Genomic DNA, 71,511 nt, shown 5'->3' with positions numbered 1-71,511 from the left:
AGCTTCTGTATCTTTGTCACTTGCCAAATGCCACCTTGTTGCTTTGGGCTTTTACATGTTGCCTTTAATTAGGATGTGTGCTCTTCTGTCCAGGGGCTGGTGGGCAGCTCTCTGGTGACCAAATCCAGGAGAAAACAAGAGGGTTTACTGTATTACCTTTTGTACTTGAAGGAACAATCCTTTAGCCCAGGTGTCTTTGGACGTGTCTTTTGGGAGGGAGCTACCAGCCCTCCAAATCCAGCAGTTTGTCAGTTTATTCTTTGTCCTGTTTGTGTTTTGCTTCTGGCCCTTAATCTGCAGCAGCAGATTGGGGCTGCGTGATGCACAGAGGTTCAGGGCAGGGTTACCTATTCTTCCAGGACAGGATCTGCTGATTCAGCTCAGTATTTTAAGCAAGATGGAGCCGAATGAATCCTCCTTGTAGCAAGAGCTGGTAGCCAGGATGGATGAGCAGTTCATTCACAGTTACTGAAACACTAAAGGATATTCGATTTGTGTGTTTAAAATTGCTTTCTTAACCAATGTTTAGCAACTTGTGGTCTCAGGGGTTAAAATACCTCTGGCAACTTGGATCAGTGTATGGGGATTTAAAAGTGCTCTGGATTAAGCAGGCAACTGAGTTAAACTGCATTTAGCTGATTCCCTGGCTGTGAATAATCCAGCCAACCGTGTGCTGAAGACATCTGGGGCTCGTCTGCTGTTTGCAGTGGAGGTTTCGGACCCTTTCTCAAAGATGTCATCGGTCTGTAAATTACGGTTTTACTGACCAGAAGTTAGGAGTCACTTTGGGAGTGGCCCCTTCTGATGGAGACTGGAGACCTCTGCTCTTCTGTCCTGGACGTCAGGCAGTGGCTTTCACAGTGGTCCCATCTCTCAGCTCAGCTCTGCTTTCTGTCATTAGGATACAGCTTTGATTTGCCAGGGGTGAGTGAATTGGCACATCCCCTACTGCAGATCTGCACGAGACATACCCCTCTAGCAAGGTACAGGGCAACCTTACAAATACAGAAAGCTAAACCTCCCACTAATTACTCAATGGGAATGCAGCAGGCAGAGCTTTTTGTCTAGATTGCATCCATGCTGCTGTTAGCTTCAGGAACCCAGTGCTTCCAGCACTGCATCTTCCTCCCCGTTCTCCCCCATGCCCTGGGCAGATCTCTGTTTCAGGGTTGGCCCTGCTGTTCCATGAGCTGTGCCCTCTAGGTGTGGTTATCAAGTGTTAGGACAGACTTTTGGATTTGCGCTGTGTTATGGCAGTGGTTGTGTCAGTCCCAAGTGCAGATGTGAGGTGACAAGTGCCCGTTATTTGGCCCTGACTGCAGGAAGAACTGAACCCCTTCAGCCTTCTCAATCTGGGTGGCAATGAGTGATGGAAAGCAGTTGCATACTTTCAAGGGATCAGTGAAAGGAGGATCCTTCGCTCTGCTCCCTCAACTAAAATGCTCTGCTGGCAAGCAGCAGCTCTGGGTTTGCCTTGATTATTGCAGTGACTGCTTGTTGTGTTTAGTCTGCTGCGCTGTTATAAGCAGTCTCCCTGCGAGCAAGAAACTTGAGAGTGGCTGAGCTGAGATTTCCAGGTTCCTGATCAGAGGAGAGGCTGTCCCAGCCAAATTGGAGTTGGGTTCCTGATTGCATCCCGATAGAAAAGATTATTCATACAGTGGGAAAAAAACCCCAAACCAGAACTGCTGTTTTATTGAGTGTTTGACATATCTTAGCTGAGCAGATCTTGGCGCTCAGTACAAGTTACAGCTCTTCTTTTCTGAGCCCATGAGCTGGGCTCACTTACAGCTGGCCTGACTCTCAGGAATGCTGCCTGCTTTCTGACTTTTCCTGCCTCGTGGGCCTTGGGGACTTCAGGAAACCTTTTCCTCCTTTCCCTTCCATCAGCCCATTTACCACTCTACTATCAGGTTGTTTGGGACTCTGGCCTCTCCTCAGTATTTTGTGGCTGAAAGACTTTGGTTTGTACAAGCAACCGTCTGTCTGGATGTCCATCTCTGACTTGCTCTGTCTGTACTCAGCTGACAGACCAGGAAGTGGAACAGGCATCGGTGCTTCCCAGTTAACCCCCTCCTACCACTGCAGGGAGCTCCGGGTGGCTTTGGGGCCCAGACCTTACCATTCCTATAATGTAGGTGACCCTGACTGAGACTGGGACATGCCCTTTCTGTGTTACTGCTCCAACCATCACCTTTAGTTTTTCCAGGAAAGAGAAACACAAAGAGATGTAGCCCAACATACCAAAAAATCAAATTCTTCCTCCCAACTTTGTGGCGAGAGCCAGTTCAGCCAGAATCACTGACATGCTGCCCTCTTCTCTTCTGGCTGGCACAAGTCTGGCAGCCTGTGTCTCCAAGGGCTTCTTACTGAAAAGGCCCCAGGGCAGACGTTAGCACTTTAAAGTACTTGGAGCAGACACAAGTCTGCACCAATTTGTTGCAATCACCCATATTTAAAGGCAAGTGGTACCTTTTATTTCCATGGGATTATTGGTCCATGGCACATCTGGCACTCCTGTGCACAAGGTCGATGACCTCCCTGCCTTTCTGCTGTACACTGGGTTTGGCTTTTATCTTTGGTAGGAAGCAACTGGCATTTTGGTCTCGGCAGATGACTGCTTAAAAATAAAAAAACACCCAAACTAGGAGACTTTCTCTTCTTTTCCAGGAGCCAAGGACTTTGAAGGCACGTGCTGGGGTTCACTTCCAGAACAAAGGCTGCAGGATCACAACACACAGTATCTCTTGGAGCCTGTGCTGTAGCTGAGGACAAACGTCTGGTAACTTTAAAGGCAGGTAAAAGTTTATTGTGATCCAGAGAGGTGGGGAATCTCCATCCTGGGAGACATTTAACGCTGCTGGATGCATCCTGCACAATCTGTTTTAACTTTGAAATTGTCCGTTTTGTGCAGAGGGGTTGGACCAGAGACATCCAAAGTCTCTTCCTCCTAAATTTTTCCGTGTTTCTCTACCTGATCCTGCTGATGATCCATGCAGTCTGCTTTATGAGTGAAAGGAAGAGAAAAATCATTGTAAAACATGGAGAATTGTATCAATATTGCTGTCTACTGCAAGCTCTGCCAGGGAGCAGATGCTAGCTGCCTTTTCTCTTCTAGATGAATTTATTTGACTGGAAAGGCAGCTGCTGTTATTGTGAAGTGTCCGGATGAACCTGTACATAGACCTGGGGCAAGTGGGAATGACAAGGGCGGAATTTGGGAAGGCAGGGAGCCCATGCTGGCAGCAGCTCCTGCCCTGCTCGGGGACCAAGCAGGACTCTGGGAGCGATGTGCTGGGGAGGAGCTCCTTGTATTGCTTCTTTCCTCAAGAGCAGCTGTTTCAGGCTTACCTGGATTATGACCATAATGAGAGAGGGTTTCTTGTTGGGCGTACATCCCCAGGAGGGGTTGCACTTGATGTCTGACCTTTGTTTTCATTTCATACCAGGTGTTTCTAGGCCTTGAAATTTTTCTGTGGGCTCAAGGGGACAGTTAAGTCAAGGAGGACGAGAGTAGGGAGACAGGATGTGTGCAAAAGTTGTGCTTTTGTGTCGTAGCTTTTGTGGGAGACAGACAAGCTTTGTGGGCCAAGAACAGCAGGACTAATGATGAGCATTTCTGGAGGGTTGTGTGCCTTCAGAGCTCTTGGCAAATGTCAGCCAGTTTGTCTGCTGCCCTGCAAATGCCGCTCACTTGGAAGGAGAAATCCGACTGTCCCAAGTGAATCCTTCTCCCCAGCTGCTTTTCAGCTCACTTTGCCAGAGAGACTGAAAAAAGGGCTTCCCTTATGTGCAGGGACTGTGGATTGCACAGAGATACAGCCCAGCAAGCTTGAAAGCATGGAAGGGCCAGTCCAACCTCCCCAGGGCCCTCTGCCAAGTTCAGGGCAGGGAGGGACCAGTGAGTCCAACGAGGCAGAAAAGCTCTCTGGGCTGTGGAGAGGAAGGAAGCTAAGCCCAGGGATCGAAGCTGCCATTATAGACTCAGATGTCCTGTCTGAAGGGAGGTTGGCTACCTCATCTGCTGCCTCTGCCTGGGGAGAGAGGGCTTGCAAACCAGCAGAGGAGGGAGCTGTGTTCTGCCAGCAGCTGGAGCCTCCCGGAGTCAGCCTGCAAAGCTGTCACTGCTCTTGCTCGTGGAGAAGTGTTACTGACAAGCTGGCTTCCTGACCAGTGTCCTTGCTGGGCTGGTTACCCAGATCTGCTCCATAAGGAGGTTCATCAGTTCCCCTGCAGCCCAGCTATTCCTTGGGAGGGTTTGATGTAGCTGGCTTGGTTAATACCAGATGTATTTTTAATGAGATATCATTTGTAAAAGGGGTTCCCAGTGCTGGTGAGACCAGACAGGGAAAAAAAAAAGTTTCCAAACAGGTTTGTAAACCTCTGTCTTCTAGTCATAGGAAAATTAAACAGAAGCCATCTTTCTGCCTTCAGCCCAGCGACGTACTGTGAACCTGTCTGGGAGAAATCAGCATCCAGTTCCTGATTAAAAAGGTGGGAGCAACAGCCAGGGAGGGTTAAAAGAAGGTATGTGCCTTGAGGCTGTGCTGAAGAGAAACTCTAGATATTTGTTTCTCAGTCAGAAGTTCAGCTGATGGATGCCTCTAGAAGGTCCTGGTGCCTGGGCATAATTTTACTTGCCCTGCTCTGTTTTTCTTTAGAGATGGAGGATGCTGAGGGCTGAAGGCACCAGCTGGGTGCTTGGTGCCCTTCCATTTCCCTCTTCAAGGTTTTTAGGTGGGTGGCCAAGGCAGGAGGCAGGAAGTTGTTGATTTGTGGAAACAGACTCTACAACTCAGAGAGAGTTATACAGCAGGTATGTTTACTCCAGCACCGGGGTGCAAGGGAATTTCTCCACAAAGCTTGCACCCCAACAGCACATTTTACCGGAAACTTCTAGAGTGTGGGTATACATATTCATTGGATTACATAACACAAACATCCATACGCATAAGTGAGGCTGGGTTAGCTCTAGAGGCTGGTGTCAGCAGTTTATGTTCTCTTTGCACCTGTGCATTGCCTCCTGGTGGGCGTCTCCGGGGGTCTGTTGGAGGAAGGCTCACAGTCCTCCTCACCTTGTACTTCTCCTCGGAGCATGTGCAGATTGTCTTAGCCAATTTCTTGAATAACAAGAGTGGTTGCCACTGGTTTACCACCTCTATCTTATCTAAAAGCACCAGTCTATTAATTTCTACTGCCCATATGTGGCTATCTATCCATTACAAAGACTAAACTTGCTAGAACACATCTGCTTTCCAAGGACAGGTCTCTTTCCAAGGACATGTCTCTTAATTTTGCCAAACAGTAATTCTTGGTAAGTTTCCACAGAAAACTGCTTTGTTTTGATGAACACAGTAGCAGTAGCCCTTGGTAAGCTTTCACAGAACAGTCAGGGCAAGCAGGATTATCAAGCAATATTCAGAAGTCATTATAAGTTGCCATAAGTTGCTATAAGTAAATAAGTTGCAAAGCAAGTGATCATTTCCTCGTATTAATTCCCCCCTTTTCTTTTTCCTAAGCAAATTCATTTGCTGTATCAAAGCAGGTATTTGAGTACATATCTAACAATTGATCTTACCTAGAATTAGGGAGATATTATGTGTTAATGTATAGTCCCATGTACTTATGATCCCTCCCCATAGTTCGATCATGTTGATAATTAATGTCTATCCTTTTGTTGGATTCGGAGCCTCAGGGGTCCGGTCGATTTTGATTTGCGTTGCTGTTTCAGGGCTCCTTTAACTTGAGTGTGATGTATCCACGATGATTGTTCTTTAATCTTGATAGCTTATGCTCTTGCTTACAGGACACCACCTGGGTCTGCTGAGGCTTCCTAGAATGCCTGAATACCTGAACTAGAGGCTGTGAGATAGGAGTGTGATTCCCGCAGGCCCTGCCGGGGATCCCAGCTCAAGTACCGGGACTTTGCTGCTGGGTTTGCTGGTGCCTGGAGGCAGAGACGTGCTGGAGAGGCTTGAGACATGGTGGCTGTTCCAGCCAGCACACCGCTCCTCACTGTTTGCAGGGACAGGATGGTCCCGGACGTGGCACAGTCCTCACATGTTGTCTTTCCTGATTGCAGATGAATTTTTTCCTGACAAAGGATCTCTTATTTACCAAGATTTCATCTGCTCCTGCTGTTTATTGCCCACCTGAAATCCTCCTTGTCTCCTGCTGGCCTTGTTGTTGTCCTTCCAGGAGCAGCCAGTTGTGCCTCTGCCGCAGTGGGGCGAGGGATGGAGTCGGATGGGGTCAGTGGTTGGCAGCTGACAGCTGCTTTTGGTTTCCATCTGTTCCCCTCTTCCCTTTTAATGAGATCGGGTGCCAGTGTGCACTAGGAAGACTTCTCAGTGTGAGAGGAAGTCACAAGTGGGGTACTCAGATCCCTGTTTTCATGCTTGGCAGAGAGAGGCTGCTCAAACCAAACCTGCACCCTCTTGAGCTGCTCCCTAGTAATGGGAAACAAAAGCTCTGCCGTGAGGCTGACAGCTCCGGGTTGGGTGGGTCTGTCCTGCAACGCTGAGCCTTGAAGCTCAGAGATGCTTGTGCTAGTGGTCACTGAGATGTAAACATGGCTGTTTCTGGACCCACTGGAGTGCCTATCTTTTAATTTTTTTATCCTCTTTTTTTTTTTTTTTTTTTAATGTGGCTACTGTCTTGTCTTCTAAAGTCCCAGCTGTTTTCAATGATATCAGTGGCTTGGCAGATTCATTCTTTCAGGTGCTCCCTGCACAGACTGATCTGCATTTCTGATGAACCAGTCTGATTTATGAGTGGCTCCACTCCTGCTTTGTGTTTTGAGGGTTTTCCTCTCTGCTTTTGAGGCCGTGTGCTTATTACAGAGCTGTTTTTTCACGAGTGGGAAGGTTTCTCTCAAGGAGAATCTGCAGATGTTTGGGGCTGGTTTTGTTGCTGGCTCTTTGATTCATGGTAGTTCTTGGGATGTGTGAAGGGTGGGAAGAGGTTCAAAGGAAGAACCCGAGGAGCTCGTTTAACAGTTTAGCTTGGACGATCTCTATGTGGAAAATGAAAACCTGCTCCTCTGCTCCCACTGCCAGGATGTGATGTGCTGGGAGTCAGCATGGAGACCTCGATCACGTCAAAGCTGTGGAGTCTGACAGTACTTCCATGGCAGAGAGCAGAGGCTCTTTTGTGGGGTGCACTAGGTGCCCTGTTTAAAAATCATAAAGCCCTGGCTCAGGTTCCAGCCCAGGACTGCCTCTGTGTGGCTGTTCTTTAACAAAACACCCATTTGGAGAAGTTGGAGGGAAGGACCACTTGTGGCATTTAGCCTGTTCCTTGGAGCTGACCATGGGAGGATATTGCTGGGCTGTGGGTGCTCAGGTATTGCCATGGTTTTAAATGCATGAGATGCCCAGTAGTAGAGAGCTGCCATGTGCTTGGGCCCTGAAGGAGGCTCTGTGCCCTCCTTGGGTGGAGGAGAGGAGGGCCTGGTGCTCCCCAGCCTGTGGTGCCCCATGGCACGGGTTGGAATGGAGAATGCCCTGGCAGGACCCTGCCAGCTGAGGAGAAGAGCTGGGTGTGGAGGAGGAGAGACTGACCCCTACTCTGCCTCTGTGACTATGAAAGGCCACTAAGCCCTGCTCCTGCAGTGCACTGGTACTGCAGTGTGTTTCTGTCCTCAATATGGTGGGGACTTAGGTGTCTTTTAGCTGCCAGAGGAAACACAAGGCCAGGAGAGTTGGGATTAAGGTAGAGTGAGCCCCAGAACAACTGTCGAAGCATCCTGTAACTGTGTAGGTGATCAGTGCCCTTGACAACTGTCCACTTTCTTGTTTAGGCTGAGATGCCTAAGGGCAGTACCCTGCTGAGTCAGGCCTGAACCTCCATCCAGAATCGACCCATCTTCCTGTGGCGTTGTCTCCTGGCAGTCACAGCCTCACAATTACTGCCTTGCTGACCTCCATGTCAGAGATTCCCCTTGAGCTGTGATTAACTTGTTGAGGCTTGTAAATTTTCTTCTGCATTTACACAAAGACAGCTGGCGGGATTAAATGGTTTCATAGTATTACAGAAAAAGAAAACCTAGGAGGCATTACATTTGTTGGGGCCAAGGACTTTGATTTGTTTCAAAAGGTAGTGGGGAAAAATGAGTTTACTCTTTTTGGATTTCGTGGTTGCACCGCTAATGTCAGGGTGTGCAAAATGTAGACATTTGAGATACTGTCTTGATTTAGAAAAGGAGTAGAGAACCAGCTCAGGGTTTGGAAGTGAGATGTAAAATAAACAGAAAGTGAGGAAAAAAATTGATTCCGAACATGGGAATAGAAAGGGAGAAAGCAAACCCAGGGCTGTGTGTTGAGGTGTGTGCTACCAAAAAAATCAATGTTCTCCCCTGCAAAGTGGGATTGCATTGCTCAGGGGAAGGCAGGAGAAACATGTCTGAAAGGAGCCAACTTTATTTCCCTTCTTTCTCAGAAGAAAACAAGAAAACCCTGCTTGGATTAGAGAGGACTATGGGCTGCCCATTTGGGAATTCATGTTTGGGACTTCGTGACGATGCAGCTGGGTAAGTGATCTCACTGCAGTTATTTGGTAGGAAACCTTTTGATAGCATCTAAAACGGTTTGAGTGTCGCAGTCAGTCCCTTCATTGAGCGCTGGAGTTCTTCCTTCATGGGTTAAAACAGAAGAGACTTAGTCCTCCTTTGACTTCCCTGTCTCAGCTGCACCCATGTACCTGGGCAGGGAGCTCTGTGAGAGGGGGGGGTTCTCTGAGGAGTTTTCCATCTCCAGGCATGGTGAGGCCCAGGACTGGGTCAGAGAGCGGAGCACGGTCAGCAAGGGACTGTCCGTAGCCGCTGCCCCATGCCGGGGTAACACACCCCGGGGCTGCGGCTGTGCTGGTGCTTGGCGGGTGTGCTGGAGGCAGTTTCAGGGCCTGCTTGCTGTGCTCCCTGGGGGCTTTGGGCACTGAGCATCCCTGTCCCCTCTGGCCCCGTGTCCCGGAGCTGTCCCTCCCCCCCCCCCCACCCCCCGTGTCCCCTGCCCCCCGTGTCCCCGGCGTTGCCATGGCAGTGTTGGGGCTGGCTGGCATGCCCAGTTGCCCTGGCAATGGGGACAACAGCCTGTCTGGCATTGGGGATCCTCCCGTGAGTGTGTCCCCACAGCCCCCGCGGAGTGAGAGAGGTGAGGGATGCTGGGGGGGTGGTGGCTGTGTCTCCTCCCCAGCCGAAAGCTGGACGGCTGCTCTGGGTGCCAGTGCTGCCAGGCGGCTCAGCCACGAGCGGGTGGGGGGGGGCTTGGGAGCGTTGCAGAGCAGGGACCCGGGGTCCGGGGGAGCTCGGGGGGGGGTGGGGTGGGGTGTGTGACACCCCCTGCCCCATGCCGCAGGGCTGGGGGCATCCCTTGTGCAAGAGGGGGGTGCCTGGGGCAGGGGGGTGCCCGGGGCAGGGGGCCCACGGTCCTGCCCAACCTCTGCTGGCAGCAGGCTGTGCTCGCCCTCCTGTGGGATCTGTGTCCCTGCACGGCAGCCGCTGGTCTGGGGAGGGTCTGAGGGGGGAGGTTGCCCCCGGAGCACAGGGCAGGGGGGCTCTTGTGCTGGGCGAGAGGCACCTGGAGGCTGAAGCACTTTCCCTGTCAGGGGCTGGGAGCTGGAGCCCCTTCTCCCCCCGAGCGGAGCTGGGCAGGGAGCAAGCTTTGCTCCCGGAGAGAGAAAAGTGCCGGCCTGTCTCCCTTTCTTCCCCGGGGCTGCGGCTGTGAGTGCACCCAGGCTGTGGGTGAAACGTGGAGGGAGGGGGGCTGCCTGCCTCGTGCCGCTGGCCTTGCCCACCTTGGTTTGCACAGGGCCTTTGGGCTGTTTTGGCCTGGAATCTGTTTTGCACGGTGTGTATGTGAGAGCTTAGCTTCTTCTTGCTCTGTCTAGAAAATGCTGTGGAGGCTGAGGATGAAAAATGCAGCAGGTGGCCTAGCTGGGAGGGACTGCAAAGCCAACTCCCCCTCCCTGTCCTCTCCTTGCATTTGAAATCTGTAGGTGATTTTCTGAGCAGCAGTTCTTGCGTACATCCAGGGAAAGGAGTGGTGGGCTTGGCAGTGCTAGGTCTACAGTTGCACTTGATGATCTTAAAGGTCTTTTCCAGCCTAAATGATTCTATGAAATGTGGTCCAGATGCCAGAAAAAGCATAAATAGAAAGGGAGATGCAAAGTTGCCAAGCCAGGATAGCAGAGATCGGATGCTGGGAAGGGGAAAATGGTGCTGTAAATACCTAAGGCGGGAGCCGCAGCAGTAAATGATAGTATGTGGAGCTGGGGACTCTCCAGCAGACCCTTGGAAGGGACCCTTGGTGCATCTCACTGTCAGCGGACAGATAAAGTTCATGAAAAGATATAGTTGTGACTCATGGGACTGCACCCACAGCAAAAGGCTTTTTTGGCTCAGGGAATATTTTTATGGAGTTTTACTTCTATGAATCTTAACTCTGCCACTTAAATATCGTCTAATCACGAAACAGTGTGGGGCGGCCTTATGTTTTCCACTTAGGAAGGATGCCACAGCCTGGAGACATAGGTGTATCCTTTGGGTCTGCTGTGAATGGGATTCTGGATTCTCAAAGTCTCATTGTTACTCCTTCCAGGTTTGCCTAGTCATGGCCACTGGCAAGATTCATCGGTCCATGGGATCCTCCAAAATGGCTGATGGACTCCAGAGTAAGGTGGCAGTACGTCGTTATCCAAAGCTGGTCAGAGAGGCAGAGCAGCGTGTGACTGTAAGTACCTGCTGGGGGCCGGGTAGGAGCTGGGTTAAGGCTGGAAGCTGCGCCTGTCCCTCCTCTGCCTTCCCCTCCGGTTGTCAGGGTGCTGTGGAGCCAGGCACCACCTCCCCACCTCTTTGCTGCCGTGCTTCTGTTGGAGGGGGCTGTCATGGTGCAGTGGGGGGGTAGACTGTGTTGCTTCAGGGAAAGCCCAGAGCCCGCCTTGCTGCACTGTTAGCCATGGAAAAATAGAACACCTTGCTGAGCTGCTAGCCAAGAGAGAAATAGCTCATCTTGGTGCACTGCTAGCCAGAGATGAAGAGCCAAACTTGCTGCACTGTTAGCCAGAGATAAATAGCTCATCTTGCTGCGCTGTTAGCCAGAGATAAAGAGCCCACCTTCCTGCACTGCTAGCCAGGGATAAAGAGCCCATCTTCCTGCACTGTTAGCCTGAGATTAATAGTCCAAATTGCTACACTGTTAGCCAGGGACAAAGAGCCTATCTTGCTGTGCTGCTAGCCAGAGATGAATAGCCCAACTTACTGCACTGTTAACAAGGGATAAAGAGACCACTTGCCTGCTCTGTTAGCCAGGGATAAAAAGCCTAACTTGCTATGCTGTTATCCAAGGATAAGGAGCCCAACTTGCTGCACTGTTAGCCAGAGATAAATAGCTCATCTTGCTGCACTGTTATCCAGGGACAAAGAGCCCAACTTCCTACGCTGTTAGCCAGGGAGAAAGACCCTACATTGCTTTGCTGCTAGCCAGAGCTAAATAGCCTAACCTACTGCGCTGTTAACAAGGGATAAAGAGCCCACCTTGCTGTACTGTTAGCCATGCATGACTAGACCAGCTTGCTGCGCTGCTAGCCAAGAGATAAATAGCTCATCTTGCTGCACTGTTAGCTAGAGATGAAGGGCCCAACTTGCTGCACTGTTTTCCAGGGATAATGAGCCCACCTTCCTGCACTGCTAGCCAGGGATAAGGAGCCCAGCTACCTGTGCTGGTAGCCACGGATAAAGAGACGATCTTCCTGCACTGTTAGCCTGAGATTAGCAGTCCAACTTGCTACACTGTTTGCCAGGGATAAAGAGCCTAACTTGCCTCACTCTTAGCCATGGATAAATAGAGCACCTTGCTGTACTGCTAGCCAGGGATAAAGAGCGCACCTTGCTGTACTGTTAGCCAGGGAGAAAGAGCCCACCTTGCTACGCTGTTATCCAAGGATCAGGATCCCAGCTTGCTGCAATGTTAGGCATAGATAAATAGCTCATCTTCCTGCACTGCTAGCCAGGGATAAAGAGCCCAGCTTCCTGCGCTGGTAGCCACGAATAAAGAGCCGATCTTCCTGCACTGTTAAGCTAAGATTAATAGTCCAACTTGCTACACTGTTTGCCAGGGATAAAGAGCCTAACTTGCTGCGCTCTTAGCCGGGGATAAATGGACCACCTTCCTGCACTGCTAGCTGAGAGATAAATAGCGCAAGTTGCTACACTGTTTTCCAAGGATAAAGAGCACACATTTCTGTGCTGTCAGCCAGGGACAAAGAGCCCATGTTCCTGCAATGTTAGCCAGGGATAAAGAGCACACGTTCCTGTGCTGTTAGCCAGGGATAAAGAACGCACCTTCCTGCGCTGGTAGCACGGATAAAGAGACGAACTTCACGCACTGATAGCTAGAGAATTCATGGCAGCAAGGTGGGCTCTTTATCACTGGCTAACAGCGCAGCAAGCTGGGCTCCTGATCCTTAGATAACAGTGTAGGAAGTTATGCTCTTTATCCGTGGCGAACAGTGAAGGAAGGTGGGCTATTTATGTCTGGCTAGCAGCTAAGAAAGTTAGGCTCTTTGTCCCTGGTTAACAGCGCAGCAAGTTGAGCTCTTCATCCCTGGCAAAGTGTGCAGCAAGATGAGCTATTTATCTCTTGGCTAGTGCAGCAAGCTGGTCTATTTATGCATGGCTAACAGTACAGCAAGGTGGGCTCTATATCCCTTGTTAACAGCACAGTAGGTTAGGCTATTTAGCTCTGCCTAGCAGCAGAGCAAGGTAAGCTCTTTCTCCCTGGTTAAGAGTGCAGCAAGGTGGGCTCTTTATCCATGGCAAACTGTGTAGCAAGTTGGACTATTAATCTCAGGCTAACAGTGCAGGAAGATCGTCTCTTTATCCGTGGCTACCAGCGCAGGAAGTTGGGCTCTTTATCCCTGGCTAGCAGTGTAGCAAGGTGGGCTCTTTCTCCCTGGCTAACAGCGCGGCAAGATGAGCTATTTATCTCTTGGCTAGCAGTGCAGGAAGGTGGGCTCCTAATCCCTGGCTAACTGCGCAGCAAGGTGGGCTCTTAATTCCTGGCTAACAGCAGAGCAAGGTGGGCTCTTTCTCCCTGGCTATCATCGCAGGAAGGTGGGCTCTTTATCCGTGGCTAACAGCACAGCAAGCTGGGCTCTTTATCCCTGGCTACCAGCGCAGCAAGGTGGGCTCTTTCTCCCTGGCTAACAGTGCAGCAAGATGAGCTATTTATCTCTTGGCTAGCAGTGCAGGAAGGTGGGCTCCTAATCCCTGGCTAACAGCACAGCAAGGTGGGCTCTTTATCCATGGCAAACAGTGCAGCAGGATGAGCTATTTATCTCTGGCTAACAGTGCAGCAAGGCGTTCTCCTGATCCTTGCATAACAGCGTAGCAAGTTGGGCTCTTTATCCCTGGCTAACAGTGCAGGAATATCAGCTCTTTATCCGTGGCTAGCAGAGCAGGTAAGTGGGCTCTTTAGCCCTTGTTAATAGTGCAGTAAGTTGGGCTATTTATCTCTGGCTAGCAGCACAGCAAGTTAGGCTCTTTCTCCTTGGCTAACAGTGCAGCAAGTTGGGCACTTCATCTCTGGCTAACAGTGCAGCAAGATGAGCTATTTATCTCTTGGCTAGCAGCGCAACAAGGTGGGCTCTTAATCCCTGGCTAACAGCGCAGCAAGGTGGGCTCCTGATCCTTGGATAACAGCGTAGCAAGTTGGGCTCTCCATCTCTGGCTAACGGTGCAGCATGATGAGCTATTTATCTCTTGGCTAGCAGCGCAACAAGGTGGGCTCTTAATCCCTGGCTAACATCACAGCAAGGCAGGCTCTTTATCCCTCGCAAACAGTGTATCAAGTTGGGCTATTAATCTCTGGCTAGCAGTTCAAGAAGGTGGGCTCTTAATTTCTGGCTAGCAGCAGAGCAAGGTGGGCTCTTAATCCCTGGCTATCATCGCAGGAAGGTAGGCTCTTTATCCCTGGCTAACAGCACAGCATGCTGGGCTATTTATCCCTTGCTAACAGTACACAAGGTGGGCTCTTTATCCATGGCTAACATCGCAGGAAGGTGGGCTCTTTATCCGTGGCTAGCAGTGCAGCAAGATGAGCTATTTATTTCTGGCTAACAGTGCAGGAAGGTGGGCTCTTCATCTCTGGCTAACAGTGCAGCAAGATGAGCTATTTATCTCTTGGCTAGCAGTGCAGGAAGGTGGGCTCCTAATCCCTGGCTAACAGCTGAGCAAGGTGGACTATTTCTCCCTGGCTATCATCGCAGGTAGGTGGGCTCTTTATCCGTGGCTAACAGCACAGCAAGCTGGGCTCTTTATCCCTGGCTACCAGCGCAGCAAGGTGGGCTCTTTATCCCTGACTAACAGTGCAGCAAGATGAGCTATTTATTTCTTGGCTAGCAGTGCAGGAAGGTGGGCTCCTAATCCCTGGCTAACAGCGCAGCAAGGTGGGCTCTTATTTTCTGGCTAACAGCAGTACAGCAAGGTGGGCTCTTTATCCGTGGCTATCATCGCAGGAAGGTGGGCTCTTTATCCCTGGCTAGCAGTGCAGCAAGATGAGCTATTTATTTCTGGCTAACAGTGCAGCAAGTTGGGCTCCTGATCCTTGGATAACAGCATAGCAAGTTGGGCTCTTTATCCCTGGCAAACAGTGCAGCAAGGTGGGCTCTTCATCTCTAGCTAACAGTGCAGCAAGATCAGCTATTTATCTCTTGGCTAGCAGCGCAGCAAGCTGGTCTATTCATGCATGGCTAACCGTACAGCAAGGTGGGCTCTTTATCCCTTGTAAACAGCGCAGTAGGTTAGGCTATTTAGCTCTGGCTAGCAGCACAGCAATGTAGGCTCTTTCTCCCTGGTTAAGAGTGCAGCAAGGTGGGCTCTTTATCCATGGCAAACAGTGTAGCAAGTTGGACTATTAATCTCAGGCTAACAGTGCAGGAAGATCGTCTCTTTATCCGTGGCTACCGGCGCAGGAAGGTGGGCTCTTTATCCCTGGCTAGCAGTGCAGCAAGATGAGTTATTTATCTCTGGCTAACAGTGCAGCAAGGTGTTCTCCTGATCCTTGGATAACAGCGTAGCAAGTTGGGCTCTTTATCCCTGGCTAACAGTGCAGGTTAAGTGGTCTCTTTAGCCCTTGTTAACAGTGCAGTAACTTGGGCTATTTATCTCTGACTAGCAGTTCAAGAAGGTGGGCTCTTAATTCCTGGCTAACAGCAGAGCAAGGTGGGCTCTTTGTCCCTGGCTATCATCGCAGGAAGGTGGGCTCTTTCTCCCTGGCTATCATCGCAGGAAGGTGGGCTCTTTATCCATGGCTAACAGCACAGCAAGCTGGGCTCTTTATCCCTGGCTACCAGCGCAGCAAGGTGGGCTCTTTCTCCCTGGCTAACAGTGCAGCAAGTTGAGCTATTTATCTCTTGGCTAGCAGTGCAGGAAGGTGGGCTCCTAATCCCTGGCTAACAGCGCAGCGAGGTGGGCTCTTCATCTCTGGCTAACAGTGCAGTAAGCTGGGCTCTTTGTCCCTGGCTAACAGTGCAGGAAGGTGGTCTATTTATCCATGGCTAACAGTGCAGCAAGTTAGGCTCTTTATCCGTGGCAAACAGTGTAGCAATTTGGAATATTAATCTCAGGCTAACAGTGCAGAAAGATCGTCTCTTTTCCGTGGTTACCAGCGCAGCAAGATGAGCTATTTATCTCTGGCTAACAGTGCAGCAAGTCGGGCTCCTGATCCTTGGATAACAGCGTAGCAAGTTTGGCTCTTTATCCCTGGCTAACAGAGCAGGTAAGTGGGCTCTTTATCCAGCAAGCTGGGCTCTGTATCCCTGGCAAACAGTGTAGTAAGTTGGGCTATTAATCTCTGGCTAGCGGTTCTAGAAGGTGGGCTCTTAATTCCTGGCTAACAGCAGAGCAAGGTGGGCTCTTTATCCGTGTCTATCATCGCAGGAAGGTGGGCTCTTTATACCTGGGAAACAGTGCAGCAAGATGAGCTATTTATCTCTTGGGTAGCAGCGCAGCAAGGTGGGCTTTTAATCACTGGCTCACAGCACATTAAGTTGGGCTCTTTATCTCTGGCTAACAGTGCATCAAGTTGGGCTCTTATTCCTTGGCTACCAGCACAGGAAGTTGGGCTCTTTGTCCCTCTCTAACAGCTCAGGAAGGTGGGCTCTTTATCCCTGGCTAACAGCACAGCAAGGTGGGCTCTTTATCCCTGGGAAACAGTGCAGCAAGTTGGGCTATTAATCTCTTTCTAGCAGCGCAGGAAGTTGGTCTCTTCATCCCTGGCTAACAGCACAGCAAAGTGGGCCCTTTATCCCTGGCTAACAGCACAGGATTGTGGGCTCTTTATCCCTGGATCACAGCGAAGGAAGTTGGGCTCTTAATCCCTGGCTAACAGCGCAGCAGTTTGGGCTGTTTATGCCTGGCGAACAGCGCAGGAAGGTCGGCTCTTTTTCTCTGGCTAACTGTGTCGCTTTATAGACAGACAAAGCGACACACACACACTCACATGGGTGAAGAAACGGCTAGTGTTTTTATTACTAAAGGCATGCATTTTTATATATTTCAGGTACCAGATCGTTACAATGTAACTGTTCAAAAAGTTGTTTTTAACATTCTCACTGGATAACCTTGATCAGTTTCCTCCCTGCTTGCTTCATCCTGCTATGTAGTCAGCAGCTCCTTGAAAGTTTTCTGCTTTAAGCATAGCTTCCTGATCTGAAGGGTACACCAGAATCTTGTCAAGGTCAAACTCTTGTTCAGCCAGGTTATCAGCAAACCAGCTGCTTTCCCCGACACTAGCCTAAGGGAATGGTGTCTATGTGTGTACATTAAAAAAAAGGAAAAGAGATATGATTAATTAGAATGTAATGGCAAACATGGAACCTGAGCATAATGTAAATGTTATGGAATAAGGGTTGGATACTGTCCCAGTTTCAGCTGGGATAGAGCTAATTTTTCTTCTCAGCAGCTGGAACAGGGCTGTTTTTCAGATCCAGTATGGGATTTGGTATGAGAATAAAGTTGATAATGCAGCGATGCTTTCAGTTGCTGCTAAGGAATCAAGGACTTTCCCACTTGCCATGTCCTGCCCGTGTGCAGGTGCACAAAAAGCTGGGAGGGAGCACAGCCATAGCGATGGACCCAAATTGGCCACTGAAATATTCTGTATCATACGACGTCATGCTCGGTGTATAGAGGAGGTCTGGCCAGGAAGTTTGCTCTCCCTCTCTTCCACGGTTGCAGCTCCCGGATTTTCTCTCCTCTGAGATCGCTAACCAGGAAGGGCTGAGCATCGGTCGGTGGGTGGTGAGCAGTCACACTGTGCATCACTTGTTTGTATATTCTATTATTGCTATAATTATTATAAGTATTTTAATCTCATTTAAATTATTAGATTGTTTTTATCTCAACCTACAAGTCTCCTTGCCTTTACCCCTCCAGTTGCCTCCACCATCCCCTGTGCAGAGAAGGTGAGTGAGCGGCTGTGTGGTGTTTGGCTGCCGGCCGGGTTTAAACAACGATATGGCCAAAATGAAAAAAAAATACTGACCAAAGTCAATCTTCTTGTGATCCTATAAATAACAATCCTGAGTAAGACCCTTTGAGCTCTCCGGGATCACAGCAGACTGTGACCCAGTATCTCTGAGTTGGGATGCCTCTCAGGGTAGATATCACAACGATTTCAAATAATAGATTTCTTGAAGATTTCAAAGGAAGATTTCCAAGATCATCTGCTGATAGATGCCAGTGAAGATAAAGGGTTCAAAGATCGTCTGCTGACAAATGCTGATGATGGAGAATAGTGAGTAATTCACTACAGTCAGATTTCTCCAAAGTTTCAAAGATCGTTTGGTACCAATAATTTACTATCATAGGTTAAATTCTGTATCTCTGTGTGTGTGTGTTTGTGTTTGCACATTCGATTTAGGAAACTTCGTAGTGTTGATTATAACAAATTTTGTTAAATCACGCTGATAATTGGTTGATGATTAAATATTGTTAAAAATCATTCAATCTAATCTTGTGGTTTACCGTAACAGAGTGAAGTGCTAAGGCTTGGACAATAAGCCCAAGCCAGAGTTGACCTATAGATGAATCCTGTACATTTTATAACTGATAACCATTGTGCTAATGGGTATTATACTAAGTTATAGCAAACCAACTATTCTGATGTAAAAGGTGGGAATACTGAAGCCTGAGCAACAGGCCCTGAACTGAAACTGCTAACTCCGTGTGTAGTCATTAGTGAAATATGCATAGAAGATGTAGCTTAAACATCATAAAACATGTCTATGTTGAATGTATCCTTATATTTCTTTATGTGTGAGCAAGATAACGAGGCCACAGAAACAGTTATCTGGCCTTGTGACCTTGCTCATAAACTAACTAGACCAGCAGGGAAACTCCCTTAGCTTCTCCCTTAAGCCCTGGCCAGGCTCTGGGGGGGAACCTAATGTGAGATGAAAACCAGATATTTCCGCTTAAAACAAAGGTGCCAGCTATTCTGGCTTACTGATTTTTAGGTATATAAGGCTGGGCCCGCTCACAGCGACTTTGGAAGCCTCACCTACGGGTGGACGCACCGCGTAGGATTTCCCACTTGCAGGGAAAGGTTCTCCAAATCCTCACTGTAACCGGGGCTCCCCAGCGACTGCGGATCTGGATGATGGTAACGTATGCAAGTGGTGATGTATCTTTCTTAATCACTGTTCTCTCTCTCAGGTAGTAATGATTTGATGCATTACCCTGTATTTTCCTATTTGTTTAAGTGCACTATTCTGTCTTTTCTTACTGTATGTTTTCTGTATTATTCTGTTATGTTATTTAGTTATTTCTAGTAAAATACGCCTGCTCTTTTCACTCTGGTGTCTGAGTTTAATTGATATCCCTGATCAGCAAAACATAAATTGGTGTCAGAAGTGGGATTCGACAAAAATGCCATTATTTAAAGTAACTATTGGATGTTTTAAATTGTATGAAAAGGTACCTATTGAAAAAGGAAAAGAAACTACAAATTCAAGTAAACGAGGGTGGATTTCATTAACTGCATTTAGAAAACAACACCAGAGTAAAGAGAGGCTGTTGTTAGAGCGCTCCCAGATGGAGCGACAGATATGTGATTTGCAGAGTCAAATAGTGATGTTGCAATGCCAGAAGAAGTTGTTTGCTGATAAGCCGGATACTTATCAGACAGTGGCGGAGGAAGCTGTGGTGCGAGTAGCACAATATAAGTATAGGAAAAGGAGAAACTGTAAGAAAGTGCATGCGGTGATTGCAGAAGCGGGTGTGCAGTGGGATCCTGGTAGAGATCCTAATAGTGGGCAAGCTGTGAGGAAGGATATGATAGAGGATTATACACAGTATGAAGTAAATGATATAATTGGAAGATTTAAGCAGAGACCGGGGGAATCCTTGCTCTCTTGGATGGTACATTTGCAGGATCAGGGAGTGGCAGGGGTAACCCTAGGCGTAGGAGATTCTAAAATGTTTTTGATTTTAAGTTCAGATTCTTTTGTGCAGGATGCATTTCAAAACAACACTGAGGATATTAATTTGTTAGCACTGGCTGCTCTGGGTTGTAATACCAAATATCCTACAGAGAATGATTGGCTGGCATCTGACCGTCAGTGGTATACTTTGCGAGACTGTATACAGAGAATGAAAGAGGAAGGGATGAAAGCAGCTGTTTTTGTAGGAGATGCTGACTTTATGATGTGGCATCCTTTGTCGGTCACTATGAGAAATAGAGTGATTAAAAACGTTCCACTGGCATATAAAAATGTAATTATGCCCCTTTGCATTAATGAAATGGGGGATCCCCTCAATGAAGTAATAGAAAAAGTGCAACAGTTACGTGACCTCGGAGAATGGGGCCCCCGAGGGAGTGCAGGGAATTGGGACATTCGAGGCAGCCCCAAGAGCAGTGAAAACAGGATTTCTCGTAAGGAAATGTTTACGGCTTTGTTAAAAGACAGCATGTCTCATGAAAAAATTTATGGTGTTCCAACTAACGAGCCGTGGCGAATATATACACAGAGAGGGCTGAATAAACCTAGCAAGAGAGTGCAGAGTGCTAAAACTAAGAATCCAGGGACACCTCAGCCTATGGCACCCCTTCTCGAACCTCATCAGGATCCTCCATCTGCCCACGGAGGGCCCCCCGTGAATAGATCACCGGTTCCGGGGGTGAAAGAGGATTGGGCAGCGTTTTCTGACTTGTACCCTTTGCAGGACACAAGTGAGGTGAATCAATATTATAATCAGCACATATAAATTAATGGCCAAGCTCCAAAGCAGTGGGTGCAGAAGGACCGATGACCCCATGTAGAGCTTAAAGTTTTTTGGGTTGGTTTTTTTTTTTTTCTTTTGTTGTTGTTGTTTGTTTGTTTTTATTTAGAACAACCAGTCCCCACAAACTGTAAATGCCCTAATTGAGACTGGAGCAGAGGCCTCCTTAATATATGGGAATCCCAGGAAATTTAAAAGACAACCTGTAATTATTACAGGTTTGGGAGGAAAATAAATTAAAACTGTACAAACACAAATGGAAATGAAAACAGGAAACCTCCCAAAATTATTATATTCAGTCATGATTGTCCCCATTCCTGAATATAAAATTAATATAGACATTCTAAAAAGACTAACTTTAAATCTTTCTGATAGTCAGTATCAATTTGGAGTTAAACCCTATATTAGTACCAGACCTGTTGCGGTCAGCAAAGTAAAAAAATGCCTCCTGAGCAGATCCTGGCTGCAACTAAGTTAGTTACAATGAGGCAATATAGAATTCTGGGAGGACATGAAGAGATATCACAGGCAATTAGAAATTTATTAGATGTAGAAGTTTTGAGGTGGCAGTCCGATGTGGCCTGTCAAGAAAAGTGATGGATCCTAGAGAATGACAGTGGATTTTAGAGAAGTAAACAAACATACTGCACCGCTTGCAGCAGCTGTGCCAGACACTGTCACTTTAATAGAAGAAGTTCAGAAACATCCAGGAACTTGGTACACTGCAATAGATTTAACTAGTGCATTTTTTACTATCCCAATTGCAGAAAAACATTTGCTTTCACAAGGATGGTTGCATAGCCCCACTATCTGTTATAGAATTGTAGCTGAACACTTAGATGAAATACAGCTGCCTCCTCACACATAATTAAGCCACTATATAGATGATATTTTGATTCAAGGAAATGATGAGGAGGAAATACAAGTTCTTGAATTAGTAGTAGATCATATGAAACAGAAGGGTTGGGAAATTAACTCTGCAAAAATCCAAGGACCGTCTGAGACAGTGAAGTTTCTGGGAATTCAGTGGCATTGCAGGCATCAAGCCAGCTCCACATGGCCCTGACCACCCCAGAAATCCATCTTATTTTCCAGGACAACCTGTCTTAGTCGAACTCCCCACGGTGGGAGCAGCACCATTGGTATTGGATACCCAAATAAACAAGTATACCTGGAAAGCCAAAGATGCTCATGGAAAGGAGCACAAAATTAGTACAAGGTGGATTATCCCATCTTTCTAATTATAACCCACTTCCGGTTCTCAAAATGAACCGAGAAGCTTTTCTTTCCTTTTTCTTGCAGGTAAAACCCCTGGAGAAAGATATCCTGAGTCACGACGGGGGATCCTTATATAAATTTAAATTTTTGTACAGTGTTGATGTTCATTGTCTTATTAATATTTCTAGGATGTATTGTCTATCATTACAAAAATTGCTTTGTGTAACTGTTCCCTTCTCCCTTGGTTCTGTGGGAAGCTCCGGCTTCCTAAGTGTTAACCAAGAATGGGAGGAAAACGAATTTGTGGGTTTAAGTCATTCTGTTACCAGTATTATGAACAAACAACAGACACCAAACCAGGGCAATGTCCCTTTGCTAATGGGGCCTGGGCTTTAAAAGGTCATTACTGGGCCCATGAAGGCGAGGTGGAGGTACCAAGGCCTAAACCACACATGCACTCTGGGGTGGGGGCATGGAAATCCATTTTCCTGCTGCAAAGGCAGACCCTAGCTCCAGCGAGCCAGACCATCTTCAGCTCCACAATGGACAGCAACAACTAGAATATTTTCCCTTGTGATATGTATGTGTGGTCTTATAAGCGTCCATGTAAAACATCCTGTAATTGTACTTGTTCATGCAGACAACCACCTTCTCCCCCCAATCCCCAAGGACCGGGAGTACATCCATTAGGCCCAGCGTGGGACACATTTTAGTTTGTTATATGTTTGGTTAAAATATTGTTAATTGACATTGTTATTTTTACTGTTACCTTTATTATATGTTTGGTTAGGACGTTGTTGACCATTGTCGGTGTTAATATTGTTTTATTTGTTATTTGTAGTGTTATTGCTCATTTACCTTTGTTTAAATCTGGGATAGAAGTTTCTAGGCCCAGATGACACATGCGCTTTAGGATAAAGGGGCGTGGAAAGCGATTTTCCTGCTGCGTATGCTGACCCCAACTTCGGCAGACCAGGGCAACAGACTGCATGGACTGCCAGGGCCACCAACACTCAGTGGTATATTGCCAGAACCGCGGAAAAATAATGGATAATATGTTAGTAATAATTTCAATTCACTTTATAGCCTTAGCCTTGATAATAATTTTCTTATTTGTTCTTATAATACATCTTTTTTGTCCCTGTGAATGTCAATCATGTAAACTGCCGTTGTGTTCTTCTACTGATTCCTCGCAACCTTAAAATTGGTTTATAGAATGTTTTGGTTTTGTAGAGTTAGTTAATTTTGAGCATGACATGTCTGTTAGAGATGTTGTTAGCTATATGCTTGTTAACTGAAGATATTCGTATTTGTTAAAGATATTGTTAGTTATATGTTTATTAACGGGAAATTTATATATCTGTTAAAGATGTTATTAGTTATATGTTAGCCAGAAATATTGTTAGTTGTCATGTTGCACGCTATTTCTGTCCTTTCTTTCTCTCTCTCTTTATATCTCTATCCTTCGCACCACCACGAGGACAGCAATGTCAAGCCATGGGACGGTGTGAGAGACTGTATTACCTCGACATTGCTGCTGCACCACTACCACTACCTGACCTCAACATCCTGTCGCCGTAAAGGAGTACGCTCTGAAGGAGATGAATTGTCCCCGAAGAAACCACCATATCTGCCTGAAGCCAGAACAACAACATCCTTGACAGTGCCTGCCAAGCTGCGCTTGCGCATGAGCCAGGTGGAGAAGAAATCAGGGTGAGGAAGGCGTGCGGAAGCTGAAGACGCCGCAGGCCGACACACCCCTCCTCCAGCACGACCACTGTGAACACCTGGACATGCGCACCTGGAGGAACACAGGGCGACACGTATGACAATGAGCTCTCTGGAAATGGGCAGATTCTTTGGAGAAATTGTGGGAACTTGGACAATAAAAAGACTGCGTACTCCTCTCTCAGGGCTCAGAGCTGGGATTTCAGGAGAGACCGAGCCAACAGGATGTCACTGGATTCATGGTAGTGGTAACTGATTTTGCTGCATCTCTTCTGTTTGCTTGCTTAGGTATTCTGACTTTTTCTTTCTTCTTCCCTCTGTCCTATCGCTATTATCACTTGTTACAGGAAATAGAGTTTACAAAGTTGCATGGTATCTAACCTCGTTTGTGTCTTAAGATCACTACTGAGATCGTTTAAGAACCCTCCCTGATACTGGATCGGGACATGCCTAACAAAATATCATCAACTGATGAACGAAAACTAATGTCACTATCCATAGAGATGGTTTGAGAGCCATGATTCACCTATAGGCCAAAGGACCGAATGAAGTGCTCAGGCTTGGACAATAAGCCCAAGCCAGAGTTGACCTATAGATGAATCCTGTACATTTTATAACTGATAACCATTGTGCTAATAGGTATTATACTAAGTTATAGCAAACCAACTATTCTGATGTAAAAGGTGGGAATACTGAAGCCTGAGCAACAGGCCCTGAACTGAAACTGCTAACTCCGTGTGTAGTCATTAGTGAAATATGCATAGAAGATGTAGCTTAAACATCATAAAACATGTCTATGTTGAATGTATCCTTATATTTCTTTATGTGTGAGCAAGATAACGAGGCCACAGAAACAGTTATCTGGCCTTGTGACCTTGCTCATAAACTAACTAGACCAGCAGGGAAACTCCCTTAGCTTCTCCCTTAAGCCCTGGCCAGGCTCTGGGGGGGAACCTAATGTGAGATGAAAACCAGATATTTCCGCTTAAAACAAAGGTGCCAGCTATTCTGGCTTACTGATTTTTAGGTATATAAGGCTGGGCCTGCTCACAGCGACTTTGGAAGCCTCACCTACGGGTGGACGCACCGCGTAGGATTTCCCACTTGCAGGGAAAGGTTCTCCAAATCCTCGCTGTAACCGGGGCTCCCCAGCGACTGCGGATCTGGATGATGGTAACGTATGCAAGTGGTGATGGATCTTTCTTAATCACTGTTCTCTCTCTCAGGTAGTAATGATTTGATGCATTACCCTGTATTTTCCTATTTGTTTAAGTGCACTGTTCTGTCTTTTCTTACTGTATGTTTTCTGTATTATTCTGTTATGTTATTTAGTTATTTCTAGTAAAATACGCCTGCTCTTTTCACTCTGGTGTCTGAGTTTAATTGATATCCCTGATCAGCAAAACACAGTGTTAATAAATCTTTAATTGCTGCTACCTCAAATTGTGTAGGATCCATAATCACTCGTTCCCCCACAAATTGGTGTAATAACTCAACAAGAGTTACCATTTATATTAATAAGAGTTACCCTTTATATTAATTTCATTAGACATAAACTGTTGACCAATCTGCGACTAAGCCTGGATCCAGCCTCGCCTAGACGTCTCTCTGAGAAGGAGTTTAGAAAGCAAGGGGGTCCATTCTGAACTTTGTGACTCAACAGGAGGGTCTCCCTTACCTTTTTATGTTTCTGGTCTCTGTGTAAATAATTTTAAATAAATTCTAAGTTGATTTTCCTTTGTATGTTTCTTCCATGTAGTAAGTAATAGAGTGAATGTTGCCATTGAACTTTGCGAAGGCACACTTTTATAACATCACATTAAAATCACTTTTTGCTAATACCTTCCAGTGTCTCTTCAAGTGATCTAAAACACCCACCCACAACACACCTGCCCGGGACCCCAAGGGCCCTGGGCACTCCCTGCCAGGTGGTGGCCTGGGCCAGCTGGCAGGTGACAGTGTGGACCTGGGCAGGCTCATGGGACACCGGCAGCGCCATGACAGAGGGCAGCACTCAGACAGGGATCAGCGGTGACGTGGCTGGGGTGGTGAAGCTCCCGCCAGGCACCTCTGATGCCGTCAGCAGCTGGATAGGGAACTTCTCTGCAGGGGGAAGCGAAGAGGGGTGATGGGATGAGAGCCTGCCGGGCAGAGCTGGCGGGGGAGTTCCCTGGAGAGCAGGAGCCTGAGGAGGAGTGGGAGCCTGCTGCTGCACCTACCATGGTGGTTGGGCAGTGCAGGGTCTGTTTGGGGCAAACAGGGTTTTGGGGGTCTGGCCCCATGGCGATCATCCCACCAGCACCTGCTTCAGCCAGCCTTACAGGGTTTTGCTTCTTCACACCACAACTCCCATCTCAGCGGTTCCCCATCCTGCTGAGTTCCTGTCTCCAATGAGTCTTTCCCATACCCACAATGGTTTCCTGTGTCAATGACGATTTCTCAGTCCCCTGATGGTTTCCTATCCCAACAATCTCCCCAGATCTGCAATCTCCCATCGCAAGCATGATTTTTTTGGGGAGGTGAATTTTGTGTCTAAGGGGAAGGGATGGGGCCGGCACCGGTGGCCCTGCAATGCCGACGTGTGTGTGCTGCCCCATCCTGCCTATCCATGGGAATGAGTGGGGGGTTGGGGTGCTTTTGGGTTGGTGTTGTCCTCTCCCTCTCCACTCCCAACTGTGGTAGAACTGGAGCTGGTACCGCTACCGTGTGGCCATGATGGGGAGCTGTCACCAAAATTTGGCAACTGGCTCGTGCTGACCAAGGACAGAGGCTGGGACACAACGTACAGGATTACAAAGGGAATTCTTTTATTCATGCCCATGCATGTGCAATTTCAGACACAAATGCAGCTGCAGATGCCATTCTGGCTGCAGATACCACTGCAGATGCAAATACTACTCCAGATGGAACTACAGAAAGGATTTGCACTGTGGACACCACTGCAGATGCGTTATCAATGCAGATACAGTTACAGGTACAGTTACAGGTCCAGGCACCATTAGAGAGACAGATACTGGCACTATCAGAAATACAGGCACTGGCTCCATCACCTGTGTCAATATAATTACAGACACAGACTCACACTGAATTGCAGATACAGTTGCAGATGAGGCACAAAATAGCTACAATTCCAGATGCAGTTTAGGATACAAGTACAATCACAGATACAAGGACACATTCAACCAGACAAGCAGCGGCAGATACAGCAAGTGACACCATGACTGACTGAGGTACCGTGAGACAGAGGAGCCGTTACACATAAAGGCACTGACACAAATACAGCACCAGCACAGAGCTGTGCTGCCACAGGCAGAGGTAACTAACGGGTAACTGCACGAACAGCCACCGACAGAGATAGGGATGAGGATATAGAGATGGATACAAATACAATGACAGACATTGGTACAACTCCAGAGATGGGCACAATTACATGTTGTTCTTCCTCTACGCAGGCAAAGGAAGAGCTATAGATATGGGCACTGGAACACACTCGGATGCAATTGCTGACAGTCGGATACAGTCGGAGGTACAGATACAATTACACATACATGTTATAAATGCAGAGGCAGAGCCAGAAAATAACTTTTAAGAATTTATTGCAATAAGAACAAGTAAAACAAAAAGGCTCGGTACTCCAGGGAGCCGGGGGGGGGAGGTTCCACTCCGCACCGACGGACACCAGATGGAGCTGTGCCACCCCCCTTATAGTCTACCCTCATGCATATTCACAAAATGGGCGTAATTCTCCCCAAAAGGTTTCCACCTCCTGGCTGCGCAAGCGCAATAGACTTTCTCGAACCTTCCCCTGTCTGCACATGCGCAGTAGAGTCTCTCGAACTTTCCCGGGTCTTTCTGGTGTTGCTAGGGGCTTCTGACAGGGTCCCTCCAGTACTTTTCCATTTGCGCGATAGCAGTCCATAGGAGTCTGTGTTTATAGAAAAGAACTCCGAACCATTTTAACAACAAAACCACAGTAAATCCCCTTTAACTTATATACATTGCAAAGTACCTGCAGCATACCTGCCCTTCACATTAAAGTCACCATATTTTACAACACAAATCACCACCATATTCTTCACATACAGGTACCAGTTCCACTACACGTACCAATAAACACATCCCAGGTGCTGTAAGGAAATGAAGGAATTGATGCCTCAAACATTCATCGACACAGAAAACCTCCAGGACAAGCTGTGGCCTTTGGGTTAGTCCAAGGAATGTCCCCCAGGGAAGCGGGAACGTATCGAAGGCTGCACCCCCCACTCCCTTGCAGCTGCACTGACAAACTCCTCAGATGAGCCTCGAAGGGGGGAAAGTGGACTGAGTGAAACCAGGTGTCTCCCCTCAGGCACAAGTACCCCTCAGCCTGACACTCTGAGGCTCTGTTGTGCAAGCCAGGCACCGTGCTTGTCCTGCTAATGACTTCGCACCTTTGCTGCTGAAGTGGTAACAAGAACTGGTAAGAGGGGATTGCCTCCGGGGTGACCGATAAGAAGCGTGAAGTCAGCAAAAATCTCTGGAACAGAGAAAAAACCAAAGCTGGGCAGGGCGAGTACAACCACCCACCGACTCATCTGGAACCCCCGCTCCACCTTTATCCTCGTCTCTCATGGAAATGAGTTTGTGGAGTCCCTGCCCCTCTCATCTAGTATGCTAATGAGCTGATAAAATGAACTTAAAAGGGGACAGAAACTTTGCTGGGTGTGCACCCACCACCCAAGATCACTAGACATGAGACAGCGCTGGATCCAGAGGTGCTGATCCGGATTTGACTCTCCTTCTGTCCTTCCCCTCCCCTCCCCTCCCCTCCCCTCCCCTCCCTCCCCTCCCCTCCCCTCCCCTCCCCTCCCTTCCCTCCCTCCCCTCCCCTCCCTCCCCTCCCCTCCCCTCCCCTCCCTCCCCTCCCCTCCCTCCCCTCCCCTCCCCTCCCCTCCCCTCCCTCTCCTCTCCTCTCCTCTCCTTTCCTTTCCTTTCCTTTCCTTTCCTTTCCTTTCCTTTCCTTTCCTTTCCTTTCCTTTCCTTTCCTTTCCTTTCCTTTCCTTTCCTTTCCTTTCCTTTCCTTTCCTTTCCTTTCCTTTCCTTTCCTTTCCTTTCCTTTCCTTTCCTTTCCTTTCCTTTCCTTTCCTTTCCTTTCCTTTCCTTTCCTTTCCTTTCCTTTCCTTCTTACAGATTTATAAGAGACCATGTTGCTCATTATCCTTTTCCAAGTCTAAATTGTTTTCTACTGCAAATAAAACATTTTAACCGGTTGTCTGGTGTTGTTTCACCGTAATTTAACCCGAGGGGATCACAGAACCGTTGTGACTCTCTGGGCTTCCAGTCTGGATCGCGACAGGTGCCACCACTGCAGATGCAGATCCCACTGCAGATGCAGATCCCACTGCAGATGGCCCTGCAGAATGAAATACCCTTGCAGACACCTTTGCAGACGCACGGTCCATCCCCCCTAACCCTGCAGATGCAGAAACCAGTGCTAACAGCATGGCAGACGCAGACGCCATCGCACACTGACACACCACGGCAGACGCACCCACTGTTACAGACGCCAAACCAGCTGCAGGTCCCTCGGAAGCCAGTTCAGCTGCAGACAGGTACCACCGCAGACCCCACTGCAGATGTCATTCCAGGAGCGAACACCAACAGCGAGCACCGCAGGTGAACACCCGACTGAAGATGGGGACACCACGGCAGATGCCCCCACAGCTGCCACGGCCGTTGCAGGAGCCCTTGCAGATGTCCCTGCGGACGCAGACACCCCTGCCGATGCCCCTGCAGGGGCAGACACTGTTGCAGACACTATTTTCCCTCAGACACTACTGCCTGCGCCACACCACAGATGCTGTTGCGCTTTGCATTCCTGCGCAGGTCCCACTGCAGGTAGAGGTGCTTTGGCAGATCCCGCTCCAGGCACAGACACACCTGCAGATGGCATTGCAGGTGAACGTGCAGTTGCGGATGGAGACGCTGATCACTGCACCAGCCAGAAAATGCCTGGAAACTTCATCTCTCTGTACTGCGCATTTCCCGCTCGAGCTCAACACCCTGGGGCCAGCGCAGGCCACGGTGCCTGCGGGAAGTGGCCTCAGCTCCCTGGGCCTGGCTGGCTGACGGTGCAGGATGAGGTCCCTGTCGGGGCAGTCCCCCGGCGCCCCAGGTGGGTCGGGGGCTGAGCTCCTTCCTTAGGGCAGTCCCAGTGATGCCGCTGGGGTGGGGGATCCGCTCTGCAGATATACCTGGTGTAACCACCAGTTCTTAAATCCCACATTGGGGACCCTGGGGTGACCCAAGAGGACATTGGGGACCACAGGGGAACAGGTGAAATCAGACAGGTTGTGGGGCGCTTCATTAGCCCTAACGAGGCTGGGGGAGGGACTTGGGGACATCCCTGTCACTGCTGCCACCCCCATCTCCCCCCAGCCAGGTCAAGTCACACACTCCATGGTGCCCGCTTGGACGCCGTCCCCTGCCGCCTGGCCATCAGCCCCAGCAGTGTCTTCCTCATGTCCAGCAGCAAGTGTCCCTGTCCCCAACCCCGTCCCCCTGCCCCACCCCACCTCCGCACCTTCCTGCCGCTCATCTGGGAAATGAAAGCGCCAGGTCTCAGCCTCCTCGGCCACCGCTGCCACCGCCCTGTCCCCATCCCCTCGCCGCTGTCACCACCCTGGGGTGACCAAGGGACCTGAAACCCCCCTTGTGCTCCCCAAATTCCTGCCCCACCCTTTTATGTGTCCTCCATCTGCAAGATCGTCCATGAGGCTCCACAAACTCCCACGTCCCCTCCCCACCAGCAGCCGGGCTGCACCCACCACCATCACATCCCCCTGGATGCCTGGGTCCCTCCTGGACACCTGGGTCCCTTGGGGTGGGGGGCAGGGGGGGTCCCAGGGGGCAGGGTCCCTTGTGGGGGGCAGGGTGTCCCTGAGCCCCCCTGTCCCAGCAGGCACCTGCTACACTCTGTGGGTGTTGGCTCAGGTCTCAAGGCCCAAGAAGAATTGAGGGGGTCCAGACCGCCGCCCCCCCCGCCCAACAAAAGGCTCCTATGAAGCTGACAGCCTTGTTGGGGACACTGGGGACACCAGGGACATGGGGGGGACACTTGGGACACACACGAAACACATGGAAGGACAAGGGGGACAGAGACACAGAAGGGATTTTATTGCCCAACTCAGCAAGAGCCCAGCTGGGACAGCCACTGCCTGGGGGGGGCCACAAGTGTCCACAGGTGTCCTTGTCCCCTGCAGGGCAGGACCAGCCCCCACCAGGGGAATAAATGGTTTGTGGGTTAAAACCACCAGGAATGGGAACAAGGACAGGGACCAGGACAGACAAGGAATGGGGACAAGAACAGGGATGGGATGAGGACAGGGATATGGGGACAGGAGGGGACATCAGGGTGGCAGAGGGGCCCCTCCCAGGTGTGCCAGCGCAGGCAGCCAGCAGCAGCTGGAGGGGCACAGGGGGGTTGGTGTCACCGTTCCCATCCCCGTCCGGCTGTGTCACCCGGTTGTGCAGACAGCTGAACCGCCGGGCCCACAGGGTGCGGGGGACAGGGGACGCTGTGGGGGACCCAAGTGTCCGGGGGGGGGAAATCCCAGGTGTCTGGGGGGGACACCCAGGCATCCGGGCACCCAGTATGAACCAGGATGTACCAGTATGGGCAGCGCTCATCGGGGCTGAGGCTGTGCCAGAGCTGCGCCAGCTCCCACATGGCCACAGTGGAGGCCAGCCCCGGGGGTGGGCGCTAGCACCATTGTTGGGGTGTCACCACCTCAGGACACCCCTCCGCCAGTCCCCGTGTCGCCCCACAGAGCTCATATCCCCCTTGGCTGTCCGAATCCTCCTGGGGTCCCCATGTTGTCCCAGGGTCCCCATGTCCTTCCTGAAGTCCCCATATCCCCCCTCCTCGCTGGGGTCTCCATCCTCCTTGGTCCCTATGTCGTCCTCACATCCCTCTCCAGTCCCCATGTCCCCAGAGTCCCCATGTTGTCCCAGGGTCCCCATGTCCTTCCTGGGGTCCCCGTATCCCCCCTCCTCGCTGGGGTCTCCAACCTCCTGGGTCCCCATGTTGTCCTCACATCCCTCTCCTCTGGTCCCCATGTCCCCCCCAGGGTCCCCATGTCCCCAGAGTCCCCATTCTCTCTGGGGCCCCCATGACCCCCCTGGGGTCCCCGTGTCCCCGCCTCATGTAGTGTTTCCAGTTCAGATGGCAGAACATGATGAACCCGTTCACACATTTCTTCTTGGGGCAGGGGGGGGCACCCTGTCCCTGTGTGCACGGTGTCCCTCCCATCCCCATGGCCACCCTGGGGGTCGCCGGGCTGCCATTGGCTGCTGCCTCCTGCGGTGCCACTGCTGGGGCCTGCGGGGACAGTTGTGTCTCCTGGGGGTGACACTGGGAGGGGTGACATTGGGGAGGGGGGGAGGTGACACTGGGGGGCTGACAGTCCCCACCTGCAGGCTGAGATAGACATCTGCGAAGAGGGCTGGGGGGGATGGCGACACTGAACTGGGGGACACAGACACATCGTCGCCCCCCCGACCCCCACAAACCTACCTCGTACCACTTCATCAGGGGGCTCTGTGGGGGGCAGTGAGGCCAGCAGGGAGGGGCTGAGCCCCAGCAGCCCCTCCCACCCTGGGCAGGGTGTCAGGAGAACCCCACTTCCCAGTCCAGTGCCTCCCAGTAGGGCCCAGCCAGGGGCCGCTGGCCCCCCCCATGTCCTCCTCTTCTTCCTCCTCCTCCTCCTTGTAGGGCACCAGCCGCTGCCTGGGGGGCCTGAGGGGGGTGAGGAGGGGGTCAGCACCCAGTGGTACCCCCATCCATTTGCCCCCCCCCCCCCCCCCCCATACCCCCATGTGCCTCCAGCACTCAGTCCCACCTCCACAGTGTCACCGTCACCAGGGCGGCCTATGGAGATGGGGGGGGTGTCACTGGGGGGGCAGTCCCCTAATGCAGAGGGTCTTAGGGGTGGCCTGTAGAGCTTGAAGGGGAGGGGCAAAAGAGGGGGTCGGGGGGGCCCAACGGGTGGAGGGTCCCCGGGAGGGTTCTCAAAAATTTGGGGTGGGGGTCAGGGAGGGGGTTCCTGGATGTGGGGGGGTCCCCATTACCTGGCCCACCCTGGGCGATGCTCAGGATCCTCTGCAGGTACCGGATGTACCCCAGGATGTTCTCCAGTACCTGCGCCTGGGGAGGGGAGTCTGGGGGGTGCAGATGGGTGTGGGGGTGCAGCCCCCCCTCAGCCCCCAGTCCCCCGCTAGATCTCCCCAGCACCCAGATGACCCCCAGCACCCAGATCCCCTCCCCAGTCTCCCCCTGGCACCCTGCCCCCCATCAGCCCTCTCTGAGACCCCCCAGCACTCAGGATCCTCCCACAGACACCCCGACACCCTGCCCTCCCCCCAAACCCCAGCGAGTCCCCCCTCCCAAGGGTGACCCCCCCGTACCTGGGTGCGGTGCCCCCCCCCACCACGGGGCCATGGCACCATCCGTTCCGGGTCTGGGAGCAGCGAGCGCCAGTCCCGGCAGGGGCGCCTGGGGCGGGACACAGCAGGGAGGGACACAGAAGGGTGACATGGGGGGCACAAGTGGGGGGACAACGGGGGGCACGGGAGGCACAGCGGGGAGGGGACTTGGGGGGGCCACATAGCGGGGACACTGGGGGGCCATGGGAGGACACAGGGGCATGGGAGGACACCAGGGGAACACCAAAGGGGGGACACCGGAGTGGGGGTGACACTGGGGGGGCACAGGAAGGTGACACCAAGTGCCATTGTGGGGAGGCGGGGGGGCACCAGGAGAGGAAGAGGCGACACCACGGGGCACTGTGAGGGACGGCCGGGGGGCACTGTGGGGACAGCCAGGGGGTGACATGGGGTAGGGGGGACATGCGGCAGGGTGCGGTGCCTCCCCCCCCTCACCAACGGCTGCGTGTCTGCTTCGGGCCCCAGGCGCTGCCCCCCCATGGCAGCATCTGCCAGGGAGGGGCAAATGCCGGGGTCAAACGGCCTCGGGGGGTCAGAGAGGGGGGACTCAGGCCCGGGGGAGGGCACAGAGCTGGGGCCAGGGCGAGAGGAGGGATCAGAGCCGGGGCGGGGGGAGTTGTGGGGGGTTCCTGGCCCAGGGGGTCCCAGTTCAAGAGGAGGGTTCAGAGCCGTGAGGGGCCCAGGCCCGGGGCAGGGGGGGCAGACCCAGGGGTGGGTCCCAGGCCCGGGAATCCCGCGCTCGCCTCTCGCCCAGGCCCACCGGCCCAGCCCATGGGGGCGTGTCCTGCATGGGGGGCGGGACTGTCCGCACAAACCGCAGCTGCGGTTGGACGTGGGGGGCGGGGCCTCCACGGGGCCGAGGCTCTGGCAGGGGTGGGGCCTCACAGAGGCGGTGCCGGGACACTCAGCGGGACATGGGCACATAGGGGGCGGCGCCAGCACAGCCACCCCTTGCTCTCATTGGCTGCTCCCCCTGCCCATCACGGTTTTCCCACCGGGTCCAACTGGGTCCAGGAGCCCCCAGGGATAAACAATGGAGCCCGGGAGCAGTGGGTCGGCCCAGGGGGGCTGGAACAGCCTCGGGGGGGGTGGATCGGACCTGGGGGACCATGGAGGGTGACACCCAGTAGTACCGAACAAGCTTTATTGCCCCAGGGTGGGTGAGCACAGGCCTGGCGGGGGAACACACCTCTGGGGGCCCAGAGCTGGGGAGCGGGGCTGCGCCTGAGGGGACACGGGGGGGAGCTGTGGTGAGCAGGGGGACACGGGGAGGGGACTGAGGGGGACTGGGAGAGACCTGGGGGTCGTGGGGAATCAGGCAGGACCAGGGGAACCCAGCAAGACTTTGGGGACCCCAGCAGCACTAGAGGGACATGGGGGCACCCCAGCAGGGACACAACAGGACTGCCAGGAAACTTGGGGACCCCAGGGGGGCTCAGAGGGACAGTGAAGACCCCAGAAGGGAACATGCAGAATCAGGGGGGCACTGGGTCACACCAGGGCAAGACACAGGGACCACAGGGGGATTTGGGAGACACTGCCACACACTGGGGACACGGGTGACTGGTGGGGACAGTGGGGGCCATGAAGTGACCCAGGGGGACACTGGGGACCACAGGGGAACAGGTGACAACCAGACAGGTTGTGGGGCGCTTCATTAGCCCTAACGAGGCTGGGGGAGGGACTTGGGGACATCCCTGTCACTGCTGCCACCCCCATCTCCCCCCAGCCAGGTCAAGTCACACACTCCATGGTGCCCGCTTGGACGCCGTCCCCTGCCGCCTGGCCATCAGCCCCAGCAGTGTCTTCCTCATGTCCAGCAGCAAGTGTCCCTGTCCCCAACCCCGTCCCCCTGCCCCACCCCACCTCCGCACCTTCCTGCCGCTCATCTGGGAAATGAAAGCGCCAGGTCTCAGCCTCCTCGGCCACCGCTGCCACCGCCCTGTCCCCATCCCCTCGCCGCTGTCACCACCCTGGGGTGACCAAGGGACCTGAAACCCCCCTTGTGCTCCCCAAATTCCTGCCCCCCCTTTTTATGTGTCCTCCATCTGCAAGATTGTCCATGAGGCTCCACAAACTCCCACGTCCCCTCCCCACCAGCAGCCGGGCTGCACCCACCACCATCACATCCCCCTGGATGCCTGGGTCCCTCCTGGACACCTGGGTCCCTTGGGGTGGGGTACAGGGTGACCTTGAGCCTCCCCTGTCCGTGCAGGCATCTGCTACTCACTGCAGGTGCTGGCTGAGGCCTCAAGGCCCAAGAAGAACTTGGGGGGTGGGGGCTGGGACACACACAAGCCCCCCGCTCCCCAATAAAGGCTCGTATGAAGCTGTTGGCCCTGTTGGGGACACTGGGGACATGGTGGGTGTTGATATACACACACACATGTCATTCCTGCAGTCTGTGGGCCATCCCTCCAAAACGTGTCGAGTTCATTCAGTCCGTAACTCCGGGCTCTCTCTGCCACAACTGTCTGTCAGGGCAGGAGGGATGAGGCAGAGCCGGCTCCGTCGGTGGAGGGGGTGACGTTGGACAGACACAGCAGAAGAGGGTGTGTGTCTCTGCTGCGTTGGGAGCTCAGAGCCGGGGAATCTGCTGTGGTCCACTCTCACTCTGTGAGTTGAAGATGTTGATCTCGAGGAACTTGCTGGGCACCTATTGCTGAACTAGTCCTGACTTCGCCAGTTTCTTTGTCATTAACCTGGGTGATTCTCAGTATAATGCCATTACTATTATAAGTATTAACCACAGTGAAAATACGAGCTGGGGTTTGGTGCACAAGGACTGTTGCCAACTGCCACAGAAAGCATTACCCGGAAAGGTAATAACACACTTAAGGCAAAAAACCAAACCCAACCCTCTTGAAACCCAGAACCATTTTCAGTTCAAGCTTAACATCAGTTGAAAGCTGCCTCCTACCTCGACCCCCCTCACCCTTCCCCCTTCCCCACCAGCACGTTGCCCTGGGACCCTTTAACAAGCCGATGGAGAAGGTTTGTGGTCCCGGCTGATGTCGAAGCACCACGATGCACCCGCGGCCACACGCTCTTGCGTGGCTGAAGCTGCTCTGCAGGGCACAGCAGAGCCTGCCAGTCTCTGCAGCCTTCCCACACCCTCAGAACGGGAGGGAGGGAAAGACCACCAATGTCTTGGGTGGTCAGAGGGAGTCAGACTCACCATGTCCAGAGCCCACGCATTACCCAGAGGACTCACTCCAACAGGACAAGCGCAGGACAGACGAGCGGACGGTCGGGTAACGTGCGCAGCAGGAACACCCAGTCAGGCTGGCCAAATCTTCCGTCACTTCACCCTGCAACTTTGTTTTGGGTGTAGTTCAGAGGTAATCAGATTATGAATGCTCGTTCTGACTGTAAACATTTTGGAGAAAGGTTATCACGTGGCATTGGCATTACAGTCAGAATTCGAGTACAAAAATCACAGAAAAGTTGTGCCTTGCCGAGTAACTGCCCAAGGAGGCTCTATACAGTTTTTCAACAGCAACACAGTCAGATCTCGAGTCCCAGCTGAACTCTGTGCCAGCTTTTTCAGTACTACTGAGCTCTCTGACAGAGTACACCACCATACAGAAGTCTAAGTGGGTTTACACCATAGCCTCATTTAGAACCTAGAAAAATAACGCTTCCTGACTGGGAAGCGCTGGCTGAAGCGCCCAGCGGGCCCAGCTGGAATCCCTGCGGGAGCCCAAGGGACCACCAGCCCCCCCTGGCCCTGGCCTAGGCAGTGCTCGGCAGCCCCAGGCACACGGAGCCTCTCGGGCCTCGGCAGGGGTGAAAATCACCCCAGTGTTCAGAAGTCTGACTCACAGTCACAAGGCATATGTGAAAAAATACCATCTCGATTGATCTTCAGTTTATCTCCCCTCTATTTGTCAACGTACAATTCCGGATGAACCCAGGAACCAAGGAAAAACACAGCGTCCTCCTTCCCTGGGAGGCGAATCCAAGGGCCTCCTTCCCTCCATCGCTGCAGCTCAGGAGCCGGTCGAGGGCTCTGGCGGGCTGGGCTGGGGCTCCCTTCCCGGGGCAGGACAGGCCTCCCCGCCCCTGCCCCCGGGCCCCTGCAGGACCCCTCCGAGTCCCCCCCCCACCCCGCGGCGCAGCCGCTGCTGCAGAGCGGTTCTGCGCGGGCTGACATCGCCCCCCCCCACTGCCGCCTCCCGCTTTGGCCGGTCGGGGTCGGGTTCCCGGTGCCCTCTCGAGAACCCCCGGGCTGCCCTCAGGCTGCTCTCCCAGCAGCTCACTGACAGCAGATCAGCCGCCTCGGGAAGTGAACCGGCGCTTGCTGTGCTGAGGCTGGAAGGGAGGAAAAACCCCCTCCTGCCCCCCCATCCCCGCCCTGTGCTCCCCCCTCGCTGGGGTAACGCCCCCACTGCCCTTTCTGCCCCGCCAGCGGCTGTGAATAGAGCTCGAGAGGAGCTCGGAACAGCTTCCTTGGGCCAGCGAAAAACTGGGGTCACCTTCTCCCTAAACCACATATTTACCTACCACTTGCTTTTCCCTACTGAAAAAGTGCAGTTCTGCAAAATTTCTTTTATAAAAATAATTTTAAAAATCTTTGTCACTAGGAGATGCTTCCAAATGAAACAGAACTAATGCACCCCCATTGCCCACAGCAAAACATGGCACATTTCTGGGAAGACAAGAAAGGAATGCTGTGCTGCTGCAGCTGTCCCTCTGCAGGACAAGGCGGCTCAGGGAGGGGGACCCGGGTTCCCAGTCTCTGCTCCCAGCACAGCAGCTTCGGGTTCCCTGACCCCAGCTGCTACGGAGCAAGACAGCTCTGGGGGAAGGTCTGACAGCTCCCGGCTGCTCTTCGCAGAGTCCTGCTCGGCTGTTGGGTCTCGTGCCGGCTGCGCCTGCAGGAGGGACGCCTGGAAGAGGCAAAAGGCCGAGCTCAGACAAGCCCCCAGTGCCAGGCCCAGCCGCAGCTCCACGGCTCCGTCTGCACCTTCTACCTTCAGCCCTGACCAACGCTGTGTCCTTGTGCCGCGGGGAGCAGCAGGTTCCCAGAGTCCCCTGAGCCAAGCTCAGATGACCAACAATTCAAGTTTCTACTGGTTACACCAGGCAGTGAAGAACTGCTCTGGAGGGTCTAGCTTAAAAACCTGACAGCTAGCACATGAAAAGGGAGCAAACCCTCATTTTTCCTAACTTTAGAGCATTTCACAAATGAGCAGAGCGTAACTTGATGAGGACTGCCGAGGCCTTGACAATCCTCAAACTCTACCATTTCCTGGCAACACGGGGTGGTGCCTGCTGGGCTTTTTGGTGGGACAGAGCCCGCTGCTCCCACCCCCTGGTAGGTTTGCACTGTGGTGCAGCCACAGCAGCTCTGGCTGTTGCCCTCTGCCTGCTCTGGAGAGCGGGAGACGCCAGCACTGGAAGCAGCGCTCAGGGCTTTGCTGTTTTGGGGGAAACAGCTCAGGTAGAGGCTTTCCTCTGTTCTCAAAGTGACATGTGCTTTGCCAAGGGCCGTGTTCCCCACGGGAATGCCACCCCCAACCTCAAGCTGGGAATATGAAAATATTCTCTTGGCAAGTGAACTCAAACAACAGAAGCAATTCCTAAAGGAGTTCTGTGGCTTATGGAACCTGCTACATTTGAATTACAGTACCAAGGTCTGTCAACATAAAGCCAAACCAGATGAAGAGGGGGACCTTAATCTGCTAAGCATCGAGAGCAGACTAGATGTGAAACCCAGACAGCCAGCTCTGCAAAGGGGATTTCTTCCAACCCCTTTCCCACCATGCCCGACCTTTAGGCAAGTCAGAGACTAGACCCAGGTGAACGATGTTGTTTGGCCATGGCCAACAGATGTGTCTGACGGGCCCCTCCCAGTGCCTGCTGCACTCACCTCCTGACAGCCAGACAGAACTCGGGCTGTAGAGTCGTGCAAAGTTGTGCCCATCAGCACGGGCACAGCAGCTTTTGATGAGAGCTTTCCTACTCCTCACCTGGTTCTGCAACTCAGCTCATCAATGACTGCAGCGAGCCTGAGACTCCTCCTGTGAAGAAAACACAAGGATTTCTTTTTAGTCTCCAGTCTGGTCAGGGCCATGGTCTGTACTCAACTTGAATTGGGTCTATACTGGGGGGCTGATGCCATTGGGATTTGCCATCATTCCTCCGTATGGCCAGACCCTCCTCCCACCAAGTAAGACTCTGTTCTCACCTCTCTAGAAGCAGGGATCTTGTGCTGGTCAGAGAGGGAAAATCCTCGTGCATCTGTCAGCGACCGACAACGTCTCTTCAGTCTCCTCCGTTCATGTTCCACCTGCACGTCGGACAGGAGAAGGGGTCACAGAAAGCTGCCACCAAACAAGGAGCGAAAGGACCTCTGGACATCACGGCAAGGAGATTTCTGCTCAGAGACTGTAACTGCACCAGAGAACAGCGAGGGCAAAAAGCACTCGAAGTAGACTATGGAAGAGAAAGAGCAAGAGGAAACAGTTCCTGACACGAGAGTGACAAGTGTGTGTGTATGGGGACACTGGGGCAAGAAGGGTGGTACTGGAGTGAATGTGCATTTGTGAAGGCAATGGGGTGGGAGAAAATACCAAAGTGTGTGTCCACAGGGGAAAGTGGGAAGGAAACAAGCGGAGGACTCCAAAGTGCTGTCTGTGGAATTGTGTTGTGTTCCAGAGGACCGTGAGGCTTTGCAGAGGCAGTGAAAGCCGGTTTTACCTGCTCAAGAGTCCTCCTGAGCTCAGCAATGAGTTGCTTCAGCTCCGTCTTCTCAAGTTCCAGCCTTGCAACTGCTTGCTGCAGACATTCCAGCCACTGCGACAGGAGTCTCTTCTCCAAGAGCCGTGAGAGCTGCTCCCCTTCTGCAGCAGCCTGCTGGGTACAGAGAGGGGATTATGTGAGCTGGTGCCACATCAGGGTTGGAAGGGCCAGAATCAACAAGTCGGGGAGAGTGACAGGCCCAAGGCATGGACAGTGCTAAGTCCCTTCTCCTCCTGGTCCACAGGCCAAGACAACACACTCTCTTCCTAGGGGCCCTCCTCCAGATCACCTCGGAGAAATCCACACAAATTTGCCTTCCTGCTTTTTGGACCACTGCACAAGTACATCCTGAATGCACAAGGAAGCCGTTAACCAGATCAGGCAATGGGACCAATTCAATTCCTTTCAATACACTGGAAAAGCTGTACCTCAGAAGTCTAAATCTCCGAAAGCATCCTCTAAGCACCATCAGTGCAGCTGCTATTCAGCCATCACGACACAATACCACTAAGTTTAGTGCATTACTCTGGTCAGTTGTGCCCTTTCCTTTCCATGCCAAATCCTAACCAGAACATGTTGGCTAGGCTTGCCCAGGTAAGAGAGAACCAATTACCCATCCCCAGCTTCTGCACTTGAGGTAATTTTAACAGCAAGCTCCGTAGTTCCTTCAGTAGCTCTGGGCTTGACAGAAAACATTCTAGCAGGTGAATGGTCTCCGGCCGGAGCTATACAGACAGGCAAACCTGCTGGCTACAAGCATGGTTTCTCTGGCCAAGCAGGCCATGTATTTGTAGGAATATATATTCCCATATCTTTATGGGAAACACCTTTAGAATCCTTCATAGATGATGAAACCAGCCCGTGTCCCTCTCTGAAACCATTCTCTGCAGGATGGCTATTTCCTCCCTCAGAGTCCCATGGCCTATCTGCCTTTTTGCCCTTCTCTGAACTTCTGGGATGTTCTTCCGGGGAGGAGCCACCAGAACTGCAGCCAGGATTTAAAGTCCAGACTAAGCATGATCTAGGCAGTGGCACAATGATGTTCTCTCTATTAGGGAGGAAGGGAAGAGAGAACAACCCTGACATTTGATTTCCCATTTTTGGGGTTGGGGGTTCTTTTGGACCTCTACTGTGTAGTGTTTTCATGGTACCATCCTCCAGAACCGCACTGTGCCCTCTCGAAGGAGTGATGATCAGATCACAGACTGTCATTCTGTCTTTCAAATCAGGACTAGCTGTCCCCTTGCAGGCAGACATATTTATCTGGCTCAGCACTTTTGTTTCTCAAATGTCTCTATTTTTTTCCCCACTGTCTGCTCTCAGTGGTAATGTTGAACAAGTTTCTATTATTAGCAAACTTTTGTATTCTCACCCCTTTTTTCTGATCCAGATATTTAGAAATCTAAATATGGATTTGGACACAAATAATAGCCCAAACCATGCAATGTATATAGAGACAAGTGTGAAAATTACTTTGACTTAAGCTTCAAGGGGAGAAATCGTCAAAATAGAGGAAAATAAACACCCTGAATCTTAACTGAATTTTATATGACTACAGCATCTTTCCCTACTTATTCAGAAGGATGTAACTGGAAAAGTTAAACTAAAAAGCAGCCACTGATGTAAACAATATTCTTCTGCTCTTATGGTGGTCTGTGGTCTCTCCACAAAGTCTGTGATACTGGTCATTTTAATGATCTCTCCTTTCTGGACTGTCTTCTCTTACCCAAGGTGATGACCCTGCTAATTCAGTTTACCTGGCCTGGCAGGAAAGCAAGTCTGGGAAACAGGAATGCTGAATGGAAGGGGAAAATGAGGGAAGCTTGATGGGCATTTGCATATTCTCTACCTTCTCAGATCTCAACTGCACTTGTACAAGACCACCTAAAATCAGATCTCCACTGGAAAAAGTTGCTCCTTAAAATTATTAACAGAAGGCCAAAAAATATGTAAGAAATGGCTCTTCATGGCATCTGCCAACCTCACCAGGACATCCTTTCTTTGCTTCTCAGGGGTCTCGAGTTTCATTTTCAAAGATGCCACCTCTTGATGTAGAGTCACAGTCTCCTTCTTTAGAGCAGCAGCCTCCTCCTGCAAGGCACTTTGTAGAGAGTTCTTCTTGCGTTCTGCCATCTGTGTCTCTGCAGCAGGAAAGGTGAAGGAGAAGATGACAAGCAAAGCAAAACCAAACTGATTTGCATCCTACAGAGAAAACATCATTTTCTTACCTGCCTGTCTGTGTTTTCCAGGCCCTAAGCCCACAAGGACTTTCAAAGCACACATAAATAAAGGAAACTTCCAGGCAGAGAATAAAAGAAGAATGAGAGTGGCAAGGTTCAGAAGAATATGAAAACGTGCTTGCTCTTCTGTGAGTTGAAAGGGCAGGGCTAAGGGCATGGCAGCACATCACCCACAGTGTGAGAAGCAGGTAGAACTGACATCAGTGAAACACGGGCAGAGACAGGAGGTGAGAGTCAGATCTAGTGTCCTAAAGGAAAAGGAAGAAGCAGCAAAAGTGAAGACTGACTATGACACAGTTCATTGACCAGGAAGACTTAAGAGACTTTACAGAAAAAAACAGATCCGTCAACGTTGTGCTTGAAGATGTGCTTTGGTATTTGTTCAAAAGAACGAAGCTAGGGGAATATGTTGTGCACTGGCAGAAAAAAGAAGAAAGGAAATATTCAGTGGTACTAGGACAACAGCAAGGAAAAAACCACTGAGCATCACACCAGTACCGAGACCTGAAGCAAGGATGACTACAGATAGACAGGAACTGAAACTAAACTAATACACTAAACTAATAGACAGGAACTAAGGATGGAAAGAACTGACTAGTGGGACAAGCAGGATCCATCCAATGGCAGAATTTCAAGTATATAAGCTTTATCATATGTAACATATGTAGTAAAAACCATGAATGTTCCAGAAAAAAGCAATGATCTAAGTCCTGGAAAACTCTCTGAAAAATGATCAGCAGTTCCATCTCAGAGAGGGAACATGAAGAAATATTGAACAGGTAAAGGCTCTACATGAGCAGGCGACAGCCTGTAGGGGAGGCAACGAGCAATACCCACACCTCCCTGTTCCTGTAGCCTGGGACAAGGAAAACATGACAATGAGATAAAAACCCAATTCTGGTGTGGAGAGTGGGAAAGCAATGACAGAGAAAGGAGAAGGAATGTCTGTCCAGCTATAATATAGAGAGGCCAATAGCCCTGGAGGCTCTGGGATGGCCTGGAGATTAGAGGAAAAGGCAACTAGCTACATGTGAAAACCAGTTTATAGATAAACACAACATGAACATGTTACCAAAGGCTACGGAAGTAAAAAATTGTGTTTTGTATGGCTGTGAGCTCGGACACCAAATCAGTATCGGCAAGAAAACAGGTAAGAAGGATGCAGAAGCACTAGGTACCAGAGAACGAGGAAAAGCAGCAGAAGAAAGGATGCAATAACACAGGAACTCAACACTGAACTAATGCTCTGTGAATCTGCCATGTAAGAGGAAAAGGAAGTCGCTAAAGACAAGGCTTTTTGAGGTTGGTGCTTTTAAAGACCATACAGAGAAGGATACTGCGAGGCATCACGCTACACCTACTTAGCAGTGACATGGGACCTGAAAGGCACCACCTCTGCACATTATCACCAGTCACACAGCCAGATGCACTGCCAGACACTGGATCTTTCTCTACAAAAATCTTTCCCTGGTAGTTCTATCTCAGGCTTGTTGTTTTTCTCCTCTTCCCATCTCTGGGCACTGCATTTTTCCCCTGTGTGGTATCAGAGATCCCCACTGGTGAGACAAGATGGGGTCAGTGGGTTGGAAAAGGGAAGTTGTACCTTCCTGGCTTTGAGCCAACTGTTTCTGCAGCTCTTGATTGCAGGCACTGAAATACTCCTTCTCAGCTTGCCTCTTGCTCAGCTCCAGCTCCAAGTCCTGTATCTTCTTCCTTGCATCCTTCTGGAAGAGGTAAGAAGAGAAGCATCACCTCACAGAGCCACTGCTGGCAGGAGACAAAGAGGTACAAGCACACAGGCAGAAACAGCCAAGGTGGGAGGGGACAGCTGGACAGTAATGGTACATGGGATGGGGATTCTCTTCTCCCCCGTGGCAGCAAGCCAACCTGGCGCACAAGAATTTACATCCATTCTGGCTTTGGCACTCTGCTTGTCAGTTCAGTGCAGCAGCAGGATGGGATTTCTGGGTGCACTAGACACAAGTTACCAAATCTTGCTGAGTCTGCTCCAGGTGCTGACACAGGTCTTGTAGGGCTGCGGCCACTCTGTCCACTGTGAGCTCTGCAGGGAGGTCCCTGGCCTGGGAAACAGCTGGGCCCCAGGCATGACCCTGTTCTGAAGAGAGAAGCCATTCTGTTGCAATCTTTAACAGAAAGGGTCTCCAACAAACAAGGCCTCTTTATGCACAAGAGGAGGTGTCAGTGCCTTTGACGTCGTCCTAGAGCTCATGTTACAGCAAGACATGTGTTCTGGGCTAACGTTATTTTGATGACCACTAATGTCAGCACTGCCTCAAGGAAGGACACACGTGCCCTGTGACTTGGGCCCTATTTCATTCTGATGCTGGTCATTTCTCCACATACAAACACGGACTTGTCTCTGCAGGGATGTCAGGCTTTCAAGACTTCCCAAAGCTTGAATCAGCCTAAACTGAAAGGACAGGTCTGTCACATCAGGATTACAAAGAACCACTCCCCCTGCACCTGCTCCCCTATACCCTCCTACAGACCTGTGAACCCAGCCCCACACTTGCCTGAACTCCAAAGGACTAAGTCTCTGCTGTCACAGACCGTGCGCTGGAGAACCAAGTGCAGTTTGGCCAGCTGGGATCGGGCTTCGCGGTGGGCACTGTTGGCCTGCTGACACCCCGTGGTCAATGCCTGTGCTCTGCTCTCTGTGCTACAGAGCCTCAAACGCAGTTCAGACACCTCAGCCTCCAGCACGCGCAGAGAGTTCCTCGAGCACCCTTCGCCTGCTTGGGACTCCGCCAGATCCTGCAGCAGCTGCTCCTCCCGAGCTGCCAGGCCAGCCTCCTTCTGCAGCGCTGCCTCCTGCAGCGACTGCACCTGTAATACAGACGCACAGTGCTCAGGGACAGCGCTGCTGCTGAGGCACCAGAGCGGGACTAGAGGAAGGGGCCAAGGAGGAATTACTTCAAGCCAAAAACCACACTGGAAACAGAACGCACAAGGGCAAGCATTCAAACTGAGCAAAACAAGCTACAAACAGCTACCTGGAGGCTAAGGGGCCTAAAGGAAGTTTCCCCATCCCCAAAGGAACGGTCAAACTGTCAGGTTTTCGTGCTTTCCGTCTTCAGAAATGAAGGTTTCTGTGTGTGTGAGGGTGCGAGTGGCTGGCTGGCAGGGTGAGGTGGCAGATGAAGCATTCCTGCATGGAGAGCGGGGCTGCCAGGGACGCTTGGGATTAAAAGCAAAGGGGAGACAATCGGCATCCTTCATGGGGCACCTCCCCAATGCCAGCTGAACGGCCGAGATGGGAGTGCTCCCACAGACTGCCATAACCAATGCTGTCTCACCAGACTGCTCAGTGCCTGGCAGAGGCAGAAACGCCATCTGGGTGTAAGAGAGATACTGAGAAGCTCCAAAGGAGTCTTCTGTTTCTCCTCAGACATTTAATGCCATGAACCATGAGAGAACTGGGGAAAACCCAGGCAGAACACAGCAGATCCAGCCTCAGTGTGCAGTCTCTGGACAGAACACAGAAGGAGTGTACGTTGTTGGGAGGGAAAACAAGCTGAGGCCTACAAGCTGAAGGTGGTATTCTATGTCCCTGGAGAAGAGGATGCTAGTGCACAGGTCACCTGGTTGTTCAGCTCTTGTATTTCTCTTCTGTGGTCTGAATGGAGCTGCCCAGCCTGGTGAAGAGCAGAAAGAAGCTGAGACACCTTGTTGTGCTGGGCAAGGTTGTTTTCTTCCAGGGTTTTGAGGCTCAGTTCCTTCTCTTCCAGAGACACAGTCAGCCTGAAAGTCAGAGCATGCAACTCATTACTACAGGGTATATAACATTTAATAAACTCTTAGGACTTCCACCACCAAGGGGAAAATTGATTTGTCTGCTGAGGTTTGTCTGAACAACTAGGCTGCTTGTTCAGTCCTCAGCCAGGTTGGCAACCACACCCAAGCACATGCCCACTACACTTTTTTCCACAGAAGAAAGGTGAATTATTGGCTAAATACCCTACTTTTTTTGAGATGGGAATGTGAATAGAAATGCAACAAAGTCTTGAAAGGAAGACATTAGGGCAGAGGAAAATTTTTCTTTTGACTAATGAGACTCCAAGGGAGAGGTTTTGTCAATAATGAAGAGACATTTTCTTCCCCTAACTTGTATGTCCTGGTAGGAACAGCAGCAACTGACAGCCAGGTGATCTTTGGGGAGTTTCATAAGACTTGCAGCACCCATATTACTTTCAGCTAGAGAAATGAAGGCTGAACCAGAAGCAGTAATGGAGGTTTGGAGGAAATACTCAGATCCTTACATAAGATGCCAGATCCCTCACGGGGCAAGCAAGAGGGCACAGCCTTTTATTTCTCTTCTTCAATGAAGGTGTGTGTTGAAGGCTGGCAAGACTTTACCAGGTGAAGTACCCTACCTACCCTTTCTCTTCTTTCTTGCATTCCTTGGAAAGTCAGTAACATCTATAACTGTTGAGGCTGGCAGGGACCCTGCTCAAGCCCTTCCAGACACCGGTTGGGATTTTTTGAGGAATGAGGAAAGAGATGGCAATAAGAAACATGCTTATTTCTTGGGTGCCTCAGAGGGGAATCTGGCTTAGTTCAAAATCATGGTTTTAACCAAAGGCATCAGGATGGAAGATTGATACAGATCCCAAATGTTTAAAATTTACCAGACCCAAGACAGAGCTGATGGATGTATCTAGCTCATTATACTGCAGCTCGTTCTGCCTCCTTTGGTGTGTTTCAGGTTTGAAACCCCTGAAAGTTTCATTTAACACCATTAACATGCCAACCTAACAAAACAACACCTCATTTTAAGGAAAGGAATACTCCAAAAGCGACTGTCTTCAGAAAAACTGTAACTGAAGGATTAAAAGAAAAGAAAATGAAACACTGCATCAAGAGAATGAAACATATCTGCATGGATAGTTCAGAACTCTGCTTTTTAGGAAATGCTGCCAGAGCCACTTGGATATGTGAAGATCTGAAAGAGGGAATCCATTAAACAGAATAGAGAGTTTCACAGACTTTCATTTACCTGGCTTTTTCATTCTCTAGGACCTTCAAGGAAGCCTGAAATTCTGTGTTGTGACGCTCCACTTCTCCTCATCGACTCCTTTCCCCCTCCAAAGACTGCAAACACACTTGCAGCATCTTGTTCTGATGTTCTACCTTCTCCCATTGACTCCTCTTCTCCTCCAGGCTCTTCTGGAGGTGCACAACCTCCAGCACCTTCTGCCTTGACAGTTCCTGTGTCTCAGATCTTGCTGAGCTTTGCAGCCAATCACTTGCTGGGACTCTTTGGAGGCTGCTAGTTGAGATGTCAACTCTTCCACCTCAAGTAAAACACAACAAAGCAGTCAAAGACTACAGCTTGCCACTGTCAGCCATATCAGCCATATCATATACTGTGAGGAAAGGGAAAGAACAACTTTAAATTTCACCCTTTCATGAAAGTACCAGATTCACAATGGATACAGCTGGCTTGTTTAAAAATCTAAGTGGGTCACCATGTTCATCTGAAAAAGCACCTTAAAAAACAAGGCTAGCAGTAACAGACCAGCAGAAATCCATTCTGATGAGTGCTGGCAAACAGGCAAAAAGAGTAGCCCATCTATCCAGGGCAGCAGCTGGCCGGTCAGTCTCCTTCAGCCCAGCTGAGATGGAGACCACAGTGTGATGGCAGCCAGAGGGACTTACCCCATCACCTGCTGCTCTGCCATGGGGAGAGACCACCTGTTTGATGAGTGGAGTAGCTATTGCTGTTTTCAGTCACCTGGTTTTGTAGATCATCCCTCTGCTGAAGGAGGACATTAATTTCTTCTTTCATGGTTTTGATTTCTTCCTTGTGCCTCTTCTCCACTGCCTTGATCTTACTCTGAGTTTCCTGTAGCTCTGCTTGCAGTTTTTCTGTGATGTTCTGCAAACACAAATGGAGAGCAAGCTACTGGGTCCTGCCATCAGGTTCAGCTTTCTCTTCTTTCTGTCTCAAAATCACATTCATTCAGCCACTTCTGCTTTTCTACCCAGCTCTGCTTCCACTGTAACGCTTCCTTCCTGTTGCTGATCTCTGGAGCTCATCAGGCTCTGTGCTTTCAGTGCCTGCAGCAGTCCCTGCCTCCTCAGTCACAGCACTTAGGCTTTATTTCCTTGTTACTGCCCTTCACTCTGTTAGCTGGTTCTCTCAGCCTCTCTCAGCTTACGTCCAGTTGCCAACGGCCTGTTCCTTCAACCCACCCTACTAGTCAGACTTACCTGCCCATCCTCGTGCTGCTCTTTCACCTCCTGCCTGAGCTTTCCAGCTGCTGGTTGGCTTCTCTTAGCTCTCCCTGAGTCTGAAGTACTGTCTCTAATAAAGCACTCTTCTCACGCTCGTTTTCTTGCAGGACCTGCACAGAAACAAAGAGAAGACAGGTTTAAACTTCCCACACAGAATTTGTGTGGCAAGGCTCCAACACCGACGGGCTGACGTGTTCTCAAAGCACTGTGTTGCTGCTCTCCCAGGCCCTTCTCTGCCCACTTACAGACACAGCTTCCTAAGTGAGACCGGCAGTATGAACATGGTCCAGCCACAGTCCCCCTGTGATTGAACCTCCAGCAAACATCTAACATGTAACAGGAAAACGTGTGGCACTTCTCAAATGTCTCGCCTTGCTGGTGAGGGTATCCCTCATCTTCTGCTGTGTCCTGTTTGTCTTTCAATAGCAACTTTTACACCTACTTAGCAGCAGAGAAAATGCAGGGCTGCCAGAGGGCTGAAGCGAGGCAGCTCCTTCAGAAAACTCATGTATTTCAAGTGGTGTTTGGTGAAAATTACTTCATTTTTAAGGTATTCATTAGACTTTGGTAAAGTACTGACATGGCAGGGACACACTGTCATCTCTGAGCACTGCCCTGGCATTTCAATACCTGTAGACACAGTTGGGGGTACTGCAGTCCCCAGGCAGACTCCGTGAAGAGGACTTTGGGTGGGACACAAGGAGGACTCTCACTGTATGACAGGGTTGCACAGGAGGTCTGGGCACAAAATAGCTTACCAGCAAGTGACTTAAAACAGCCCAGAAGACACCCCTGTTTGACTGCTCAGAAATATTTCAGAGGAGTCTTTAAAATTCTTTTTCTTTTGTCAACAATCCTGCCATGTCCCCCTGTCCCCCCCAAACAAAAACCCCATCCTCATGAGGATTCAGTCCTACAAATTCAGTTTGGTCTTTAACGTTAAAGTTATAAGCATCTATCAGTAAAGATCAGAAGAGGACTGTTAAGAGAACTGTGAAGATACTCTGAGGTGAGTCTTAAAAAACCCAGCACAACAGCAGCACAAAAATCTCAACTGAAAGGTGATGCTTCTGCCTGGCTTCCTCTGACAGGTCTCACTCCTAGTCCCAAAGAGAACCCTGCTTGCCTTTCACCTCACCAAATTCAATGTAGAAAACATGTAGGGCATGCTCCACACAGCCTGACATCCAGACATCTCCCATGGCTCTAGCCTTGCAAAAAAGCTACACAAATTCTCCTTTCACAGTCTTTACCTCTTGCTTGGCATTTTCAACTCTGGTTCATTCCTCCTCTTGTTGAGCTTGCATGGTAGCAACTTTCTGCTTCATATCAAACAGCTTCTTCTCGTGCTCCCCTTCTGTCTCCACCTTCTCTCTTTCCCATTGCTCCAGTATCTTCTGCAGCTCTGAATGATGCCCTTCCCACTCGTTTGCCTGAGGAGTGGAGGGAAAGACTTCAAGGTGAAGTCCCAGCCACGCTCCTCAAAACAAACGTGAAGCTTCATCCCTCCCACAATCCCCCACCTCAACAGTGCACAACAATGGCTTTGTGCTCTCCATAAATCACGTCCTGTCAAGGAACTTAAAAGGCGGGTCAGCAGGTACAAGAATCATAGAATCATTTAGGTTGGAAAGACCTTTAAGATCATTTAGTCCAACCATTATGAAAAGGAGATGTTACCTTCCTCTCTCCGATGGCTGCCTGTTTCCTAGCACCTGTCTCCTCAGGATTTCTCTCTATTCTTAGAGTCTATTTTCAAAGCTCACATCCCTTTCCATCAGTGAAAAGATGTAGATGGACTGCAGGGTGAGAAAGAGACTGGTACCCTGATGCCCCAGTCACAAGACAGGCCACGAACGGCGGTACCAGGAACAAGGGGCCTGTTCCACATGTGTCAAGCCCAGAGGTAACACCTCTGACGACGGTGACAGGACAGAAAGAAAGGGAGAAAGTTCCCGTGACTGCAGTTGGCAGCAATGTGAGGAGTCTACTTCATGGCAGACAGGAGTCTGTAAGATCCTACCCCTTTCCTGCCAAGCTTTGGGTGGGGAGCACCCAAACTCCAGCTAAACTCGCCTTAGGCCCACACTGAATCTGTGGCTGCTTTTACTGTCCTGGCAGAGTCCTGGGGGTCTTCACATGCCTTCAGGTACGAGGTTTAGGGTTAGGGCTAGGGGTTAGGGCTAGGGGTTAGGGCTAGGGGTCAGGGTATAGGCATTAGGGGTAGGGGGTAGGGTTAGGAGGTTAGGGGCTGGGCGGCTTGGGGGGATGGGGGGGCTTGAGGGGATGGGGGGCTAGGTGTTGGGGATTAGGGTTAGGGTTAGAGATAGGGGTTATGGGTTGGGGTTAGGAGGTAGGGGGTGGGGGTAAGGGGATAGGGGATAGGCGTGGTGGGTGGGGGTTAGGGGATAGGGGTTGGGGGTTATGGGTTAGGGATTAGGGTTAGGGGTTTTGGGGGTTAGGGGTTTTGGGGGTTAGGGGTTTTGGGGGTTAGGAGGTAAGGGGCTGAGGGTGGGGGTTAAGGGTAAGGGTTAAGGTTTAGGGGGGTTAGGGGTTGGGGGTTAGGGGTTAGGCGTAGTGGGTGGGGGTTAGGGGTTGGGTTTAGGAGTTGGGGGTTAGGAGTTGGGGATTAGGGTTAGGGTTTGCGGTTAGGGTTAGGGGTTTTGGGCTTGGGGGTTAGGGGTAGGAGGTAAGGGGCTGAGGGCGGGGTTTAAGGGTAGGGGTTAGGGTTTAGGGGGGTTAGGGATTGGGGTTCGGCATGGTGGGTGGAGGTTAGGGGTTAGGGGTGGGGATTAGGGGTGGGGGTTAGGGGTTAGGGTTTACAGGTTAGGGTTAGGTGGTTAGGGGCTGGGTGTAGGGGTTAGTGGTCTGCATTAGGGGTCAGGGTTAGGGGTAGGGGGTTAGTGGCTGGGGGTAGGGGGTCAGGGGGTAGGGATTAGGAGTTGGGGGTTAGGCGTTATGGTAAGGGGATAGGGGATAGGGGTTAGTGTTACAGGTTGGGGGTTACAGGTTAGGGGTTAGGATTATCTGCCTGGTCCAGCAAGGTGTGACCTATGACAGATGGTTTCTCCCACTTCACACACTCAGGCTATTACTCTTCTAAAGCCAGCCTACAAAGCTTGCCTGAAGAATTCAGAAGCATGTTGTTTCCTACCAGGTCTTGCAGGAGCTGGTTTGTTTCCACTTCATGATCAGTTTGCCGCAGTTTGAGGCTATTGTTATACTGCTGTTCTGTCTGCAAGAGCTGTTGTGCCATGTTTTCCCGTTCCTGCCTCATTAGAGATCGCTCTGCTTCCAGCTCACACTGAAGGCACTTCACTTCCCCTGCAAACAGGACAAACGACAAGATTCAGAGTCTAAACAATGGTTCTGACTTCACTGACCTTAAGCCATCTGAACTCCAGTGCAGGAGAGATCTGCCTCCATCTCCTTCACTCCTCAGAAGCACTGCGGACACAGAGCTATTTTTATACCATCTTCCCTAGCAGAGGGATCACCAGAAACAGGAGGCTCTCACCTTGTATCACCTCCTTGGCCTGTGTGACTGTGTGAAGTTGGATTTCAAGCTGACTCCTGGTGATCTCCAGCTGAGATAAGTGCCGCTGAGCTTCAAACAGGCTGGATTCCAGCGTCTCCTTCACTGACCTGTGAGTTGTGAATACAGAGAGAAATGAGTTTGTTGCTCCTGACGCCCACTGAGAGCTATTCCAGTAAGAAGTCATTCAAGATCCCTACCCATCAGTACGGAAAATGGGTTGCAAGGAAACTTGTATACAGAAAGCATATTTCTCCATTTAAAATAGCAATGCAGGCCCCTCCGGGGGAATGCCCAGGCTTTGCTTATGACCTAGCATAACACAGAAATCCCAGCCGAATTTGATCTCAATGGCCAAATCTGAAATTGCTGTTGGCTGACACACAAGTAGCTGTGCCCAAAGTCTGGGCCAACAAGCAAAAGCCCGGTCTCTGCTCACAGCCCTCAGCTCATCAGCGCTTCCAAGCTGCTCTGCAGGGGGACAGAACAAGAGTATTTCCCTGGATGACTCGTGACTTTTTGAATGCTGTTCACAGTGTAGCTATAGCTAAGTAACTTTCCAGACTCCTTGTATTTAAAAGGGACTCAAGAAATACATCAGATGATATAGTAAGATCTCCCGCTTGGAGCAGCATTCGTAAGAAATCTGAACTAGATTTTATCTGAACAAGAACCACCTGAAAGGAGAGACGGGCAGCCTTCAGTTTCAACTGTTGAAAGTTCAAGAGAAAAACTTGCTGCTTCTCTCTAAGTGTTGCTATTTAAGTAGGCAGTAGCCCAAGTGACTTGTTGCTCTTTAAAATGGAAGCTGTAGTACTGCAGAGCCAAATTCTTACAACCACAGACTTCAACCAACTGCTGCGTATGACACGCAGGGTTCTGGAACCAGGAGCTGAAGTGACCTCCCTGCTCTAACACAGCGCCCTGTGTGCCAGGTTCCTACAACACACAGCACTGCCTCACTAGTACGGGGATGCCATAAAAACCACAGCAGTAGAATTTCACTACTTGGATGGACAATGGAGGGTGTATCTTCAAGAAGGAGAACAAGCACATATTTCTGATTGTGCCAACCTCTGGCAGTCCAAAGTAAATATGCTCCATTTTAGGATAAATAGAATCAGTCTCTAAAACAGAACAGAAAAGATAGAGGCCAAAACTGTGACAACAAAAGGCTCTTGAGAATAACATCTGGCAAGAACAGTTGCTGAATTTTTATCTATTGTCAAAGTTCTTCATAACTAATTTATCTTTTTAAAAAAATAATGTATCCCTTTTCAAAAAAGTTTTTAAAAAGGAGCTGAACATTTAATAGTTTAGTAACAGCCCAATAATTGACCAAACATAACTCAGCTGGATCAAATAAGAGAAGCTGGAGCTCAGAAGCAGCAGCAGCTCTCAAGAAACACACTGAGTCAAAAGGGGTGTTTATCAGCCATCCTAATGACGTACTTTGGAGTAATACTGTGTAAAAGTCAAGAAACATGAGAAACAATGTCTAAACCATCATTTGTACAGCTCTGCAAGTTCAGGAGTCTTCTAAAAAACACCTACAAGGAGGACAAACTCTTTTTTTTTTTTTTTTCTGAGCAGAACTTGTCACATATGATCTTAGAAAGGCAGAAGGACAGAATCTTGCTCCTTCCCTGTGTAACTTCTCCACGACATCTGTCTCTAAACAGCAGGTGGTAAGGAGTACAGGACGCAGACATCAGTGATGGGCAAGAATCCTCAAAGACGTGAGGGTTCAAAAGAGGTTTCCCAGCTGCTGGTGTAACCAGCTGTGGGTCCTGCACCACAGGTAGCAAGAGTTAGCTTCCAACCAGAAGGCCCTCGAGATCTGCAGCACCAGCCTCTGGCTCCACCCTAGATGGCAGTGTCCTACTCACAACGCCTGCATGGAACAGCCATCAACAGTCCAACTACTTGATAAGGAAAGATCTATGTTCAAATGCATAGAACAAGAAACCAAAACCAGAGAGAAACTTCAGTTTCAGTAAACGTCTGCAGGGTTTAATTATTACTCAATTCAGAGCCAAGCTGCCTTGCTTTGGATTTCACACAGGAAGGGGGCATAAACATGAGCCCAAGGCCCAGGAGATGTTTGCTAGTTTTAGCTGTCAGGAAAACAACATAAAAATCATAGTATACTTTTTTTTCATTTTGCTCAAGATTCTTTCATTTTCTGCCCGTGGAAGGTGAAAACATTTGAAAAGCACACAGGATGCAGTAAATCCTCATGTAATGATTACCACCTTTATAATTACAGCCATTATATAATGTCCTGCCTAGGGTTTCCTCCCCGCCTTTACCTGGCCTCTGCCAGCTACTCTGAAAGGCCTTGTCTGCCCCGCTGCAGGGCTGCCAGTCGCACCTCTAGGGCAGCCTTCTCATGCTCCAGGAACTCCTTCTCTTTGGACACCGTGGCCAGTGCATGCCCCTGGCGAGAGGACTCCTGGTGCAGCTGCTCAGACCACTGCGAGCTGACTCTTGCTGGCGGTAAACCTGAAAGCAGGACAAAAGACAGTTAGAGCCCCTTCTCTGGAGTTCTGTGCAGAGCCAGCCAGTGCCACTTCTGCATCAGCTGGAGAAAGAGCTCCTGTACTGCGGGCTGAAAGTTTAAGAGCATCTGCTCTATACCACGCTAATACCCTGGGCTGCCAAAAGGCACTGGGACTGTTAACTTGAAAGTGATGAGTAAGGCCACTCTGGGCTGCCTGGGACCACACAGCTCCTTCGCAGCAAACATAAATACACCAGACTACGTGTTTGCATGCAAAAATACGGCATCTTCCAGAACTGCCACCCTGCAAACTGGAATTCTATCAGAATCTGTCCCAGTGCTGGAAATTTTCAGAAAAGTTTGAGCAAAAGCAACTTTGCTCGCTGAAGAAAGTGAAAATACACATGGTTTCTCCTTCTGGAAAAAAAAGAAAAAGATCAAAGTGCATTGGCTGCAATGAGGTGATGCTGGGCAGGGAAACAGCCCTTGGGGTGATTTATGAAAGTCTGGCTGATGCGGCCAAAGAGATGGTAGACTCTATTCGTACAGCAGTTCATGTCAACAACACTGTTTTCTTGTTTCACACAAAGAAGTTGTCTAATATACCTTGCTGGTATTCAAACTTGAAGATTAACCATGATTTTTTAGCTTTTTTCTTCAATATAACCCTCTGATGGGTATTTGCCAAACATACTGTGGACTCCAAGACTGACTATCTACAGAGAACAGACCATCAGAAACAAACAATTCTCTCAAAGTTATCCCATAATATCCAAGGTTGTACATTATGAAACTGACATTTAAATGATGACAAACTCCCTGGTCTCCTTCAGTGACATGATTCTCCCAAGCTCTTTTTCCAGGGTATCAAAATCACTTAGTCCAGAGTGAAGAGTCTTGTGTGATCATCTATTTCTCATCTTCCTCAAAGCCTGAAGAGGCTCTAACAGCTCACAGAATCAGAACCATTTAGGTTGGAAAAGACCTCTAAGATCATCAAGTCCAACTGTTAACCCAACACTGACAAGCCCACCACTAAGCCATGTCCCTAAGCACCATATCTACATGGTTTTTAAATACCTCCAGGGATGGTGACTCAACCGCTTCCCTGGGCAGCCTGTTCCAAGGCTTGACAACCCCTTCCATGAAGAAATTTTTCCTAATATCCAACCTAAACCTCCCCTGGTGCAACTTGAGTCCTTTTCCTCTCGTCCTATCGTTTGTTACTTGGGAAAAGAGACTGACACCCACCTCACTACAACCTCTCGGGTAGTTGTAGAGAGCAATGAGGTCTCCCCTCAGCCTCCTCTTCTCCAGACTAAACCGCCCCAGTTCCCTCAGCTGCTCCTCATAAGACTTGTGCTCTAAACCCTCCACCAGCTTCGTTGCCCTTCTCTGGACATGCTCCAGCATCTCAAACTCTTTCTTGTAGTGAGGGGCCCAAACAGAACACAGTATTCAAGGTGTGGCCTCACCAGTGCTGAGCACAGGGGGCCAATCCCTGCCCTAGTCCTGCTGGCCACACTAGTTCTGACACAAGCCAGGATGCCATTGGCCTTCTTGGCCACCTGGGCACACTGCCAGCTCATAATCAGCCAGCTGCTGACCAGCACCCCCAGGTCCTTCTTCCCCAGCCATATTTCCAGTCACAAAGTTGCATGTATGTCATAAAATACAATTTCAACAATTTCAAGATCTCATTCCCGTTCTTAGCAGTACAAGACAGCAGACATTGACTTGCAGCTTTGACCCGCTCTCCAGGCTCGAACAAATGGAGTTTTGAAAGTTGCAGACTTCACAACAAAAAGCATAAATAGAAACATGCAACCCTGTGGTTTTTTGACTCAGAAAAAGGGTGAAGAGCTACGCTGTTTGCTTCTTTTGCCACATGGGGGAGTAGCAGCCTCACTCAGATTCATGGGCAAGACAAATCATCTCTCTGCAGCTTATCAAAAGCCAAAAAAGAGGCCACCACAGACAGGTGGATTGAAGTCATCTGTAGCAGCAGAGGACAACTGAGAGAATTGCAGAACAGCTCTGCCAGCCATCAACACATTTTCAAAAGGCAGTAAACAAAGCTTCTGACCTCCAGCACTACTAAGTGTCTCCTTGACAAAACCACCGCAGAATCCAACAGACTGAGCTTCACTGAGCCGAGCAGCCAAAAGCCCACCCGGAAAGCACCAGGTGTTTTGTCTCACCTGACTGAGCTGCTCTTGGGTTTCTGCCTTCTCCTCCGCCAGTATCCTCAGCTCTACCTGCAGCCCCTCCCGTTGCTGCTCCACTTTCTTCAGCAGCTGCTCCAGGTGGGCTTTCTCTGCACTGAGCTCTTCATTTGTTCTTTCACACAAGCTCAGCTTCTCCTGGTCAGAGTTCCTTACTCTCTCCATCTCAGCCACTTTACCCGACAGAACTTCATTCTCTTGCTCCAGCTGCAGTCACAGAAGCACAGAGGAAATGAAATACAGTAAGGTTTACCATGGAGAAGGTTTGGCTTCGACAGAAAAAGAAACATTTCGATATTCAGGCAGTCATACGTCTGAAGGCAAGAAGTCTGAAAAGCGGCAGCGGCTGCAGACGAACACTTGCCAAGATCTTTGGCAACTGCTCACCTGTGACAAGTTTGTTCAGTCGCACTTTATCCAGTGCAAGAACTTCACTGACACTGCTCATCTTCGTTGCTGCAATGTGTAGAACAGCTACTTCAGCACTCGGCTTCTTCTGAGCCCCTCTCAACTCTGCCACTGACTGCTCTCCCTGAAGAGACAAAAGAACAACATGAAAGCAAAGACAAGAAAATCCCTGACTTGAAGCAGCGACTCCAGATCCCCTTTGGTGTCTCTGACACACCCCCAGTCCAGCGCTCCCAATAAGCACGTGGGGACTAACTGCACCAAGGAGCCTGTGTGGTCTGATCACCCTTTTCCAAGAAGGAGAACAACACTATCACTGTCTTCTACTGACAGAAACGGCACCTGTGCTGGTCTTGCTACCACAACTCCCTCTCCCACGAGTGCTGCCTAGGAATAAGGTGATCATACCTTCTCCAGGGCCATGGTAAGCTCATGTTTCTCTTGCTTCAGCAGATCCCTCTGAAGGTGCGATTCCTCCAGTGTCTCTCTTGCAACTACCAGCTCACTCTCTAATAATGTTTTTCTTCAAGTGCAGCTAAGTCCTTCAGCCTATGAGAAGGGGAAAGACAAACAAGTTTTTAATGTAAAAACAGTCTCATTTCAAAAACCAAGATTACATACTATTTCCAAGATATGGCAGTTTGAATGATTTGCAACAGCTTTCTATTTACCCCTAAAGAACGCTGTAATTTCCTGCCTAGCGCTGCATCAGTCTTTGTCATTGACCCAAGTGAAACATTCATCATTGAGAAAGTAAAACAAGCTTCCAGAAATCACAGGTTTCCAAAAAGTTCAGGTGCTCTCAACAGCTCCCTGCCTGTTAGCTCTCTCTCCTCTTTTGGTACATTAGATACCAGACTTTCCAAAGTTCTTCTTTGCATAAGACGGACTTTTAAAGTCCAGATTAACATTCTCTCCATTATTCTTGCCTGCGGCAACAAAACGATGAAAGAGCCTGCAATCTATTTGGGGAGATCTGTACGAATTTCCAATCCAATAACCATAAGATGACAGGATGATTCAGGCTGGCAGGGACCCCAGGAGGCCTTTAGGTCAAAGGACCTGGGGTCAGCTATGAGATCAGTCCAGGTTGCTCAAGGCTCGATCCACCTGGGGCTTCCAAATTCCCAGGGATGGAATCTGCACAAGCTTTCTGAGCAACCTGTTCTGCTGCAGGATTGCCTTCATGGTTCCATTTTTTGTTCTCTTTAAATCCAGCCGGAACCTCTCTTGTTTCACCTTAGGCCTGTCATCAACTACTCCGGTCAGCTTTGGAATGATTTTTTTCAAGGGCCATAAAGAAAGCGCAAGGAGGCACCTCTGCTGTGTGTCAGCAGGGAGTCAGACCTGCCCACGTGCTCCCTTCACCATTCTGTGCTACACATGCTGAGCAGACAAAATCCATTCTTTTAGGGGGGCCTCCCACCATCCGACAGCACCCACCCCTGCCCAGAGGAAGCTTTAATGCTTACAGGAGCTCCTGGTCACGACATGCTCTCTCCATCCTCTGCTGCTGCTCCACCCTCTCCCCCTGGGCTGCATCTTCCCTCAGCTGCAGCTCAGTGCTACTCTGACACAGACACGAGGCTTCTTGCTCTGTCTCTTCAAGCTGTTGCTGTAGCTCTGCCCTGATTTTCTCGAGGTTTGCACAGTCAGTGCAGAGACAAGGCTCAGTCAGAAGAAAGAACAGGCCTGAAGAGTCACGGATCCCACTTCAGTCACTCCAGACTGGCGCTGTGGGCAGCACAGTAAGGAAGAACTTGCCCTTCCCCTCACAAGGTCACTGGAGAGGGACAGAGGAAGGCAGGCAGGCTTTTGCCTTCGTTCACCGAGAAGCCATGGCTAGCAAAGGGCCCCCAAAGAACAGAATTCAGAGAAGCAGAACGTCGAGAGGGAGGCGTCTTGTATTCCAACATCGCTCTGAGTCTCCAAGACAGCCTTAGGATTCACAGTAGAGCAGGAAAAGCAGTGACAGGAGGATGCTGAAGTGCCAAACAGGGGCATACACAGGGAGGGCAGGCGAATTCTTTGCCCATAACACCTCTGAACTGCCAGAACTGGAAGCAGACTGCCTCCAGAATGCAGGAGGAGGAGGGAACACTCACCTTCTGAGTGCTTCTACCAGAGACTGCAGGTGCTGCTGGTGGCTGCTGGCCATCTGGCATTCCTGCTCCAGTTGCTCGAGGCTTTGCTGCAGCTTCCTGCACTTCTCTTCCTGCTGCCTGTGCTGGTGCAGCAGGAAACTGATAGAGTCCTGCCTGGCAGAGAGCTCTTCTTCTAGGGCCTGCAAGGAATGGGCAGGGAAAAGCACAAACAAGCAATAAGGAGCAGGGAAGATGGCTCCTGATAGCTGTGAGAGAAGCAAGCAGCAAGACAGCTGACCTGAAGGCAAAAGTTGTGATGAGGGGGTGGAGATCAAAGAGAGAAAAGCAGCAGAACACAGAGCTGGTGAGACTGGTGAGGCGATATAGTACCAAGAGTAGGATGGCTAGAAAGAAACTGGCTAAGTGAATGGAAAGGATTCAAGATAAGCAAGGCATTAGCAGCTGAGCCTGTGGCCAGTGGTGAAGACAAGGAGAAATTCTCACCTGTGCTGCTCCTCTCCTCCTTGAACCAATACAAAGGCACGCTCTGTATCAACAGAACTCAGACAAGAGAGGATGTTGCCAGACTCTGCCTGCTGGGAGCTGTCAGTGACCACGCTGTCACATTCATCTAACACCACCTGAAAGCCCATATCAAGCTGTTACTCTCTGCTCATTCTACTTGATTTTCTTTGTCTATTTCTCCTTTTCCCCCACTTCACCCTAGAAAACCATTAAAAACTCAATTCTTTCATTTCTTCAGTCAACAAAGAAGTTTTGTCCCTGCAGTCACAAGTGCTCCAGGGGTTTCTGAACACAGCTACTACAAACAAGAAGAAACAACTGTGAAGTGGCTGGAGGCTGCCTGAATGCTCAGTTTCTTGAAGCTCTCATGAATGATTTTAGTCTCCTTCAGCTTCTTAGAGCCACAGAGACGAGGAGCACTGTCAACACTGGGTCAACACTGGAAATAGCAATGAAAGGAAATATTAATGCTACCCAGGGAAGAAGGAAGCTGATGAATACTGGAAAACAGCAATGAAAAAGCTAATGTTTATTCTGAGCAGTAGCACAAGAAGATAAAAATGACTACATAAGGGGAAAGAACTGACTTTGTGAGAAGCTGTGTAAAAGATCTGATGATTAAACCCCCCTCCCTAGAGTGAGGTTTAGGACTAAGCTAAAGTTGGCCCTAAACAGTTAGATCAGTTGCAATTCTGGGGAAATAATAATGGTCAGTGAATGCAGAGTGAAAGGAGCAGAGTTGGCATGTGCACTGATTCAGTCAGTGACCTTTTATAAAAATCTAAAGAACAACAGAGTCATTGCTCAAGGAGGTGGGAGAAGCCTCCAGGCAACACTAGAACACAAATGTCAAGTAGCCAACTCAGAAAGCATAGTCAAATAGAGACCTTACGGGAAAGGCAAAGGTACTGAAACTTCTAGTGACTTAGCTCAAGTGTCACAGGACAGCCAACTCAGAAGTTATAACAGGTTTTATGTCAGAAAAGTGGTATAATAATTAAACAGCCAGTAGCAGTTAACACAGACAGTATAAAACACATATATCTATTCCCTGGGCTAGTTGTTTGCCTTCCTCAAGTACTTTTAAATCAAACTACAGGGATGTGGTCCCAACTCTGTACTCACCTCTGTTATATCTTTTATCAGCTTTTGGAGGGAAAGATTCTCTTCTTTGACACTTTTAGTCAATGAAGCTTCATATTCTTTCTCTAACAGACTTGATTCCTGAGAATAGAATAAGCAAAGGGTGGGCAGGGAAGAGCTGCTCCCCTCTGCAGTGTTCCCAGCCTCAGCAGCATCGTCGTGCTGATAAGCCTCAGCCCTAGTGATTCCAGTATATTCCTTCCCACATCTGTTGAATTCCTTCTTTGCTAAAACTAAGAAGAGAAAGACCAACAGCTGATTTTCACAGGCTGCTATGAAGCTGTTAATTCCAAGGAACTTTGATCCCTGGAGATTTAGTCACAGGCAGAATAGCACTGGTGCAACCCCTGGAACTGTCTGCAGTTCCCCGCCACTGCCTGCACCTGGCACCTGGGCTGACTCACACATGCCTGATGCTCCCACACATCAGCGTCCTCACCACTCTTTCTCTTGAGGAAACCACACCCCTTCGTGCTAAAGCTGGAGAACAGCCATTGGGCCATCTCCCAAATAAAGGTAAAACATACTAGAATCTCCACAGTGGCGTTAAGTGTTTTCACAGTCTTCTCCTTCTCCTTGTTCTGCTTCTGAGACTGTACGAGCAAGGCTGAGAGCTCCGTCACCCTGAGAAGAGAAGGTCCACGTGCCATTCCAAAAGCATTGCACACCATCACCCGCTGAAGAGCTAAGCAGCTCCCAGAAGCACAGCAGAGAAAGCTCAGCCCATAAAATACAGCAAAGGCAGCGTTCGTCTCTACAGGTTAATATGCCTGATGTTGCAAAATGGCCCTTCCTGCCCCAAAGGACTTCTGCACTCAGTCTTGTAAGGAACTGTCAGTACAGAGGGGCTTAGGATGGCCCTGGGCAAATTCCTCCCAACTCCTTTGCACAGCCCTGGGTAGCAAAAGGGCTGTACAAGAGACACAGCTCTCTTTATGCTGGTCTCAACTTCTCACCAAGAACCAGGTAACAGCAAAAACACTGTAATACACTGTGATCTCTTTTCCAGTCTTGTCTTACAAAAGCTTCTGTCGGTCAGACGTGTTTTTCTATCCGTGCTGTTGACAGGGACAGAAACAAGGCTGTGCAGAATGGGTGTGTTTTAAACGTGAACACAGCCCATCTACGAATCCAAGAAGCAGCCACAAAAGGTAATGTTGGTAAAAGCAAAGTTTAAAACACACTTACCTGTCCTGAAGCTCCTTCTTCTCCAGGTCCCCCTTGACTTGTAAGTGCATCACTTCCCAAGTCTTCTGGCTTGTTTCCTGTCCCGCTTGCTGCTGTGCCTGATCCTTTAGGACAGGTCTGCCCAGACTGACGGGCTCCCAGAGCTGCACACCAGAGTTCAGGCGGGAGCAGTTTACAAGTACAGATCCAGAAAGCCTCATCGACTCTGCCTTCAGCTCGGACAAATCTCTGCAGAAGGATCAAGAAAGAGATCATACTCACACCACCATCTTTATCAGCTGACTCACTTCTGAAGCACGTTAACTGTGCAGCAGTAAAAGCTGGCAGGAAAGATGACATCTTTGCTGGGGACAAATCATTCATCTGACACTTTGGGATCAGGACACATCTTGATAGTTGAGCCATGGGTCTATTTGACAGTTTGAGGAGTGAGGCTATTTTCTCCTCAGAGATAAGAAGTATGGAACAGCCAAAAGGCTTCAAGAATGAACTAGTAGGTCAGGGCATACCCTGCACATTAAGGAAAGCTTACAGCCAAGTAAGGTAAATGGCTGACAGTAACTCACAGTTTGAAACTGCATGCAGTTTCAACAGAAGAATGTACTATTATGGCTACGCTGGTTTTGTTTGCATAGAAGGCAGCTGTGAGAAAGGAACCTCAGAGAGACCAAGAACAAGAAAACAGTCATCAAAAGAAGGTATCAAACTAAGCAAAATACATTGGATAAATGCAGTAACAGGGTCAAGAAGCTATTCTTCCTATCAACAATGTTGCTACAGGAATAAACAGATACAAACTGACCAGAATAAATGTAAGCTGGAAATGAGAAGGAAAAAAAAGATAATATTCATGAATGACCTTTCCCTCAGGGGCAGTGAGAAAAGAAAGCCAGTGAGATTTAAGGCAGATGTTAATCACTCTGTGAAAGGGACCGCTCTACGTGCTGCACGCACAGCTTTGGTGAGTCTCTTCCAAGGTGTCCGCATGTGCCCCTGTCTGTGTTAATACGCCCAAACATCAACAGAGTCAGTTCATCTCTTCAGGGCCTCCACACTGCTTATAGCCTGAGCCCTGCGGTGTCCTCTGAAAACCAGCTCAAAAAATATTATTCTGAAAATAGCCAAAAGCATGCTTAATGGCATTGCTTCAGACTGCCAAAGGAGAAATCCTACCTTTAGCTGCAGCTAAAGTAACACCAAGGCTCAAAAAGCAGCTGTGAAGGGAAGCTACATTTTTTCTGCAAGAGGTCCAGCCTGAACTTCTACTCACCGGTCAGTGGCAGTCTTCATGTCCAGGAAATGACGGCGGAAGGTTACCACCTGGTGCCACAGGCTGAGCAGATGGTTACGTTCACCCCTTAAGTAGCTGTCAGAAAGCTAAACAGGCAAAGACAACAAGAAATGCCAATTCAGCCTCTGCTGTCACTGTACAAGTCTTTCAGATAGGAGAGAGCACAACCATCATCACCAGGTCTCCTTTAATAACAATTCCAACAGGGGCATCAAGGGCTGAAGAGGTACCACAGAAGCATCCTCAGTGGGCCTGCCACCTGACTTCAGAGAAGGGAACATCCACACTTCTCCTGCAGGAGTGGGGATCAGCAAAGCAAACTGACCACGATTCATCATCTCGCCTCGCAGAGGTGTCGAACAGTCTTGGTGGAAGAAGACAAAAACAAGCCCCTCCAAGACCAGTGTCAGATTTGCTTACAACAGGCTACTGGTAAGGGAGGCCTGTCCTCTTCTGCTGTTGGCTACTCTGAGTCTGAAAACACACAGACCTCTCTGCTCTGCACTGCTGTAGATGGCGATTTAGGAACCCTTGAAACAACGACCGTTCATGTGGGACTGCCCTACAGCATCCAGCAACAGCAAGCGTTTGCCTTTAAGACCGAGCAGTGTGGTCACAGCAGGGGAGTATTTCCCATCCACACAGTCTGCTGACACTCCTCCATCTCACGCCCCTGCCTCCTGCCAGTCAGCACCAACACAGCCTCAACGGAGCCACAACTTTCACACAGCAAGTCGCCTGTGCCAGAAATAAAATGCATTCTCATTCCCCTCTGGCATCACGTCTGACATTCCCACAGCCTTATCCCTACCTCACGTTCACTGCACCATTCGCTCTCCTTCAATTCCAGCTCCTCCCGGGCTCCCATCCAATCTGCCGTCAGTTTCTCAACATCTTTTTTAAGGGCTGAATTAACCTCACTGGCTTTATCGAGGTGCTCCCGCAGGAGAGTGTTCACGTCTGCCAGATGCTCACACCTTGGAAAGGGAGAAACAGCAATGAGGTCACAGAACAACTGCTGTCCACAGGCAGCACCCCCGTGACTTTCCAACTCCTTCAACACTGACTGTTGTCAAACTGAGAGGCAGTAAAAGTGCCTTCTAGGATTAACTAAGATCTCTCTGTGATGGCACACTCATTTGCTTCTCCTTGCTCTGAGCCTTCAATTTCCATCTACAGTTTCGTTCCCCCTTCCTTTGATGATGCCCACAGCTAATGTCTTGCCTTCCCTTCGTGCTCTCTGATCACTGGGTGCACCACCTTTCTCCATCCTTGTCCTGACCACCTCTCTTCCTCCACTCTCCTCAGTTTCTATGTCCTCTTCCCTTGCAATGATTGTACCCACCACTGCCCTCACCTTCTCCTTAAGCCTCTCCCTGTCTTTACGATAGACTGGGTAAGACCTGTAGCAAAGACCCCACCTTGCTGACCCAGTAAAGTGCACACCACAAAGACAGCACCATATACGTAGGGGAAACAGCTTTATATGAAACTTTCCACTGAAAATTGAAGAGCCAGGCACTGCAGGCTTATGACTTTGGGGCCACAGACTGACATCCCACCCAGGAAACGTTTCAAGAACAAAATTTAAAGAACTGCTACCCTGTGAACAAGCACAAAACTCAGTTTCTGGATCAAAACATGAGTCGTGTTTCTCCCACCTTAGTTTGCAACATACGTAACACAGCACACACAGTTCATCTCCTGGACAGAGGTAAAAAGAAAAGCAAAGAAAGAAATGTGGCAGAAGATGCCTGTGGTGCAAGTGCTCTACTGGGGACTCTGTTATAAGCACGGGGTGTGCTATTCGGGGAGAATCAAACAGGAAAACTCATGCGCCACAAAATGTTCAGCATGTCAGGGCTTGATTCTCAACCTAAAATGGGGCTCTGCTGAGTAGCTCACCTACTGAATCATAGAATAATTTAGGCTGGAAAAGGACATTTGGAGGTCACCCAGAGCAACCCCCTGCTTAAAACAGAGCAATTCAGCACCCAACACTACTACTGCACCACAGAACAGTCTGTGGACCTTTCTCCTTTCTAAACAACTTGCCCAACTGCTTCCCTTGGGGAGACCAGGTAGAACCCAACAGGTTTTCCCTCACTTCCATAAGCATCCAGAATACCAAATGTAAGGTAACACTTCTTCCCTTTACCTTTGATGCTCCTCTTCCAGCTGAAGCAGTGCTTTCTCCAGGCTGTGGTCTTCTGTGGCTTCCCCCCTGCCTGGAAGGGATCCCTTAAGAAGAAAGGAAATGTTTAGTCAAATTCTTGTGTTCCCTTCACTACTGTTAGCATCCACCGCTTTCCCCTCCGTTTCTTTGGCACCTCAGGAGCTCGTGGCTTCCTGACCATGGAGGGGAAGGCAGGGGAAGGGTGTTACTCAGTGGGAGTGGCTCTTCTCAGCCTCCCACTGTCACACTCTCACAGCTGGGTACCCTTAGCTCATCACTGTGAGTGCTCACTTAGACTTGAAGCCTGGGAATACTCTCCTATCCTTTGTCTCCTAGGTTTACTTTAGCTGTCAAGCAGAAAGAAAAGCAGAGGGCCGGCTCTGTGTGTTGAACGCCACCATTCTTGCCTTCCAAAATGCTGTGTTTCAGCCCACTCTTTTTCAGAGACAGCCATATAATGTAACAGGCAGTACAGCCTTCTCCTGAGACCTAGGACAAATGTCACTCTGGCAGTAAAGCACTCTTCCACAAAATTGAAATCCTTCTTCAACGGCTTTTCTGGACTGGCATTTCTGAGACTACTGGCTGCTCTAAGAATGGCAATGGGACAAAACACTGACGGGCAAACTTACAGCGCTTCTCTAAATCCCCAGGTAGGGAAACTTTGGTTTCCTCTGTCACTGTTTTCAGGAGCTTTTTGTCTGTGTGCACAAATGCTACGCACACTATCTGTAGTCAGCAACCTCCACACTCACCCCTCCTGCTCCCAGCTGCTGCTCCAGCTCTTGACACCGAGTCTGGTACTGCAGCACCTGGGTGGATAAAGAGAACAAAGACGAGCGAATGCAGCTTGTAACAGACTTGGCTTCTCCCACACCAGCTTTTCTCTGAGTCTTCACAGCCCAAGCACAGCACATTCCCCAGTGCTGCCGATACGGCCAACAAGAAGCTGTTATGACACAGGGAAGCTTCACCTTACCTATTATTAAAGAACTTGAGACAGGGTTTCTTTTACACATAGCGCTCCCTGCTCAGCTCTGGCAGCGATGGCAGCAGAATGAGCAGACAGGCCCAGACAGCCGTGCCCGGCCCACGGCCACTATGGACCCCAAAACTCTATTTCCAGCGGACTGGAAGTCCAGCGGGCCCTCGAAGTTGGAGAAACGAGTTTTCAAAACTGCTTTTCACTATTTAGCAAGTACAGTTAGTTCCAACCCCAGTCCCGCTCAGCCGCTGCAGATTCCTGCTCGCCTGCAGCAGACACGCACGGGCAGCAGAAGCAGGATGACCTGGCAGCAGTGCTGGGCGCACCGTCGGGCTCCGGGCTGGGCCGGGCCTGCCCCGCCCCTGTGCCCAGCTCGGGCACCCTCCTCCTGCCAGCATTCCTGGGCCCAGGCGAACCAGGCCCGGGCTGCCCGCCCCTGCCCGGGGCCGCCCCAAGCCGCCCCCGCCGGCTCGGCTCCTGCCTCCAGGCCGGCCCCTGCTCCCGCGGACGCACAACGGCGTTCGCCAGCCAGGCCCCACTCCTGCAGCGCGGCGGAGCCCTCACGGGAGGCTTGGGGGGGCCGCGGCAGAGCCCAGCACGCCAGGCCGGGCCGGGCGGCTCCCAGTGCCTCCCCCAAGCTCTGGGCTCGGTGTCCTCCCGCCCCTGGCAGCGCCCGCTGGGGCCGCGCGGTCGCCCCCCCCTTATCGATGGCCACCGCCGAGGCCCTGCTCAGCGCGGCCCGGACCCCCCGCCCCGGGCCGGTCCCCCCGGGCTGGCGGCCCTGCTCTCCCCTTCGCCCGCAGCTGCCGCCCCAGGCCCGTCGGCCACTGCTGCGCCTCCTGCGAGCTCTGCAGCCGACGCCGCCTCCCCGGGCCCCGCTGCCAGGGCCCCACTCGCCAGCTGGGCCCTCCGCCTGCCAGGCCCTGGGGCCGCGGCGGGGGGGGAGGGGGGCAGAATCTGCCATCGGGGCGCTCGCCGGAACGTCCCGGCCCCCGGTGCCCCCCAGGAAGGGTGGGGGAGGGGAAGAGAGGAGGGGAAAGGGGAAGAGGGGAGGGAGGACCCCAACCCCTCCCAGAGCCGCCGGGTTCACACCCCCCGGGCGGGGTGAGGCCACGACGCGGACGTGACGCCACCCCCGAGGTCCCCCCCACCCCAGGTCCCCCCCTACCCGCCTTCCCGCCTCACCTGAGCCCGCAGGGCCCGGAGGAGCGGCCACTGCCACGGGGCCGCCACCACCGTCATGGTGGCCCTGAGGGGAGCGGGGTCCGCCATGGCGAGTGTGGGCATTGCCAGGGTGGGGGCGGGGCCAGTGGGGCGTATGCGCAGGACACGGAGGAGGGGTGCGGAGTGACGCCGCAGCCACCATGGGGAGTGTGGGCATTGCCACTGAGGGGGCGGGGCCAGTGGGCCGTATGCGCAGGACACAGAGGAGGGGCGCGGAGCGACGCCGCGGCCGCCATGTCGGGTGAGGGCAGCCCACTCGGGGGCGGGGCCGGCGCGGCGTGAGGGCCGCAGGGCGGGAAGGCGCTTTCCTCCCCTCAGCCGCTGCCGCTGCCACCGCTATTTTGGAGGCGGCACTGGTTGGGGTGGGCGCCGCTGCCTCCTCTTCCTCCTCCTCTTCCTCCTACTCTCCCCGCCAGCCCCTGAGGTAGGCAGGGCTCCCCGCTGGGTGCCCCCTCCCCACGGCACCCCCCGCGCTGGGGACGGGGGTCCCCAAGTTCTCCCTGGTACCCCCGGACCCTCACACACCCCCGTTCCCCCCCCCGGGGACCCCCCTGACAGGGCACTTGGTAGCGGGGGACGGGACCCCCCTGACAGGGTGGGGAGAGGGACGCCCCTGCCCACTGGGATCCCCCCCAGCAGGGGGGTTTTGGGGGGCAGGACCACCCCTCGGGGACCCCAGGTGAGGGGTGCACCCCCATTAGTGACACCGCTGCCCCGTTAACTCATTATTTTCGCCATGACCCCCCCCCCCCCATTTCCCTTTTTCTCCTCGTTTCTCACCCCTCAGGTGATGGTGGAAGAGGCCGAGCCCAGTGCCCCCGTCCCAGCAGAGGGGGCTCCCCCCACATCCCGGGCCCCCCCCCCCATCCCAGAGGCCTCTGAGGGGTCCCCCGAGATCCTGAGGGCTCCCTCCACACCGCGGGGTCCTCCCAGGGGTGCCCCCCATCATGGACTGCTCTGAGAGGGCACCCCCCGACCCAGAGGAGTCCCCCTGAACCCCAGGGAGCAGCGAGCGTCCCCCCTGCCCGATCTCGGGGCGCTGCATGCGGCACTGGAGGCAGCTCTGACCCGGGACCCCGGGGAGGCGATGCCGGCCGAGCTGAGCCCGATTTTGGGGGTCCCCTGGCCCCACCGAGACAAGTGTCAGCACCTGGACGGGGCCCCGCTGCTGTGCGACAACCTGTGCCTGGTACAGGGGAGGCCCAAAATGCAGGAGGGGGACACCCAAAATTACGAGGGGGCACCCAAAATGGGGGGGGGGCACCCAAAATATGGGGGAATGGGGTGTTGGGGGTGGTGGGAGGGGGAGTGGGGGGATGTGGGGGTGTGGTGGGGGTTTGGGGGCTCCCCCTGACCCTCCCTGTTCCCCCCAGGTGCCGGGGGGCAGCCGCAGGGTTTGGGGGGGCTGTGGACGGCACTCAGCACCCTGGAGAAGTACGGCTGGAACCTGCTGCAGCCTGGCTCCCCCGGCACTGCCGCGCCGTCCGCTTCGGGAACCCTGTCTGCCGCGGCACCGTTGACACCTTGCAGGTACCCCAAAACCCGCACTGGCACCCCAAAACCTCAAGGACCCCAATCCGCCCGTATCACCCCAATATCCCCCACAGAACCCCAATATCCCTCTCTAGCATCCCAGTATTTTGCTATAGGACCCCAATCCCCCCCATCACCCCAATATCCCCTATAGCACCCCAGTATCCCATTACAGCACCCCAATATTCTGTTGTAGGACCCCAATTCCCCCCCCGGGACACCCCAATTCCCCCTGCCCACCCCTGCCTGTAACCCAAATCCTCCCCAGTGACCGTGCCCCTCCCCTGCAGGGGGGGCCGGGGGTTGCTGTGGCTGTTGGGGTACATGGAGGAGACAGGGAAGGGGCTGAGCTTCCCCCCGGGGGTGAGGGGTCCCCAAATCCCCCATGTGGCCACTGTCACCACCGATGTCCTGCTGCTGTGTGCTGAGCTGGACCTGCTGCTGGCTGTGAGTGCTGGGTGGCAGTGGGACAAACTGGGGGTCACTGGGAAGGTTTCAAGGATGGACTGGGGGGGCAATGGGAGATACTGGGGGGCAGCGGGAAATACTGGGATATATTGGGGAGATCTAGGAAGGTCACTGGTACATAGTAGGGGGCACTGAGAGGGTTACTGGGACATACTGCAAAGCAGTGGGACATACTGGGATATATTAGGGAGAGCTAAGAGGGTCATTGGGACATACTGGCGGCACTGGGACATACTGGCATATATTGGGGAGCACTAGGAAGGTCACTGGCACATACTGGGGGGCACTGGGAGGGTCGTTGAGATGTACTGGGGGGTATTGGGACATAGCAGGGCACACTGGGAGGGGCACTGGGACATACTGCAGGGCACTGGGACATACTGGGGGGCAATGGGAAGGTTGTTAGGATAGATTGGGGGGCACTGGGACATACTGGGGGGCAGCAGGGCATACTGGGATATATTGGGGAGCGCTAGGAAGGTCACTGGTACATAGTGGGGTGCACTGGGAGGGTTACTGGGACGTACTGCAGGGCACTGGGACATACTGGGATATATTGGGGAGTGCTAGGAGGGTCACTGGGACATACTGGGGGCATTGGGAGGGTTACTGAGATGTGTTGTAGGGACCCTGGACATACTGGGATATATTAGGGAGCGCTAAGAGGGTCACTGGGACATAGTGGGGGGCACTGGGACATACTGGGATATATTGGGGAGCACTAGAAAGGTCACTGGCACGTACTGAGGGGCACTGGGAGGGTCACTGAGATGTACCGGAGGGTACTGGGACATAGCAGGGCGCACTGGGAAGGTTACTGGGACGTACTGCAGGGCACTGAGACATAATGGGATATATTGGGGAGCTCTAGGAGAGTGACTGGCACATACTGGGGGGCACTGAGAGGGTCGACAAGATATACTGAGGGGCACTGAGACAGTGGGGGACTCTGGGAGGGTTACTGGTACGTACTGCAGGGCACTGGGACATACTGGGATATATTGGGGAGTGCTAGAAGAGTCACTGGCACATGCTGGGGGGCACTGGGAGGGTCGCTGAGATGTACTGGGGGGCACTGGGACATACTGGTGCGCCCTGGGGGTGTTACTGGTATGTACTGCAGGGCACTGGGACATACTGGGATATCTTAGCGAGTGCTAGGAGGGTCACTGGGATATACTGGGGGGCACTGGGACATACTGGGGGCACTGGAAGGGTTACTGGGACGTACTGCAGGGCACTGGGACATACTGGGATATCTTGGTGAGTGCTAGAAGAGTTATTGGGATATACTAGGGGGCACTGGGACATACTGGGGGCACTGGGAGGGTTACTGTGACATACTGCAAGGCACTGGGACATACTGGGATTTATTAGGGAGTGCTAAGAGGGTCACTGGGACATACCGAGGGTCACTGGGACATACTGGGATATATTGGGGAGCACTAGGAAGGTCACTGGCACATACTGGGGAGCACGGGGAGGGTTGCTGAGATGTACTGGGGGGTACTGGGACATAGCAGGGCGCACTGGGAAGGTTACTGGGACGTACTGCAGGGCACTGAGACATAATGGGATATATTGGGGAGCGCTAGGAGAGTGACTGGCACATACTGGGGGGCACTGAGAGGGTCAAGAAGATATACTGAGGGGCACTGAGACAGTGGGGGACTCTGGGAGGGTTACTGGGATGTACTGCAGGGCACTGGGACATACTGGGATATATTGGGGAGCACCAGGAAGGTCACTGGCACATACTGGGGGGCACGGGGAGGATTACTGGGATGTACTGCAGGGCACTGGGACATACTGGGATATATTAGGGAGCACTAGGAAAGTCACTGGTACATAGTGGGGGCACTGGGAGGGTTACTGGGACATACTGAGGGGCACTGGAACATACTAGGGTTCACTGGGAAGGTTGTTAGGACGCACTGGGGGGGCACTGGGACATTCTGGGGGGCAGCAGGACATACTGGGACATATTGGGGAGCACTAGGAAGGTCGCTGGTACATAGTGGGTGGCACTGGGAGGGTTACTGGGACGTACTGTAGGGCACTGGGAGATAGTGGGATATATTGGGGAGTGCTAGGAGAGTCACTGACACATACTGTGGGGCACTGGGAGGGACGCTGAGATGTACTGGGGGCACTGGGGCATAGTGGGGGGCACTGAGAGGGTTACTGGGACATACTGCAGGGCACTGGGACATACTGGGATATATTGGGGAGTGCTAGGAGGGTCACTGGGACGTACTGGGGGCATTGGGA

At 51.1% G+C, this 71,511-nt stretch overlaps 1 pseudogene; it reads right to left on the bottom strand.

The window, feature by feature from the left end:
- Positions 1-38,168: 38,168 nt before the first annotated feature.
- Positions 38,169-67,276, bottom strand: LOC141937772 (uncharacterized; annotated as a pseudogene).
- Between the last annotated feature and the right edge of the window lie 4,235 nt (positions 67,277-71,511).

The sequence above is a fragment of the Strix uralensis genome, chromosome Z (genome assembly GCF_047716275.1).
Source record: "Strix uralensis isolate ZFMK-TIS-50842 chromosome Z, bStrUra1, whole genome shotgun sequence".
Classification (NCBI taxonomy): Eukaryota; Metazoa; Chordata; class Aves; order Strigiformes; family Strigidae; genus Strix; species Strix uralensis.
The sequence above is the reverse complement of the archived record's forward strand: the minus strand, read 5'-3'. Positions and strand labels throughout refer to the sequence as shown.